Source organism: Lolium perenne, chromosome 4 (genome assembly GCF_019359855.2).
Source record: "Lolium perenne isolate Kyuss_39 chromosome 4, Kyuss_2.0, whole genome shotgun sequence".
NCBI classification, from domain to species: domain Eukaryota; kingdom Viridiplantae; phylum Streptophyta; class Magnoliopsida; order Poales; family Poaceae; genus Lolium; species Lolium perenne.
In genome coordinates, this window is record NC_067247.2 from 238,052,276 (window position 1) to 238,122,400 (window position 70,125).

At 47.7% G+C, this 70,125-nt stretch overlaps 6 protein-coding genes across 11 annotated transcripts; 1 reads left to right on the forward strand and 5 right to left on the reverse strand.

Moving 5' to 3' along the window:
• Positions 1–14,900: 14,900 nt before the first annotated feature.
• Positions 14,901–22,283, reverse strand: LOC127332531 (probable ubiquitin conjugation factor E4). Its single transcript, XM_051358841.2, has 16 exons — positions 21,312–22,283; positions 20,798–21,002; positions 19,146–19,297; positions 18,759–19,050; positions 18,373–18,528; positions 17,690–17,893; positions 17,439–17,551; positions 17,245–17,359; positions 17,061–17,150; positions 16,767–16,970; positions 16,558–16,653; positions 16,310–16,432; positions 16,115–16,207; positions 15,876–16,040; positions 15,462–15,551; positions 14,901–15,357 (listed from the first exon to the last, which is right to left on the reverse strand). Exons 1-16 carry the CDS (start codon positions 22,163–22,165, stop codon positions 15,193–15,195), a joined length of 3,117 nt encoding a protein of 1,038 aa, XP_051214801.1. The 5' UTR covers positions 22,166–22,283; the 3' UTR covers positions 14,901–15,192.
• Positions 22,284–25,481: 3,198 nt separating this feature from the next.
• Positions 25,482–30,825, reverse strand: LOC127332529 (uncharacterized). Of its 2 annotated transcripts, none has more exons than XR_007870513.2 (2): positions 29,451–30,825; positions 25,482–25,721 (listed from the first exon to the last, which is right to left on the reverse strand). XR_007870513.2 is itself a non-coding variant. In XM_051358839.2 (2 exons), exon 1 carries the CDS (start codon positions 30,698–30,700, stop codon positions 29,522–29,524), a length of 1,179 nt encoding a protein of 392 aa, XP_051214799.1. In that variant the 5' UTR covers positions 30,701–30,825; the 3' UTR covers positions 25,482–25,721; positions 29,487–29,521. The 2 variants fall into 2 exon arrangements, 1 of the variants encoding a protein (XP_051214799.1); XM_051358839.2 differs by having other exon boundaries at positions 29,487–30,825.
• A 2,534-nt stretch (positions 30,826–33,359) lies between these two features.
• Positions 33,360–35,934, reverse strand: LOC127332528 (uncharacterized). Its single transcript, XM_051358836.1, has 2 exons — positions 34,989–35,934; positions 33,360–34,893 (listed from the first exon to the last, which is right to left on the reverse strand). Exons 1-2 carry the CDS (start codon positions 35,930–35,932, stop codon positions 33,360–33,362), a joined length of 2,478 nt encoding a protein of 825 aa, XP_051214796.1. The 5' UTR covers positions 35,933–35,934.
• Positions 35,935–43,237: 7,303 nt separating this feature from the next.
• On the reverse strand, positions 43,238–44,165 carry LOC139830107 (uncharacterized). The gene is made up of 2 exons (XM_071829354.1): positions 43,363–44,165; positions 43,238–43,247 (listed from the first exon to the last, which is right to left on the reverse strand). The coding sequence occupies exons 1-2, from the start codon at positions 44,028–44,030 to the stop codon at positions 43,238–43,240; spliced, it is 678 nt and encodes a 225-aa protein (XP_071685455.1). The 5' UTR covers positions 44,031–44,165.
• A 1,480-nt stretch (positions 44,166–45,645) lies between these two features.
• LOC127332526 (uncharacterized) lies at positions 45,646–48,662 on the forward strand. Its single transcript, XM_051358834.2, has 2 exons — positions 45,646–45,785; positions 47,647–48,662. Exon 2 carries the CDS (start codon positions 47,711–47,713, stop codon positions 48,488–48,490), a length of 780 nt encoding a protein of 259 aa, XP_051214794.1. The 5' UTR covers positions 45,646–45,785; positions 47,647–47,710; the 3' UTR covers positions 48,491–48,662.
• LOC127332525 (uncharacterized) lies at positions 45,785–55,729 on the reverse strand. Of its 5 annotated transcripts, none has more exons than XM_051358831.2 (4): positions 55,462–55,727; positions 53,518–55,100; positions 52,832–53,436; positions 45,785–45,913 (listed from the first exon to the last, which is right to left on the reverse strand). In XM_051358831.2, exons 2-3 carry the CDS (start codon positions 55,031–55,033, stop codon positions 52,868–52,870), a joined length of 2,085 nt encoding a protein of 694 aa, XP_051214791.1. In that variant the 5' UTR covers positions 55,034–55,100; positions 55,462–55,727; the 3' UTR covers positions 45,785–45,913; positions 52,832–52,867. The 5 variants fall into 5 exon arrangements, with proteins under 5 accessions (XP_051214791.1, XP_071675199.1, XP_051214790.1 ...); XM_071819098.1 differs by lacking the exon at positions 45,785–45,913 and adding an exon at positions 52,142–52,455; XM_051358830.2 differs by lacking the exon at positions 45,785–45,913 and adding an exon at positions 52,143–52,452 and having other exon boundaries at positions 55,462–55,726.
• Between the last annotated feature and the right edge of the window lie 14,396 nt (positions 55,730–70,125).

Consider the following 70,125-nt stretch of genomic DNA (forward strand, 5'->3'; position numbering starts at 1 on the left):
GGTTAGGGTTTAGGGTTTAGTGTTTAGGGTTTAGGGTTTAAGGTCTAGGGTTTAGGGTTTAGTGTTTAGGGTGTTTAGGGTGTACGGTTAGGGTATAATTAGGGATTAGGGTTTTAGGGTTTAAGGTTTAGGGATCATCGATCGAGTGCACACACACATTAATTATTAGAGGCACCCACGCCTTTGCGCATAAAGTGCATGCGTATATATATATATATAAGTAAGTTTCTTGGCCACCAAAGATATATATATCTAGAGAGAGATTGAAATATATTTAGGGTTTATGGTTTAGGGTTTAGGGTTCAGGGTCAAGGGTTGGGGTTTAGGGTTTAGGGTCTAGTGTTTAGGGTTTAGGGTATATGGAGTAGTGTTTAGGGTTTAGGGTCTAGTGTTTAGGGTGTTTAGGGTGTATGTTTAGGGTATAATTAGGGATTAGGGTTTTAGGGTTTAAGGTTTAGGGATCATCGATCGAGTGCACACACACATTATTAGAGGCACCCGCGCCTTTGCGCATAAAGTGCATGCGTATATATATAAGTGTGTTTCTTGTCCACCAACGATATATAGATCGAGAGATAGAGATTGGAATCCCCAAGAATATGTTCAAATATATGCACACACATGAATTATTAGAGGCACCCGCGCCTTTGCGCATAAAGTGCATGCATATGTGTGTTGTTCTGGCCACCAACGATAGATCGAGAGAGATAGATAGATTGAAATCCCCAAGAATTAGAGGACCCATTGCACAAGTGTTGGCCATCTATATATAATATGAATCCCAATAATGTTCATACATGATAGGGCATATGTGTGAAGCAATTTTTTATCGAGAACTTGTAAAGATTCAAATTTATCAGTGCTAATGGAAACTAGTGCACATTAGAGGACCCCCTCTTACACGTGTTGGCCATCTATCTATAGTTTGAATCCAAATAATGTTCATACATGATAGGCTATATGTGAATCAATTTTTTCTTCCAAGAACTTGTCAAGATTCAAATTTATCGGTGCTAATGGAAACTAGTGCGCACTAGACGAGCCCCTTGCGCAAGTGCTGGCCATTACATATAGTTTAAAACTCAAGAATGTTCATACATGATAGGCCATATGTGCAAAGGAATTTTTTTTTCCCGTGAACTTGTCAAAATTCAAGTTTATCGGTGCAAATGGAAACTAGTCCAAAAAATTACATAGAGGTCCAAGAGAACTAGACAATAACTAATAGGACCTGCAACTTTACGAAAGGACCCCAAAACATATAGAAGAAAATCAATCGAGTCCTTCTGGACCGCACATCAGATCTCTGCTCCGCATCCTTTCCAGCAACTCCGTCGCCGGGGACGCACCACTTGGGACGGTGTCGCCGATAGTCGCCAGGACGAAGGAGAAGAAGGGCCTCAGCAACGGCACATTGGCTCTGAGAAGGGCCGCTGAAAGGCCAAGATGTTCACGGGCAAGACGGATGACACCGTCGTATGCCTCGAGCTTGTGAACGTTAGCAGCTTAACTTCCCCATTGACCAGATCTGAAGCACTGACCAAAGCAAGCCTCACCGTTAGCGCCATCACCTTGATGGCACCAGATCGGGGTTTGGCCGGCAAGATCCGCCAGATTCACCGTAGGCCAGATCTGAAGCCGATGACGAGATCCCCGACTCCATTGCGCCATTTTGCTCATGGGAAACACTGGATCTAAGCTTACAACAACATGAACTCCCTCGGATCCAAATTAACTGACTCAACTTTGCTTATCTAAATATGGATGTATCCACACATGTTTTTACTCGAGATACATACACGTCTAAGGAAAGTTGAATAAATTAATTTAGTTCGGAGGGTGTACGATATACAGAGAGAAGTCGGCCTCGTCTCCGGCCGGCGAGGCTGCCTGAGAGAAGGGGGAGAGGAGCCAGGGGAGTGGGAGAGACTCGAGAGAGAAAGAGAAGAGGAAGAAATGAGAGCACCCTGGGGAAGAACATTATTTTTGTCGTTCTGCTCGTAGCTTGAAACTGAAAATTTCGGCCGCGCGCCAAATCATCCCGCCGCATCCATTCGAAAATCCCGTGACTAGTTTTACCCTTTTAACCCTGGTCCGGAAGCTACAAACCACCGACCATGGAGGGCTCATTCGGTAACAATGAAATATCTTGCCTAGATCCCGAACCCTCCCCACAGGCCCACACCCACCCACCAACCATTCGCCCCATTAGCTCAAAAATACTCTCACACGCCAAAGCTCTGACTCTCTACAGTACTAGATCTGCTTCGCCGCTGGCATACTCCTCCACAGCGTAGCCTTGATCGTGTTGGCTGTCCACCCACCTGATCCGCTCCCCCGCCGCCCTCGCCACCGACGGATCTGCTTCATCGCCGACCTCGCCACCGACGGATCTGCTTCACCGCCGACCTCGCCACCGACGGATCTGCTTCACCGCCGACCTCATCCACAGCGTAGCAATCAACGCCTTTCCTGTCGACGCACCGGATCCTCTCCAACGGAACCGTGTCTACTTCACCGCCCCCCCCCCCCCTCCACAGAAGCCAATCTATTCCACCGACTACCTCGGCGCAGCGGCTGTATCAACTTCACCGAATCCCTTGCCAGCCAACCAGATCTGCTTCACTAACGCCCGCTTCTACTGAAACAGGGTCGACTCATCGTCTCCCGCGTTCGCCGCCGCTGGAATGCAAGTTGCCGCCCCTGTCCACCCCGCTGCAGCTTGGTTAGTACGCTGGCCCGTTAGATCGCGGTGTTTCTTTAGCCATGTTTTGTGTAGTTATTTGCAGATCTCATATGCCATTAAATTTCTTGATGTGTTACTTCGCATGAAGTTCGTTTAAATATTGTACAGTACCAAAGCATTATCCGGTCGCTACCATCCTGTTCATTCTACTGACACCTGTGTGCATCCACATATTTATAGGGGACCCTTTAATTTGCTGCCAACTGTTTTTGTACTGCATGCTATTCCTTTTATAGTCATGCTATGGGCATTTCCAATCTGGTTGTTCTTATACCACGTCATTAGCTCACCGCTAGCCGCTAGCTGTTTTCTCGTGTCTGCTATTCTTTTACTGCTTTTATAATCATGCTATGTGCATTTCCAATCTGCTTGCTCTTATACCTCGTCTTTAGCTTATAGCTATTTTTTCCATGAATGCTCCTGTCGCACAGCTTGTATAGTTATTGCTGCGTGCATGTCTGGTCTTTGTATTATCGTAGACTAACTTGTCAATGTTATTTTTCCTAGGGATTGATCATGCGAACCACTTATTAGAATATCCAACATTAACAGCGGGGACGCTAGGGAAGGTTGGAATCTGAGTTCTTGGTTGGTAACTTTGGTAGTTTACTTACGTTATTATCTATAACCTATATGCATTGTTCCTTATGCAAGAGATAAACACTTGGAACCCTGCCATAGCAATGCCATCCATGCTTTACTATGTTTCTGCCTATTTGATATGCTTGTCTTGGAGCAACTGCGAAGGTGATTTGAACCTGACATTTGGTCATTCTTAATGCCGGTTACTTTATGTGGAAAACCTTGGCATTACCCTACTCTAAATCTGAATGTCTGAAATTCGTATCTCATGCAAAGCAACATCTAGTTGGTTTTAATCTGATATCTGGTAAATATTGGCTTATTCATTTGGCAGCTCAAGTTTTTTGTTATTTGAAACCAGCTGACTTGGTCTTAAATGTGATATCTAAACACAGATTAAGGACAATGGAGCAGGAGGATTAGCATTTCACTTGATGGCTGAACCTCAAATGACAGGCATGTCGACCACGACTAGTGCACGCAAGAGAAGGACCTGCAGCGAGCCAGTATGTTACGCTACATGTCGTTATCTCGATATCTACATTGCGTAATACATGTTTGAATAGTTAATTGTTGTAACTATTTTTGCAATATTACCGAATGCGCTTTAGTGAAGCAGTCATCATTAGAAGATAGTCGCCAAAGCGACCCTGTGCAACATTATGATGTAAGTCTGCTTAGTACAAGTTCCATACATTGTCTTATTTATGCAACTTGTTATTATCTTATATCTACATTGCATAATAAATGTTTGAATAGTTCACTGTTGTAACTATGTTTGCAATATTACTAGAATGCAGTTGTAATGAAGAAGTCCTTAGTAGAAGATAGAGCGCAAAAAAGGTTCCGGCGTGAGCCTATGCAACGATATAATGTAAGTCTGCGCTTACTACTTGTGACTATCTCATATCGACAATGCTTAATACATGTTTGCATAGTTCATCGTTTAACTCTTTTTGCATTATTATCAGAATGCAGTTCTGATGAAGCAATCTTCATTAGAAGAGAGGCCCACAAAAAGTTCTGATCTTTGTTCTGATGCATCCTCTCATAGCCGTCAACCTAGACCATTCTTTTCATCAAACAGTGAACATCTCAAGGCTGTACTTTATAAAAGACATGGTATTGCTACTTTAAGGTCTGTAGCTGATATGTTGACCAAGAGGAAAGTGGGACCCACCTGCGTTTTTGGCCCGGCCCACTAGCGTGTTGGGCCGGCCCACTTGCTATATGGTGGACCCCACATACTAAATGGGCCGGCCCTTTAACTGGAAAGTGGGACCCACCTATGTATTTGGCCCGGCCCACTATCTTGTTGGGCCGGCCCACTTGCTATATGGTGGACCCCACATACTAAATGTGCTGGCCCATTAACAGGAAAGTGGGATCCACCTGTGCTTTTGGCCCGGCCCACTGGCTTGGTGGGCCGGCCCATTTGATCTAATGTGGACCCCACGCACTAAATGGGCCGGCCCGATTAGCAGGAAAGTGGGACCCACGTGCTAATTGGGCCGGCCCAATAACTTCTTGGGCCGGCCCACTTGCTTTAAGGTGGACCCCACTTGGTAAATGGGCCGACCCGATAACATGAAAGTGGGTCCCACATGTTTTGTGGGCCGGCCCTTTTGCCTGTTGACCGGTCAAACGAGTGCATTCGGCCCGGCCCACATGCTTAGTGGGCCGGCCCAATAATGTTTTGACCAGTCAACCTTAGAGGTTAGGCCCGGCCCACGTAACTAATGGACCAGCCCAGCTATATAGTTGACCGGTCAAACTAAGTCAGCTGGCCCGGCCCGCAAACTTAATGGGCCGGCCCGCTTAAGACGTGGCAGGCCTCGTGTGGGCCTACCATCTACCACGGGGTTTCAGCGGTTAACGCCGTTAACTGCCAGTTAACGGCGTCTGCCACGTGGCAGTTTGCATGACATCAGCAGTCAACGGGCTCCCGGAAACACTTCTGCAACGGTCCGATTTTCCGTGGCGGAAGGGCACCCAAGAGCGACGGACCGAAAAATATGTGGTAGGACTTTGCCTGACGCAGTTTCGACAACAGAACCCATATCGTCGGGTTAGGCCCATAGGCGACGAAAAATACCCCTTAGCGGACGATTTTGAGACGTTGTCTATCAGAACTTTTCTTGTAGTGGTTGCATCAGCCGCTTCAACCCAGACAAAATTGTCTGTTTTCTTCAGTAGCTTGTACAAAATTGTCCCAAGACGGCTAACAAACCTACTGATTGCTGCAACACAACCAGTTAGTCGTTGCACATCTTTCAGACAAGTTGGTCTTTTTATGCACAGGATTGCCTTGATTTTTTCCGGGTTAACTTCAATGCCTCTGTGAGAGACAATGAAGCCAAGGAGTTTTCCGGCTGGAACGCCAAAGACGCATTTCAGCGGATTCAACATCATTTTGTACCATCGGAGGTTCTCAAAGGTTTCTGTGAGATCGCTGATCAAGTCGGATCCTTTCCGGGTCATGACCGCGATGTCGTCGACGTAAGCGTGTACATTCCGGCCAATTTGGTCCTTCAAGCACCACTGCATCGTACGCTGGTAGGTGGCGCCTACATTTTTTAAACCAAAAGGCATGGTGACATAGCAGTAAGTGCCAAACGGGGTGATGAACGAGTTCGCCTTTTGGTCGGACTTCTTCATCCGGATCTGATGATACCCGGAATATGCGTCAAGAAAACACAGAAGTTCCGCCCGTGCCATCGAATCAATGACTTGGTCAATGCGCGGCAAGGGGAACGGATCCTTCGGACAATGCTTATTCAAGCCGGAGTAATCGATGCACATTCTTAGTATTTCAGAATTCTTTTTGGGTACAAGGACGGGGTTTGCGACCCAATCAGTATGGATAACTTCTACTACAAAACCTGCCTCTAGTAACTTTGCTAATTCCATTCCTATGGAGCGGCGCTTCTTATCTCCAAAGCATCGAATAGCTTGCTTCACCGGTTTAGCCCCCGGATTTATGTTAAGGTAGTGCTCGGCGAGTTCCCTTGGTACTCCAGACATGTCAGAAGGCTGCTATGCGAAGATGTCCATGTTAGCGCGGAGGAACTCGACGAGCGCGTCTTCCTATTTGGGGTCCATGTTAGCTCCGACCGAGACCTGTTTAGTGGAATCTCCTTTCTTGAAGTCGATTTTCTTGGTCTCTATCGCATCCTTGAACGAGGTTTTCTGTTCGGAGACTTGCTTCTTGGTGGTGTGCATCTCTGTTGGATCCACCGTGACTCTGTAACCTCGCAGCTCCTCTCCAGATATCACAGACTCTACGAAGGCGGCTTCGCCTATCTCGCACTCCCGAGCCTTCTGGTAGTCTCCGGATACGGTGATCATACCGTTAGGACCCGGAATCTTGAGCTTGTTGTAGATGTAGCACGCTCTTGCTTGAAACTTGTGGTAGGCGGGCCTGCCGAAGATGACGTGGCAGGAGCTCTTGAAGGGCACGACTTCAAACATGATCATCTCTTCGCGGAAATTATGGATATCGCCGAAGGCCACGGGAAGTCTGATGTTGCCTATGGAATTCACCTTTTTACCTAGAACTACACCATGAAATTCACTGGTGCTGTGCTTGAGCTGTTCCTTGGTGAGGTTCATCCGCTCCAGAGTCTCCAGGTACATGATGTTCAAGCTAGCTCCACCGTCCATGAGGCACTTGGAGAAGTCATATCCGTTGATGCGGGGACTCACAACCAAGGTGTAGCACTCTTTCGGAATGATAGCAGGGTGATCCTGCCTATCAAACGTACACGGAGTTTCCGACCACCTGACATACTGCGGCACAGCCGGAACTGTGGCGTTCAAGATCCGGGTAGGTGATTTGATGGCGCGGACTGTTGGGGTTCCGAGGAAGGTGTGGTATGCGCCCACGCTCTTTTTGCCAAAGGGGTTGGGTTTAGCTGCGGATCCTTCCTTGGTATCCGGCGAAGCGTCGTCCTCGTCCATCGCCTCGGAACTGTCTTCCTCCTTGTCCTTGTTCTTGCCCTTGCCTCCTTTGCCGCGTGGGCGGTGCTTGCGGGCTCGTTTGTATCGTGCTTCCGGGTCGGATTTTAGATCGTTGACCCATTTGCAGTTGCGATTGGTATGAGTGGTCTTTCCCGTAGCCGGATCCAGATGGGCCAGGCAGGGCATGTCTCTGTACTCCTCGTAGGTTTGGGGAGCGCGGGTTCCGGCAGCGGTGACCTTGTCACCATGTTGCTGGCCCCTGCCGGCTCCGCCTCTGCGGCCGCGGCCTCTTCCGCCTCCTTGACCTCCGCGTTGGAAAGCCATGGCGACCATGTCGGATTCACCGCTTTTTTGGTCATCGGGGGGATTCTTCCGCTTGCTGCCGCTTATGTTACCGTTATCACGGTTCTTCTTTTGCTGATGCAGGGGTATTGTTGTCGCTGCGAGATCTCCGCATGCGTCGTCATCGGCGGCAATATGATCGCTGGCAATGGAGATCATGTCATCCAAAGTCAGTTTGTTTGCGTTGGCCAAGAAAGTGAGCTTGTGCCGCAGCAGTCCTCGCCTCTGCAATCCACCTATAAAGGTGTGCATAGCTGTGGTGTTATCAACATTCTCACACTCGTTCCTGGTTGCTAGCCATCGGGTGAGGAAGTTCCTTGATGTTTCACCCTTCTTCTGGATACAGGCCTGCAGGTCGCTTGTTGTAGCAGGTCTTTTGTAGGTGCCTCTGAAGTGCTTTTCGAAGGCGTTCTTCAGGTCGAACCAGCAAAAGATGGAGTTCTTCTCGAGGTCGCTGAGCCAGATCCGGGCTGGACCTACAAGGTACAACTGAAGCATGCGGCAGGCGATATTAGGGGTTCCTCCGGCGAAGGTTACTACATTGTAGTAATCCTCAATCCAGGTATCCGGCCTTTCCGTGCCATCATAGTTCTTCAGGTTTCCAGGTAGCTTGAGGTTCATCCTTGGCTTTGGTTCCTCTCGAATCATCCTGCCAAAGCACTTTGGGCCGATGTAGTCAGATCTGTATTCATTGAGACGTTCCCGCGCGTCACGCGAGCCATTGCGGGGGGGGGGGGGGGGGGGGGGGTTGAGCGCGAGCGAGATCTCCGGCCATCGCCTCCGCCTCCACTTCCGCCTCCACCGCTGGGTGGTGGGGAGGGAGATCTGCGAGGGGGTCGATACGACCTCTTGCTTCCGCCTTCAGATTCTCTCCTTCCTTCGCGGTGCTAACTCCGGCTTCGATGGCTACCTGCACGGCGGTGGTGGTCGCCTTCGTCGTTCCGGCTTCTGCGAGGCTCCGGGTCGCGCTCATCGTTCCTGCTCCGACATGGCTCCGGCGTACGCTCCCTGGTCCTGCTCCTCTGAGGGGCCACGTTGTCGCGGATATTGATTCCGCCAGGCCCGTGGGGCCTAGGGTTTCCGGCTGGACTACGACGGCGAGGAGGCGGAGGATGCGGGTACCCGTTGGGCGGAGGTGACGGATTTCGGTACTTGTCTCTACCAGTGTACATCGCATCCTTTCCCTTCCTCAGATCTGACGGAGGTGTCTTTGACGGAATAGGGATTGGATTTGGGTGTTCTCTGGTTCTCCTTCTGTGCACCGAGGATCCGGTGCGCGATTCGTCGTCGCGGTTTTTGCTTTTTGAGGCTTCCTTTTGCGCAGTGGATATGCAAAGGTCTGGATTAGACTCCAGCTTGCGCGAAGTGTCTGCCTTGCTTTGCTGCTGTACCGCTGAAGCAATGAGCGTGCGGAGGTATCTGATGTCGATTTCCTCGTTCTTCTTGTTCAGGATCTCCGCAGCCTTCTGCATGTTCTCCTTTGGAGTTGTGAGCGGCTGCATATTGGAGGGGGTTGCGAAAGTGATCTTGCGGGGGCCAATGGCTTCCCGCCGGATCTTATCAACTTCCCTTATCTTGGCCTCCCAATGCTCTCGGAGTTGTTTGGCCTTCTGCAAGGATTCGACAGCTTCCTGCTCGCGCTGGCGAAAGTTTTCCATTACCTCTCGGGCTTCTTGCCTTTCTTCCAACATCGCAGCTGCGGTGGTGGAGATTTTCTTGGCGGTAGCCAGCATCTCCCTTCTTGCTGCTTCTAGAGCTACTGGATCTGCGGCTTCCTCCGGGGTGATAGGCTTATTCAGGACTTCTGTGTGAATTAGGGATCTAATGCCTGCTTGCTCCACGAGCTCTTCTGGGGACAGGTAATATTTTTCCCCGGAAAAGTTGTCTTCTCCGGATTCCGACGCAGCGCGGCGACGAGGTCGCGATGGCGGAGTATCCGAATTGGACACTATCGGGAGGGCTGCAGCAGCAGGAGTTTCTTCGTCAGCGTCTTCGCCTAACCCAGTTATGGTCGCTAGGACCTACTTCGGCAGGGCAGATTCCGCATCCTCTTCCTTTTCACCTTCCAGGTCCTTCAATGCTTGGTCAAATTCTTCCGTGTTCATGGATGAAGTATAATTGGCAGCTGGACCGAGGTTGCCCAGGATTGACTCTTCAACGTCTCCGGCCTCCTCTTGCTGATCTGGTGCGCTGCTACCTCCGGCAGCTTCATGCTGTTCCGGGGCATCGTCGGTTCCGGCATCATCAACCTGCATGGGTCCTGCGTCTTCCGGAGGAGGAGCGGTTCCAGCGGTATGTGTGAGGTAGTGCACGAAGTAACACCTTTGCTTTTCCAACACCTGGGAGACCCAGGCGGAACTGCATTGGTCTTCCACCGTTGTTTCCTGCTCAGGGGCGGATTGGGTGGGTTTTGAATTTTCCAGATCCAAGGCAGAAACTTCCCTAGGGAGTTCCGGCATCTCAGATCGGATCTTCGCGACTGCGTCCTGCTCAGTGGCGGTCGCGTCAGCGTTACTTACCAGGGCGTTTCTGTCGGAGTCGACGGTTTCATCGATGAAGATGTGTATGCCGCCAACTGGGACGATGGAGAGCTTGGTGGGGTTGGTCCTAGCCGGAACCCAGCACTCGTCCTGAGGGACGATCGGAAAGTTTCCGGCGTAAAGGACGCGCCCCACAGCGATGGAGTCGTCGTAGCTTCCCATGGCGGAACCCTCCCGGTTCCGGCCTCCAGACGCCGCAGGCCCCACGGTGGGCGCCAACTGTCGTTGCCTATTCGACAATACCTCGGAGGAGGGATCCTCACGACGGGGAGAAGAAGTAGGGGCCATAGGGCAGAGAGCACTCGGGACGGTGGTACGCGATTTACCCAGCTTCGGAACACCTGCTCGATGACAGGGCCTACTGCTGCTTGTCTGGAATTATCTGGGCGCTTTTGCGTTGTTACAATGAGTTGTGGTTGTGCCTCTAGGGCTCCCGGGATCCGGCTTATAAAGGCGCACGGATCTAGGGTTTACATGGAGAGTCCTAGCCGGATTACAGGTTGCCTAACTACGGTACAATGTCTTGCCGTGTACGTCAAGGATCCGCCTTCCATCTACGTCGTACTGGATCCGGGTCCCTTCATGGGCCTTCACGGATCCGGCTTCATCCGAAGGTCGATTAGGATCCGGCTCCCTGATCCTGGGCCGGACTTCATCATTCACGATCAACAGCAACTGGGCCGCCCGATGGGCCACATGCCACATCACCGTCTATGGGCCACCCGGGCTTGCCAGATCTAGGCACTGTCGATGGTACACCCATGAAGTATACCCACAACAGAGAGCCTTTTTTGCACCGAAAGTGCCAGAGATACCTTTTGAGAAGACACTAGATCCGGTGAAAGTTGTGCGTACCGTTGAGAATCTATATGACCCTGTACCATCGCCGCCATATGACTATAGGCGTTCTATTGAAAGGTCATATGGCAAGACGATCGAGGCGACAAAACCCATTCAATCGGGTATCAAGGAGATAAAAGGGATACACCAAGTCTACCAGCTCGAACAACAACCAGTTCAATCGGTCCCCCCTCTGAAGTCGTTTGACAGGAAGGCCGTTCAAAGTTCTCTACAAAACACAACCGATTACGCCTTCGCTGAACGAGCATATCAATTTGTTCAAGGGAAAGATTTGGTCGAGAATCTCAGGAAGCTATCAACATGTATGCGTAACTTGCATTCGTTGTACCCTAATGCCTCAAAGGGAGGGACCGAGACTATCATGGTGCGAGTTAGGGAAGAGCACTACTTCCAGGAATACTGTGTGAACGTTGACTTCAACGAGCTTTTCCAGTTATACAATCTCCGGGCCCTCGACAAATCTATCATCAGTTGTTATTGTCTGTAAGTGATTTATTTAATTTGACAAGTCTTTAGCTCAGCTCGTTCATTATCTGCAAATTATAATCTTTTGTGCGCTATATTATGCAGATCGAAGATGCTCGAATGCAAAAGGGACGAAATCACGAACATTTGGTTCATTGACCCGGACACAATGCATGTTAGAACCATAGAAAAACCCCTCTATAACAAGGATACACCGGAGACTTTGCTAAGGTTTTTGAAGCATCAACGTGACAAAAGGCTAATAATTTGGCCTTGTAACTTCCGGTGAGTCTTACTTTCTTATAACACATTATATTTTGCTCACTGTATGTCAAAATTTTAACTGATGACTTCTACATATTTAAGCGTGCGTAGGTTTCACTTTATTCTTCTCGTCGTCAAAATGTATGATGGAGAAGTTGAAGTCTTTGACTCACTAAGCAAAAAATTCAGAACTATACAAGTCTTTTTTTCTTATGCTCGGAAGGCAATTTCAATTCTTATCGGTTTGTTTCGTTAATTTCCTGCTATCAACTAATTGATAACTCTTTTATGCATTTTCTTTTGTCGGGCAACGTATGGGAAACTTTCATCAAGGAAGATAAGTCCCATGAATAGCAACCGAAGCTGCGATTGCGTGCGAAAGTAAGTAGTACTACCTAGGTCCACACACATTTATCATACTTGACTATTGTTTGATTGAATTATATTCTTGTAAAGAAATGCCCGCAACAACCACAAGGGACTGATTTCTGTGGATTCTACGTTTGCGAGTACATCCACAGAATTGTCAGCGAGAGAATGAATAATGAAACAAATAAAGAGGTACGAAAACAATATTCACAAATTTATTTTCTTATCATAAGTTGTGCTGAGTTTCAGTAATAGTTGTTTGATTGTGATTTGATATATATATACACACACACATAGCTCATGTATTCATTTGTATCTTATTATTTTATAGTTGGCAAGAAAGCGGAACAAGCTCTCAATCGAGGACCGCTTCATAGCAATAGGCGAGGAATTGGAGGGATTTTTTCCTTCGAGACGTCTTACCACCATTCGCAGAGTACCACTATGAATGAAGATGTATATGTTACATATAGTTTGAGTCGGAGAGTACCACTATGCTACATGTAATAGACATATATAGAGTACGTCTCGGAGAGTACCACTATGCATGAAGATCGATCTTCATGCATGTACTACTTAATTTGCGATCTTATGCAATTACATGTGTGTTATATTATATGCACCAACTTGATATGCATCACCTTGATCTTCATGTAGTGCGTAAACCCAAACGCGTTTCTGGTGCATCGACGCGATATGAAACGCTCTGATACCCTAAACCCTCCAAAAACCCTAAACCCTGCCGCGGCAGAGATTCATGCATTTTCTCTGCCGCGGGTGGAAACCTTTGGTACCGGTTCGTATTACAAACCGGTACCACTGCTCCCTGGCCCTGAGCTCTCCTGGTGGTCCGGTTCTTAAGGAACCGGTACAAAAGAGGGGGGCTTTTGTACCGGATTTTTTATACCGGTTACGAAACCGGTACACTGGAACCGGTACGAATGTGCGTTTTTCTACTAGTGCTCCCCTTCTTCCGTAAATGGTGGGTAGAAAATGTTTGCTCGTACTATCATAAAGGATAGGACAAACATCTTCAAAAAAACGAAGAGCAAAAAGTCTCGTCTACAATTTGTACACTCCAGAAGTCCTTAAAAGGACATGCGTGTTGTGAAACTTGTCAAGTGTAAAACTGTTCAAACACGAGGAAAAATGCATGCGGAGTGAGCCGATCAGTTGGCTTGTAGCTTACTAGTCCACCGTGAGTTCCGATAGCTTGATGGGCTGTGTTGATGATGGCTATGTCTGATGGCGCTAGTCAATCCAGAGCGCTAACACATCCTCCATTCCAGAATATACGAAAAGTATTATGACTTGCCAAGACAATGACCAGCGATTATTGCATTTCCAACAGGCGCGGCAAGCAATAAAAACCGCCAGTTTGGCACGTGCAGGCGTCCGCACGAACCTTCGGCGAACGCGCGAAAAAGAGGCGCGCTAAAAAGTTTACCGCACCCGCTGCGCTATCCCGCGCGGGAAACTTGCCGCTTCGGCTGGCGTGGCGCTAAAACGCCACGTGGGCCTGCACCCAACCGTCCGGAAACTTTAGTTGCCCGTGTGTCGCTCCGCCTCTCTCCTCTCGCCGCTCTGCCTCCCGCGTCGCGCCTGGCCGCCGCTCCGTCTCCGACGACACCATGCCTCCGCGCCGCCGCTCCGCTTCCGGCTACCGCGGCGTTTGCGCGCAGCCGAGCGGCCGCTTCGACACCGAGATCCGCTCCGGCGAGGAGCGCATCCGGCTCAGCACCTTCGACACGGCGCGCGCCTACGACACCGTCGCCTGTCGCCTCGGCCGCTCCCGACGCCAGATGAACTTCCACGATGTGTGGACACAGGAGCATGCGGAGATGCTCGCGCCGCCATCGCCGGCCGTCACGCGCGAGCAGCAACGGCGCAACCGCGAGCTCGAGCAGCGGCTCCGCATCGCGGAGCAGGACGAGCGCCTCCGCCTCGAGTGGGCGCGGCAGTTCCCGGAGGACATCGCCGCGATGGAGGCGTTCTACGCGCAGAAGGAGGAGCAGAAGGCAGCGGAGGCGAAAAAGAAGAAGGCGGACCGCGAGAAGTGCCGGGCGGAGTCAGCGGCGAGGAAGGCGGAGAGGGCGGAGAAGGCGGCGAGGAGGGCGGAGGAGAAGAAAAACGGCGTCGGGCCGACGATCATCCCCTCCTCCTCCTTCGAGTGGACAACTACTCCGGTGTCCGACACTACTCCGAGCAGCCACTCATCGGACTTCGGCTGGGACTCGGAGTAGACTTTAGTGTAGTTTAAATAAAATGTCGTTGTAACATCAAACTTTTAATATATTTCGTAATTTTTCGTGTTTTGTTTATTTTATTTGATTTGTTTCGAACCAAAAAAGATCAAACTAGCCGTTCTCGCCGCGCCGCGCGCCCGGAGGAAGACCACTTTTACCGCCCGAGCACGCGCCGCAAAATACCGCATCCGGCGGAGCAACTTCAAAACGCTTTTTAGCTCCCGATTTTTAGTGCGGCTGTTGGAGATGCTCTTACTTTATCAATATGTAATGTGCAGATTATAATCACTTTATCGAAGGACAATTATAGCTTTTCTGTCATGAAAAGAGCATATTGATGGAGTAACAGTTTTCCCGTCTAAAAAGAGACAGTGATTGTTGGTAAACCTTGTTATAAAACTGAATGCTGCCAAATGCAAAGGTATTCCCTCTGGTCCAAATTAATTGGCGCAGCTGCTGCCCCAACTAATTTGGCCCAGAGGGAGCAGTAGTATTGGTAGTTTATCCTTTTCAGCATCTACCACATTGACGAGGAACAATCACCATTGTCACAGTGGAAAGATGATGAAACGTAACGTTTATACAAGTGGACTTCCCATAACCGAATGACCAATGCACCGACACAGTACATGTTCTTTTTCTTGCCATGTCATTACATCTGTATTCTAAACTTAGATTGGCAGAGATCAGTTTTACAACATTTACAAAGAACTGAGGCAGGGGCAGAAGTAGGGAGAACCAACATAATAGACTTGATGCCTGATGAATAGCATAGTACATGTTTCGCAAAAAAATGTCTATCCCAGCTCCGCGCAGTTCATTCGACCATATCAACAGCACCATCAGGCTCCCCCATCTTGGAGTCGGCAGCTGGCCGTTTCCTGGACTGCTGAGACCTGACAAACTCTTGGATGCGCAACTTGAGATCTGTGTCTGGTAACAGCATGTCTTGTGTGAGATGGGACCGGTTGAACGGATCGGTCTGTCAAAACAACATAGTACATCAGATGAGTGCCGCTGCATAGCCCCGGCAGTTTGTATCGAGATTGTACGGAGAGCAGTGCGATTCATGAATGCAGCACTTACACTGTCACTGAGCAAATGCCGGACAATAACTGGACGATCGATTGTGACCCGCGACGATGGTAGTATCACAGGGTCTTCCATGAGAGTATACTGCAAAAGAAAAGAATCATATAGCAGAAGTAGCAAATATGGTAACTTCCGGATTAAACACATAAAAGATATAGTATTAGCTTATAGATCATAAAGAATTACAAACACCATAGTCAACCCTAGTAATATTACTGGCCACACAAGCTTGTTTACACTGTATGGCTTAGATTGGGAAGAACACATGTTGTAAATATGTTATGCACTTGTTTCAGGAGCATGCCAGCCTTCAGGCGAAAATTAAGAAACAGTTGTATGATTTTTTGCTGTTTCATAATCATTATTGTATGTTCTTTTCACCTTAAAATCTTGTAACTAAAATAGTACCTGAATTGGATCCAGAAATTCATCTGGTATATCCCCAAGGATAGCTTCAGCATCCAAGGCCTCAGAGGCAGCAGCTTTTGCCTTACTGGCGAGTTGCGTAAATTCCTGTATGATTTGGGGATCTACCCCGATCTTCCACAAAATATTACCTGCACTAGCAAACAACTGCAATAGATACACAATTGTCAGGTAACAGAACAGTGGCCAGGCTCTAGTGCAAGAAATAAGGCAGAAATTACCTGCTCATTGTATGATCGTCCATCTTTCGAGATTGCAGCAGGGAAGATAGCTTCCTTATCACCCCTTGCGATGTGGACATAGATGGTAACAATCTACAATTTAAAAGCACAGTAACAAAGATGAAAACGAAATGTTAGAAAACGAAATGTTAGAAAAGGCACTGAACTCAAATAGGGTAAACCTCTCCATGAGACCTGTTTCAATAGCTGCTTCGGTTTGAACTCATACTTCTCGGGATCCTTTACGGTCAACGATTTCCTCTGTGGACCAGCAAGTTGCAAGAGGAAGTAATTTAACATGCTTGCCACCCTTTCCACCTGAACAAAAATAAAGATCATTTCATTGCTCATCAGCTGGTAATTCTGCAGAGTATAATTTATTATAATAACATACAGTATTATAACATATTGACAGATTCAGGGATATGGTTCCATAATAATACCATTTCTGGAAGAAGCAACGGCGCTGGAATTTGCTCTGACGTGAAGGCAAGCATCCCAACATCCTCATTTGCCAGCTTCATATCAAAACGAACAATCTGAAAAAACATATATCACAAACTCCAAAGTCAGTTAAACCGTCGGTTTAAAATAAGGTAGCTAAACAAATACCATATGACACATGAAAGGTAATTGCAGATCAACAACTAACATTCTCTGACTGATGAAATACACGCAAACGCTCCTCTCTTTCTTGAACGGGTCTGCTATTCCACGCAACAGTGTTAGCCATTTCAGCCTCTATTTCCTTGAGTTCAAGAATTTTGTTCAAACTCTCATCGAGAAGATAAATGCTATCGTTGATAAGGAAGTTCAGAAAATTCAAATACACGCCCTTCTCCTCTTCTTTAGCTATCTGTCGCAGGAAAATTTGGAAATGCTTTCAGCAACAAGCTGGGGTAGCAAAAAAAATTGTATCGGATAGAACCATGGAAGAATTACTCACTTGTCTCCAAGCATTTCGATGACTGGGAACATCCCATAAATACTCAAGAAGCTCAGCAATATTGTGTCGAATATTAAATTTGTCAAAGAACTGCATAGTTAAGCTCAGAATGTCATTACATCATAAGCCCTGAGGTGATTTGAAGTAATAAACAAAAAAACACAAAACTAATCATGTTACTCACTTGTGTATGGGAGCCAGTAAATTCAATGTCCACATAAAGCTTTAGAAGGTTTTTTACTAGGTAATCAAGACATAGTTGGTGCCCCTCAAATAACGAGGCTGTGGATTTCAAGCCGCTGCATGACATTGAGAATTTAAGTCACAGACTTACAATCAATAATAATATATAGCATGTAATTTAGTATAACAACGAACCTTCTTTGTGGCATCCAGCAGTTCAAAACTTCAACCATCTTTGCTTTTAGATAAGGATTTTTAATGTAAGAAGAACTCGACATGAACATGATGTTGAAATTGAGAAAGTCATCCTGTCACTCAAAAAAAAGGGAATTGGAACAATAAACCATAAGAAGCAGCTTTATTGACAAGACTGGTAATCAATCAGGCATGATGGCCTAAATTAGGTATCAGAAGAATAAGTTGTGGGAACTGGTAAAGATGCTCACCAACGGGAAGCCTTCCAAAGCTTTAGGAACTCTAGAGGTTAGAGCAAGTAAATCCATTGCATCATCAAGAAAATGCTCCGGAATGCAAGAAAACTCCTTAGGGCATTGTGATGGCAAAGGCATCTTAAATCCGCCAACAAGATCTACTGACCACAATACCATTAATCTGTAGAAAGATAGTGCACGCTGAAGAAATGCACCGTCCTGTTGAAAGACAAATTATCAGCGTTGCATAATAATTTTAAATGAAAGCAGCAGCTAACATGAAAAAAATACAAGACGCCATGAATGTAAAACTAGAACGTCCATAAGAATGGATTTATAGCAGTTTTCTGACAGAAAAGAACCTTAAGAGGATTTATAATCTATATTCACAGTAGACAGAATCAGCAACAGAACATTAACAGCCTCAACCCAGATAATACACACCAAGAATTACAGACAATTTACATAAAGAAATTTATACTTGCTACTTGTTGTAGAATCAAATGTGTCATAGTTATGCTGATCTTAATGCAGCAGAGAGGCTGGTATGTCAAATTTTCATTATATAAAGTAATGGGCATATCACACTACAGACAAGTTCTTGAGTTCCAAAATTTGTTTGAAAATGATTTGCATGAATATGTAATTGGATGAATAATACACATCAAGCATAAAATCCAAAGGGTATGTGAACATACTCTTATTATCTGAGCTTCATAGCAGTACTTCTCTTGTGATAAAACCGCGACTATCTTCTCCAAGCGTTTTATATCTTGCTCAAGCTGTGGTGAACTGTCTGATTGTTCTCTCAATACTTTATTTGATTCCAAATCATCTTCATATCTTGCGAGATCCTAAATTTGGATCAAAGAATGACAGGTATTCAGTGGGGAGAAGAAAAGGCATGCCAGTGTCTAAGTAATTTGCTAGAAACTGCATGCATCTTGCAAGCTACATACTGATTAGCTATTCTGATGGGTCAACAATAAATCTAAATGCGGTACTTAAATCATGAAGTATACAAAGAAAAATCACATCACATAAAAAGGAACATATATCAGGAGTAGAAACAGCATCTCCAAACCTGAGAGAGGTGTTTGAAGTCTGCTACAGCTTTCATCAACCCCATATTAAGTACCCTTGCCGTCATGAAGAAACATTCACAAATAAAAGAGAAATTCTCTTTTTTTGAGCCCCTCGCTGGTGGCCCTCCTTTAGAAGGAAGAGAAACTGAGCTACTTTTGCCCGAGCTTGTGGATTCCTGTGATTCCACAGAGCGAGCCACTCCACTGGAATCATCTTGAGCATGTGCATAGCTCCAGCTCTCTATCCATGATGACACTTCTTCTGAAGAGGCATTTATTGCGGTCAAATCTCTACAGTGGAAAAGCAAATGTATTAGCTACTAAAATCAAGAAAAAATATGTATTCTGCTAAAGTTTGCACAATAAATCTGAAAGAAGAAACTAACTTGAAATTGATTCTGTCGTTGCAGAACAGGTACTTGACATCAATCTTGTCCTTCTTAGACTCCATTTGATCCAAAAAAGGCTCACATAGACGGAGCATCACAGCACTAAGATTGACAAACATACCCGAACTAGCACATTTTAAAGGGTCCACCTGTCACAGGACACAGGATGAGACTACTATAGAATGGAATAGCAGTAACAGGATCGGAAAACAGTTTTGCTGATTACTTCAACTCAAGCAAATAAGCCATAGAACATGTTAAGTAATACAATCATTTAAGGACTTGTTGGGTTGTAACACCACAACTATCAGGCAGTCGACAAAGCATGTTTGTAATACATCTAGGACATGACCCAACCAATAGATACGGGGCAACCGCGCAACAGGCAGTAGGCACATCTTCCTCCTAGTGCTGGCTGATTAGTACATCTATGTTTGAGGATTAAGATAGATTTGACTCCGACAAAGATGGATTGTGTTGGTTATTTGATTAGACTCTCTGGTTAAAGGTTACAAACCTCATCCATGCAAAGAGATGAGCTGTACTATTCAGAAGACAACCAATAAGAAATAAGAGCATCTCTAGTGGTTCCTCTAAATGAGATCCTCTATATCTCCATATAGATGACTATCTATAAAGATTCCTTTTTAGATGATCTCAGTTTTTCAGTGGTTCCTCTATATCTAGGACATCTAAATTCTCTCTCATATAGTTTAGTAATATTTCAAACAACAGCAATCCAATCACATTTCAGTATAGGCAATGCAATTCATATTTCAGTAACAGCAATTCAATCATATTTCAGTATACTACAGAAACTAGGAGCACAGTACAAAAACTAGCAGAGAAGATTGCCCCGTCCGCGTCGGGGTCCAGCACCGCGCCCAGCGCCACCGCCTAGCGTCGGGGTCCGATTTCGGCCGCCACCTAGCGCCACCACCGGCACCGCCCAGCGCCACCGCCCTCCCTCGATTTCGGCCACCGCCTTCGATTTCGACCGCCGCCCAGCGTCGCGGCCAACGCCGCCGCCCAGCGTCGGGGTCCGATTTCGACCGCCGCCCAGCGCCACCACCGGCCCCGCCCAGAGCCCCCGCGAGTGGAGCGACGGCGACGGCGACCTCGCGGGAGACGCTCCCGCCTTCTTTGGTCTCCAGATGCGCGCGGGAAGGAAAGCGCGGGGCAGCAATTTGGCTTCGATGGTCGTGGCTTCATCCTCTATATTTGGAGGATGGAGCGAGGATATGGGAGCTCCTCTAAATTTAGAGGACGAGATAGAGAAACCACTGGGAGCCTCTTTTTGCCTCACGACCATCTAAATGTCTTTGGATGGCCCTTTAGAGGAACCACTAGGGATGCTCTAAGAGTTTCCATCTCATCTAAGTTGTGATCACTTATGGCCCATCGGCCGTATCATAGTATCATCACAACGTTTTCAAGCCAAGCCAGGCCATGCCAGCCTTATTTTGTATATTTATCTCGCCATATGAGCTAGGAACATAACTTAGCACTACAGAATCTGATATACATTGCCTTTAAGTAAAAATTAGATATCCTAGTTGATTTGTACCCTAGCCAGAGATACAAGTGAAAAACATGAGGCAAGGAATGGAGTATGGTCAAATGAATCATGTGGTCAATTTGGCAGTTACCTGCATGCGAGATCTTCCCACATTTTTATTTATCACCTCTGCTAGATACTCAAGGACCTTGTCTCGAGTATCCAGATTTTTAAGCAGCACTAGAAGAATATCCCTTAGTCCATCCTGCAAGTTGTTCATAACACTCTTGATAGTTGCGAAAGATGACATCAAGTCAGCTGGACGGCGTGATGATGCCTCGGAGAAGCACTGTTGCCTGATAAAAAAAAAAGCATGTTTATTGCACAGTACAGTTAATTTGAAGCTTAATGCTTGAACATAGATGTAAGTAGGGGTAAAAGGCCTCCCAACATTCAAGTCTGAATTAAGCAGCAGATGTTCAACAATAAAAAACCTAACTTTTACATATGGCAACTATCTTCCCATACGAAAGGACAAGTCTTTAGAAAAATCTCCAAGCATAGGGCAGTTCTGAATTCTGATGGAAGTTAGCACAACCCACAAGAAAAGTTTGCGCTATCTAAGCGAACCCTTGAATGAATGAATCGACGGTAGGAGCACTTACCCGACATCAGGCTGGCTTGCAAACTCGCGGTCAGGGATAGCGCTGACGTGGAAGAAGGCTCCGAGCAAGCTGTAGAGCTCCATGACTCTCCCTTCCCCAATGAGCATAATCTGATTCTTGGGAATCCACTTGGGGTGTTCCACTAGAGCCTTGGCGCAATTGGGGATCCCCACGAGCCGCCTGAGCACACGGAGTGGGCGCTGGAAGTCGCCGAGCGCTGATACCTTGTCTACTCTCTGCCTGAGACGCTCGTAGAGCTCGGCCATGACCGGCTCGATGGCCTCGTAGTCGGCGTTCCCGAGGAGCTCGTCGAGAAAGCCCGGCGGCGGCGGGGCGCCGGGGGCCGGGGTAGGGTCGAGCGAGTCGGCGGCCTCGGCGAGCAGAAAGATGAGCAGCTCGGCGGCCGGGTGGGGCGCATTGGGGGGCGAGGGGAAGGTGTCCGGGTTGCCGGCGACGATGCGCGCGTAGGAGAGGATGAGGCCGCGGATGTGGGCGATGGACGCCTTGAGGCGCGCCTGGAGGGCGGAGTCGCGGATTGTGGAGATCTTGCGCGCCTCGTCGGCGGCGCGGCGGAAGGCGGCGGCGAGGAAGGCGAAGGGGGGAGGCGAGGTGGCGGGCGGGTCCGGGAGGGAGAGGCGGTCGATGAGGACGCGCTCGGCGGTGTCGCGCAGCGCGAGGAGCGGGCGGGACTCGGAGAGGAGCTCGGCGGCGGTGAGCTCGAGGTAGGCGACGGCGGGGTTGGGGGAGGACGGGGGCGTGAGGGAGACGAGGAGGATCTTGCGGAGGATGATGTCCTCGACCTCGTCGGGGGAGCGCTGCGGCCGCGATGGCGCCGGAGTGGACGGGGACGCCATCGGATGCGGGAATCGGGATGCGGCGGCGGTGCTGGCTGCGGACTGCTTCGACTTCTACTAGTTCCCCCCTGCCCCAAGGGAATCGCGTGTCGCGGTGGCTCGGTTTAGTCGATGGGGTTTGGAGCTGGAGGTTGGTGTTTAAGAACAACGGAGTACGCCTCCGAGTATACTTCTTTCTCCTACACTAGCTATAATACGGTATCCGACTATACTTCTTTCTGCACATACCTATAATACACGGTGCAGAGTTACTGGTCGCCACCGATTTGGATTACAAATCAGAACGAGAAAATACCGATTTCAACAAATCGTAGACGGAGCCTGATACAATCCTTGAATTCATAATCCTAGAATCTCAAACCCTCAACTTGCTGATCCTGGCACATACTGATCCTTTTTCACCACAAGACTAGTAGGACATGTAAACCAGGTTTGACTGCAATAGGCAAAGATTAGACTTGGATATTTCTCTCGAAATAGGGTTTTGTCTCGTTTTACATATACATAAAACACAAATGCCTGAACTGATAGAAAGTGATGAAAAAATCTTTTTATAAAGCAGGTCAAAGAAAGTCAAACATCCAAAGAGTGTACCTAGAACAGAAATCTCTTCATGCCCTAAAAAAAAATAGTACCGAGTTAAAAGTAGACCATAAAAATAGGAGAAGCCACGCCTAACACTAGGCATCTGAGACTACCAAGCAAGTTGGCGGGCGGGTCCAGGAGGCGAGTGGGCAGTACCGAGGTAGGCGCCCGAGTTGCCAACGTTGTTCATCATGCACAAAAATTGGAAGAAAGAAATGTCATAAAATCATCCTGCAACTGCACAGCCTCCTTTTGTCATCTTGTTCCTCTTTCGATCCTTGAGTACGTGCAGTGCTATTAGTCTTCAGCAAGCATTCCCAACTGTCTCATTCTACTGCTTATCTTTAATGAGAAGTGGGGCATAAACGAGTATTTCGTTAGGAATCACTGACTGAATGGTACACAAGTTGCAAATTCATGTCCATATATGTTTTTGGGCCGAGTTTATGCCCTTGTCTTGATTGTGTACGTTGCTGTTTTATGCTCTATCTATCTCTTCATAATTCAGTCAGCATACAAATAATCAGCCATAACTGAATGACTTGAGAATGGTCGAAGTAATTGGAGGACAGTAGCATCGACAGAAATGATTCAGGGAAAGATTCAGTGGGACAACATTCATGTACCAACTAGACAACTATCACATACCAATAAATACTCCCCCGCTCCATATTAGTTATTGTAGATTCGGATATATCTATATACAAAACTAGATGACTGATGTGGACAATAGCAATATAGGTGTCTGCGGAAAAGTTGTTAACAAGTTTTTTGCGAAAAAATGGTAATTGCAACGTGACTAATAATACTCCACCGTTTACTAATATCACACCTTTTAGCAAGCTAGAACAGAGGAAGTAGTTTGTAATAATATTGATGGGCAAAGGTACATAGATACTTGGTCTGAACTAACAACACAATGGTCAAAGGGAAGAACATAAAGAATTTTATCATATTAGAAATTTAGAATATGTAGCTCTCCAGGGTGTTCGATCATGAGAACATGGGTTTAAGATCAGGGACATATTGCACAGAACTAAGATCAATGAAGTGAAGATTTTGCAGCTAGCAACAACTCTCAAGTTCCAAACATATGAATTTAATTAAAGAAACATCAAAAGGAAGCTAATCTCCTCTTTTTTTTAAAGGAGGCTGGCAGTCTAAGGTTACAGAGAAAAATTGTCATTATTTAAAAGAAACAAAAGATCTTGTAAACAGTTACGTGAAGGAGAAAATGAAGTTTCAAATATCAGAGGGCGAGAAATTCTCATATGCAACAAATAGGGAAACATTGATGCAATCCGTCAAGCAAATTGGTCAAAGTTAATAAATAAGAGAGGCGCATAGCCTGATGCTTACCTGCCATGTAGTAGGCATCTGTATCATATATCAGGAAATGCCTACTATAGATTGACACATTGGCTTCATAGAGATAAGTGGTTTAGAACAGAATTTCCATTCAAGATTTTGCATACTCTTGAATACACCGCCTAAGAATGTGTAAAGCATATGTGCTCAACCCTTTTATAAGAGAAATCTAATTGTATCATTTCCACACATCCAAATAGGCTGATGTGTAAATGGAAAAATAGCATTTGTCACAGAGATGAATACAATTCTTGTAGACAACAGTGAACAGTCGAACGGGAAACAACAATGGGATTGAGCATTCAGTCATATAGTAATCAAGAAAGCCTGAAGCAAAAGAAAAAAGGAAGGGTGACACATTGGCAGAGGCCTATAGATTTTGGAAAAGGCAGCATATTACAGCAGAATAGGCAAGCCTGCACCTTTTCCTGGGCGTCACCCAATCCAAGCGATCAGTCATACACCGAACCCAATAGAAAAGTGATTCTGAACCTTCTCATGCGCATCATCCAGCATGCAAATAATTAGCTAATGGCCCGATCCAAATCTTTTGATACCATCACAGATTCCAAGATTAAACATGCTTTATGACAGACTAGATGATGTCGCCCATGCAAATATAAGCGAGCTGGTTGCCAAAGCTAGCAGCTACCGACCTGCCGCACTGCCATGGGACTGAATGTCAGCAACCACGCCACACCCTCCCTGGCCCTAACCACGCCACATCGATCTGGTACAAGAATTCGTGGCATGCTTGTGGACATCGAATGGTGCCTGGAGGAGAGACCGATATAGGCAATGGTTCCGGGAGAAACATGTTTGATTGGCTTCTAATGTTGCTTGGAGGCTCGCGGTGTTGCGTTTATAAGCGATGTGAGCATCAGCGCACAATTGCGCCAGCTATTTAAAACCAAACATGGCCACTCGGCCTCCTTTACCGTTTCTTTTGTATTTACATGGAAATAAAGATGGACAACTGTTGTGTTTTATCTTCAGTTTCAGATCCTAGGCTGTGCGGTGGTGGAACAGTGGAAGTAATTAAATCTAGACGCGAAGAGATGGAACAGCCGAAGGGATGACAAAAATTAAATAAAATGATTGAAATTAAAATGATGAGGTGTTATGTTTGGTGAGGTGGATAGCTTGCATGTTGAGAAAATTACCCTTTAGATATTATAGCTGTGTCTACATACATCCAAATCAGCGGCAACTAATATGGCACGGATGGAGTAGCAAATATACACACAAAGCCACAAACAGTAAAGCAATCAACTTGTTCTCTAAAGCAATGGAGTTAAATTTGATCATCGATGGTGCAATGTAAGAGAGTTGAATGTTCAGATGGGAAGGAAATATTTTACCTACATAATTGGTCATATAGACGATCATATTTGCTTATAATGGAAGAAATTGATGTGGTGCTAAGCTGAGATGAACCCACATTTGATAAGAATGATACAATGCATTAGAAGAAATACACGGAGATTATATGTTAGTATCTAGTATCCACAATTCAAACCGATCTTATAAGCCGGATCTTGAAGGAAAATGTGCTCCAGCCAATTTTGAAGTAAAATGAGCTTCAGTGTCCTGAGTCAACGAGCTGCGGAAATCAGATAAATCTTTAGACTTGCTAATGCCTTGAAGACTTTGATAGAATAAATGGAATTTTTAGAATTGGACAGTTCTAGCTTTAAGGGATGATATAATGTGGACCATGACCTAATGTGTGCAGAACTGCAGATTAACCACTAAACCAAGAGAAATCACGAACTGACTACCAACCAATACATAGTAATTATTGACTGTAGCACGACTTAAATCAGTATCAACTCTTTTTCCAACTTCTGACTATCATTCAAGGGCAGTGACAAAAAACATTGACATACTACAGCTGGAAGTTTTGAACTAAGAAAATAGCACCACTCGGATCCTAGAAGAGATTGCAATTCAATGGCCTAAGGTCTAAGAGCAGCAAATACAGTAATTCTACAATAATTTGCATTGCATGTCCAAGATTAGCTTCCTAAAAAAAACAGCTGTACTGCCTACTCAACTGAAGTTACAAATGTTTGCGCACTTGCCAAGCAACTAGTAAATCGTGAGCTTAAACCTGACCCTTTCATAGTGCAAGTTCTTTGTATGTTACCGCAACTCTTTTGGATGAAACGTTCATTTACTACTAAAGTGGTGGATATGACAAGCAGCGCAGTAAACAGACTTCTACTTGCTGTGGAAAGACCAAAAGAGAAACAGTTTCGCTCATAGGATTATGCGGGTCCAAAAATCTACCATAACCCAAGGGATCAAAATGCATTGAACTTTCCACCCACACTTATTCCGGGGTGACACTCCACCCCAGGCAGGACATCTTCAAGGACCGCAAAGGATATAGTGTACCGATCCCAAGAAACCCCACCCCTTCAGTCCATCTTATTTTTCAGTTTAGGGCCTCTTTGGTTCGTAGAAGTTAAAGAACCAAGAATAGGAAAAATTAATGGTTACCATGCCGTAACAGTACAAGAATTGAAAACACAGGACCATGTAATAGATGTCATTTGGGAAAGTGCAGGTTTCTTTTTTTCTTTTTTCAGGATTAAGTGTATGCCATAGTCGTGAAACAAAGGAAAACTTCCTTAAGGTTGCATCTGAGGGAAAAATTCTTTGGAGTTGCATGCGAAGCCAGACCATAGGAATATTCCTATGGTTTCCAATCCTACAAACCTAACAAGCTTCGTAGGAAAAAATCCTAAGGAATTGAATCCTCAAAGCCTCTTTTATTCCAAAGGATATTCATAGGAATTCTAGAGGAATATTTTCCTATGTGGGTTGTTTGAGTCGTATGATTAAATCCTATAGAAAATTTTCCCTACGATTCCTTTGCACTGTATTTCAAAGAAAATTTTACATCCACTCCAACCACTTGGAAGGAATCCTTTTTTCCTGTGGTGCAATCAAACGAACTTTAATGCAAATTCAATCCTATATGATTTGAGTGGACATTACCCATTCAATCTTGTGTTTATCCTATTCCTGCTTTTGGGATCATGCAAATGAAAAGAGGCAAGACATATCCTATGAAATTTCTATGAAACAATGACACTAGGGGAAACTTCTACAGTTAATTTGCCAATTTACAATCTGCTAATTACAGTTGTTGCATATGAAGAGTATTTGCAGACTGCATTAAGTAGAGTGCCGATGTAATTCCAGGCTTAAAAAATAATCATAAGCCGTAAAGACGCATATTGAATTGCATATAAAGAGAAGCCACATAGCGTAAATCGCACCTGCCTACAAAAAAGAGTAAACTACATCGCCCATAGTTTAGAGTTTTATCATGCGGTTGCTTAAACTCCAGAAAACTATTTTCTGAGAGTCCTGAAAGTTATTATGTTTTCAATTAAACCATCTGCTAGTTCAATAATCAAAAAGCATAAACACACATTTCTCATCTAATAGACCAATAATTTGCAACAACGAAGAATATCCACATACGTTTACTATTTTTTCTATTGTAATAGCCTAATAGTAATGGGAAATGTTGTGTCACATTTCAATCTACAAATAAGTGAATGGGTTCATATGGATTACAACTTCAGTGACATGTCAGGAAGATTTTGACGTTTGAGTACAATATACACAAAGCTGCAAGCTTAGACACCATGGTGCAGTTTGCTTCTATCTATACTTTGCAAACATAAGCTGATGAGATTGTATGAACAAAAAAAAAACTCGGTGTCATGCCAAATTCTTACATTTGAGTTCCACAACAACAAACTGAAGACCTTGGCAACTTTGTTACAGTATTTTTTCACAGAACTTCCTCTAAGTGAAAAGTTGTACTACACAATCACAACTTATTCCTATGTCAATTATCCTGCATATGACCAAAATTGTCCATTTGCATATAGCAACTCTGACTCACCAAGGATAAGCACCCATCGTAGACTGAAATAGTGAAATATACTAATTTGAAAATACTCTGAATAAGCTTGTGCTCAGACCTTTTAATAAAGAGATTAATTCAGCATACATGGAGCCTGGTATGCCCTAAAAAACAACGTCACGTGTATTGTCCATGTTTATTGTAATTCAGCCAATTAAAATATTAGTGCTTACTCCAAGGAGAGCTTGTACAAATAAAGCAAGATGGATTGTGTTCAGAATACATTTGGTGCTTTGGTAATAAGGAGTCATAATGTCACGAATCATAACTAATGATGGGATAGATACCATACATAAGAGGGCTGGGACTGCAGTACTGCGCATCTCAAGGGAGCTGGGATAAGAGGATAGGGAGCGTCAGAGACGATGAGACATAAACCACATATGGAATAGATGACTTTTGAAGTAGAAAGGACTAAATCTCCTGGTTGATTTCATAAGTTGCAACACATAGCTGCTTATGAGGCTAATCTGACTCGTCTCCAGACACTCAACCTATTTCGCCAACAATCCAATGTAAGAAGTATGTCAGGTCTCGAACATAGTTGCCGTGATCAGTTCAAGGTGAGGCTTTGGGTGTGGTATCTTGGGTTTCTAACCTGTTGTGATGGCAACGCCTGGATGAGGACATCAGCTTTAGATTGGAGCCTGATATTCTTTAAATTTATTGCTTGCCTGATTGCTTAGTACAGCTTAAATCCCTATATGCAAGTAGGGATTCCTTGATGAATACAAACTGGATGTGACACTGGATTATAACCTAAACTGATACGAACTGACAGTGACAGCCACCAATTTACCAATTATGTGCCACTCCCAATTTGGTACACACTCTATGGACTAGTAATCAGCTGCTTCTCCTGATATCCGATATGGTTCGACTAGTCTCGAACAGATCTCCGAGATGGAGATAATGATGATGGACCATTAGGTCCCTTGCAGATAAGTGGACCCACAGCCACGTGGTGGTTATTTGTTTTTGGACCAGAAATGTATCTTTATCATGTGCTTGTCAGAACAAAGCCGTTCAGCTATAACATGATGGCATAGCAACTTCTCAATAGCCTGAACTTCCAACGGCAATGGGAAACTTCAATCACATTTTACACATCTTATTTGCAAGAATATATTTTGGTACTTTAGGCCGGATTTTTATAATACCCCACGAAGCGTGTATACTATATTAAGATCTAGTGAAATATTATGCCCTGCTTGCATCAGTTTCTAGGCATGTCATCCATCAGTCATCTCTACCACTCAAATGTGAAATTGTCAGAAATAGAGATAGACATAGCAAGCATGATATAAGTTTGTATTCTTTGATCCAGGTGCATTGTCATTGCATGGCTTGATTTCAGAAACAAAGGAAATGTATTCAACTTACAAAAAATAACAATTGAGGCGAAGGGTGAGACAGTGCCTTTGTGCAGGGTAGAACGCAGCAGAATCCTCCAGCTACTTGGCAGTCACAGCACTGTCTGTCCCAGCTCTGTAAGCTTCCAGTAGTTGAGGAATCGTTTCCAGGTAATTGGTGACATACTTGTCCACAAACTTCTTCTCCCCCAGAATGAGATGGGCTATTCGGATGCTTCTGATGTGACCCTTGGACACCAATATGTGTAGCACCCTGTACCTTGGTAGGATGCGCTTCTCGTAGCTGAGCGAGATGAGCATCGGGCTAGCCGAAACATACTCCGGGGTCCAGCCAAGCTTATCGGCAAAGAATTGCCAGATAAGCCTGACTTTGTCAGCCGACACAGATATGCAGTATGGGTGCCTCACGAAGGCCTGCTTCACCTGCTCCTCAGTCCACCCCAAGCTGAGATAATTGTCCATCTTGCGCTTCCATCCGGAGGGATACATGCGAGCTAACACCCCAAAGGCGTGCGGGAAGATGCCGTGGGACGGGCTGACCCCGAGCTCCTTGATGGCGGCAAAGGTGTCGTTAAAGAGGGAGCCTCCGTACTTGTGGTTAAGCGACCTGGAGTGCTTGGTGAGCAGCTTGATGATAACATCGTCCGTGGCACCATATTCGCGGAGGATCTTGACCTTTGGGAGCAGCTCGGATTGGACGTTGCCGTGGAGGAACTCCGAGCACTGCTTGACTGCGGCGACCACGTTCTGGTCGGTGCCGAGGAGCTCCTTGAGGAGGAGGTAGTTGGGGCGGAGGCGGTTAGCGAGGCTGTAGCAGAGAACGCGGTACGGGTCGAGGAGGAGGATGCGGCGGATGTCGGCGTCGGAGAGGCCGACGTCTCGGCGGAAGAAGTCGATCTTGGGCGCGAGCGTGACGTCGGCCCGGTAGTTGAGCAAATCGGGGGCGGCGGCGACGACACGGGCGATGTCGGAGCCCGCGAGGCCGAGGCCGCGGAGGAGGGCGAGGACGGCGTGCGCCTTCTTGGTGGAACGCAGGTGGACGCGCGCGGCCGCCTTGGTGGCGGCGGGCTCGGAGAGGCCGCAGGAATTGCGGAGGAAGTGGAGCGTGAGGGAGCAGGGGTCTGCCGCGGCGTGGGAGACGGCGGCACGGATGCTTAGGAGGTGTTTGAGAGAATGCCACCGAGGAGAGGGGGAGCTGCACGACGGCAGAGATTTGGGAGGTCTGCTGCCACCGAGGAGGAGGTGACAACGGCGAAGCATTTGGAGGCCAGACACTCCGTGGGAGATGCCGGAGAGCGGCAGCCGAGGCTCCGGCGGCGGTGGTGGTGGTTGGGCTGCACGCTCCGGCGGCGCAGGTTATCTTTTCTTTCGGGTGGCAGGGCAGGCACGAGAGAGCACGGTTCAAAATAGAAGAAGAAAAGAGATTGAAAGGATACGGGTGGCCCCTTATGCCCATGCAGCCCACCAAAGGCCCAACCCATTTGTGATTTCTTATTGGGATTGGTGAATTCTTGGAATGATTGGTTGGATGAGGAGAGACCTCCTCCTTCACTCCTCAAAGTATGGAATGATTGGTTGGATGAGGAGAGAGATCCTCTAGATTTGAGCTCAGCAACAATGAAGAAGAGAGTGGAAAAGATCTCGTTCAAGCTGGAGAAGAAGACTCCTTTTTATAGTGGTCCTTAGATCCAACCGTTACGCACAGATCCCGCTCAACCGGTGCTACCGCTTGGTGAAGCGGTACTACCGCTCAGGGGCTTACATATGCCTTCTGAGAAGGACACGTGGGGCTCCAATCGGTACTACCGGTATTAGTACTGTCAAGGTACCGGCATGGGTTCGGGAAGCACTGGATGCCTGGCCGGTACCAGAGCGGCACCGCACCCGGTATCACCGCATGTTTCCCTTAACCGGTACCTCATCGGTACGTGATGGGTACTAACGCGTTTCACCATCAAGGGTGACTCAAGCGGTAGTGTCGGTTGGGGTACCGTCAGGGGTACTGTAAACTCGACCCTAAAAGACGGTATCGTCGTCGGTACCTTGACCGGTACTACCGCTTCCAGAAGGGAGCGGTAGTACGGTCAACAAGGTTGCAGTTGACGTGTACTACCGCAACCAACACCGGTACTACCGGTTAAGCAGAGAAACCATGTTTCTCATTGTCTTTTCAAGGCCTCTCCAACCATGTCGACTCACGACACACACAAAACCAGAAGACCTATCAATTACGTCTATCGACAACTATAGCTTCGATCTTGATCTTCCGATCTTGAGGTGTTCAACGAGAACACCGTGTACCTACAAATCTTCAAAGAAACTACGCACCCTGGCACTGCCGGCCAATACACCCCGGCACTGCCGACCCAGACCGACACTGCCGCCCTCCTCACACTGGCTTTGCCTCCAGAAGACGCAGCAGCAGCACTTGGCCGGCACTGCCGCTAGGCTCACCCCGGCACTGTCGGCCCCACCCGAGTTGAATTCATCTAGACCGTCCATTTGAATCATGTGGCTATGTTTATTTCGTAAATGACTAAGTTACCCCTGTTTCAGATCTGGACTATATATAGGGCTCCCCTAGCCACGAATTAGGGTTAGATATAGATTGGATTATCTTTAGAGCTTTGCTCACAAAACCTCTGGGATGATCTCCTATGTTTTCTTAAGGCTATCTCTTACGTGATTGATGATGTTTGTGTGAGATTCTAGTGCATCCCACTCTCTCTCCCACAACTTTGTTCATCTCCCTTACCGATCTCTCACACCGGGATTCTACCTCACGGTCTCTCCCCGTGTGATTCTATCGGCGTGGTTTATCGAGCCACGGGAGTGGAAATCGACTATATCGGGTTTGTGTGCGTGTGTTGTTCTTCGTGTTCTTCTTGTTCTTCATCTCCCCCTCTTTTCCTCTTTTGATTTCGGGTCAATTCGTGAGATCTGGGCACATCCTAGCCCTTAGACCTCATTAGAGGATATTGCTCTTCTCAATGCGTGGGAGAGTATTTATGTAGATAGGGTGACCGGCAATGGTCAATCTGGGAAGAAGTATTGGCAATGAATTGAGTATAAGTTTTACCGGTTGAGGCCGAGGACAAGTGAAGGAGAGCAAGCCGCACGATGTGATCTCTTCAAGGTCGGTACGAGATAAACAAGAAATGTTTCTCTTCATGGACTTCCTGCTTGGAACAAGTGAAGAATAATCCTCCTAGTGGTGCAACAATTGAGTTATTTTTTCGTCGGGCATGGTTTTGTTTCTATCCAAGTCATAATTGAATGACAATGTTAATTCTTTGTTTATTTGCATTGTTTCTACATGACTGTATTTTCCAACAAAGGTATAAAGATATGAAAGCAAGCAAGAATAGGTTTTTTACACTATACCGTTGTTGGAAAATTCTGGAGACTGGTGAAAAGTGGAAGGTGAGAGACCAAGAGGCTCTTCCCCTCCACGCAATGAGGCTGCTATGATGAACAATAGTGATGTCGGTGGTGATGGCGGCAATGGTCCTCCTTCTTCGGTTTGATCCACGATGACTCACTAAACTCTCTTGCATCGTATGTTACCCCGTCGGGACTATGCTATTGTATCAAACATTGTTGCTATCTCGAACTGTGTGGGTTTTCATTTTGGATATTGTGATGCCTAGGCTTAAACCTGACTGTAATCAACCATGTGGCGCGATGGAATAGTCCGCCGCAACACTTTTCTAGCAGAAAAATCTCGATACAGTCAACCCCATCCAAAATGGGATATCTGCCAGAGATGCTCTAATTGCACATGAAGTAAGCAAGCCATAGGAAAAAAAACATCGCAGTAGGGAGTAATTAGTAAGGTTGTATTGAGAAATAATTGAACAGCTCAGCAATCGTTCAGATAATTATCCTGTGTTTACAAATTTTGCAAATAAATCCGGGATCAAATAAAAGATTCCAGCCGATGTGGCTGATGTGTCTCAAACTGGGCCTCGCGCCGCCTACAAAGGAGTGAAAGGACTCCGCGGCTCACCTTGATAGCCACGTAGGTGAGTCTGGGTATGCCCAGTCCAGCGACGAACAGAGAGGTCTTCCAGTCCCTGCTGGAGCCGGTAGCGTATGCCACCAGCAGAGCCAGCAAATCAATCTCGATGACCGCGGACATCGCCCAGCCGGGCAACCTCGTTCTCGCTACCTGGAACCGCTGCACCAGAAGCAACAGAGTGATGATGGACACCACGAAGGAAGTGGAGTTGCTGTAGAAGAAGGCAATGTACCGCCGTCTCCTGTTGTCCTGCATAACGGGGTCACCCTCATCGTGCCCATCGCCGTTCTGCCAAACACCACCGGGTTGATCAAGGCCGGCCTGATACGTGACACCCGCCACAAGGATTGTGAGCAAAATCAGATGTTTGCGTCTGGAATATAGTTCTTTTATTGCTTGGTCTTGAATCTCTTGTTGCTGGTCCTGATCCCGATCCCTATCCTCTTCAGGAGTTGTGCTCGAACTTATTACAAGTTCTTTCTGACGCTTTGGCCTCAAATCGCAGAGACACTTTAGGAACAGTATAACAACAGTGCAGAAAACCAGTGCCACCAACAGGAAGAAGGGGATGATGGATCGTGTGAGATGCTGCGTGCTCCCGGCGGCATAGGCACCCATGAAGCAAGACAATCCCACAACCGTGCCAAGGGTTAGCGCGTAGCTTCGTATGAATCCCCTGTAAAATACCGGGCTCAAGAGGAGGATCATGGTGGTGATGGACATCATGAAGCTTATCGAGTTGCAATAGAAGAAGGCATTGTAGCTGCGCGGATGGTTGTACAGGAGGACTGGGTCGCCTGCATGATGCCTAAACTCATCGTCGTTCTGGAGCCAGAAGCCGCCCGGAGGGTTCAACCCGGCTTGGTAACTCATTGCCGTGCACAAGGTTGCCAAGAGGTACAACAGCTTGCGCTTCTTCTCCAAATGGACAAGCACCTCAAAGGTTTCCACGGGGTCCAGCGTGAAGAAGATGGCATGGATCACCATGTAGAACAGGATGGCACCCGCCAAGGCCAAGACGGCCATGGAGGTGGCTATGTCCCTGCAGGACCCGGCGGCGTATGAACCGATGAGGGCAAGCAATTCAAGCATGATGACTAAGCTCACCACGTTTCGCCTGAGTAAAACCCTCCGTAGGAATAGGACGATGGTGAACAAGGAGGACACAAATGCAAATGAATTGCAGTACAAGAAAGTCCTGTACCGTCTAGCATTCGTCGTAAAGAGGATGGGGTCGCCGGCGAGGTGCTCGTCCGTGTTGCCCTGCCAAACGCCACCTGGCGGATCTAGCCCTGCTTGGTAAGTGATGGCGGTTGCGAAAGTGGCGAGCAATAGAAGGAGAGACCGAGACTGGCCAGTCTGCATCTCCATTATTACCATCTCGGCTTTATTAAATCCTGGTTTCCCATCCTTGGCCGAAGGTGAAAGTTCGCTATGGACATAAGTAAAACTGAATTAGTTGCAAAATTTGGAATCTAATAACAATTAATAATTTGTTGATCCTGGATCTGGATCTGGACTCGGTACCTGTCTTCATCTTTCTGCAAGCAAGTTTGGAGTAGAATGCATAGCAGACAGGCCGCAGCAACCATAAGGACCAGGTAGACGGTGGCGGCAGTCTCCCTGCAGCTGCCGGCGGCGTACGCCCCGACGAGACCGACCAGCGCGGCTACGACAGACCCAAACATCTGGCGAGAACGTACCGTTCGCTCACGAAGCTTCCGGCTGAGGAGCAGCATGATGATGAGCAGCGACGCGGTGAACGCCGTGGAGTTGCACACCACGAACGTCACCAGGCGTGCCTTGTAGTGATCCTTAAGAATGGCGTCCCCGGGGCGGTGGCCGGCCTCAGCGTTATCCCAGAATCCTCCCGGTGGCGAGCTCAGCCCGGATACGTACGTGACGCTCACTACAAACGTGGCGAGAAGCAGGAGCACCTTCCGGAGCCGCTCTTCCAGCTGCCGGTCGTGGCTGGACCATCTGCACTCTGGACGCGACGCCAGCACCATCTGGACAGCCAGGTAGGTAGAGACTGTGGCGACCATGAGCACGGAGGTGTAGACGGTGGTGAACCTGTCGTGGCAGTTGCCCGCCGCATAGGCACCCATGAAGCTGAGAAGGTCCAACACCATGACCACACGCAACGGCTTCAGTCTGGTACGCACATTCATCTTCACCACCGTCTCCATTGAGAGGATGAGGAAGTGGCAGATGACCACGACCGACAATGCCAACGCGACGGCGTTGCAGTAGAAGAACACCAGGTACCGGATCTTGTTGGTGATCCGGACGATTGGTTCGCCGGCGAGGTGACCGTCGATGCTGTCTTGCCACACACCTCCGGGCGGGTTGAATCCCAGGCCGTACGTCACGGTCGCCACCAGCGTAGCCAGCATCAGGACGTACTTCCGCAGGATGTACTCCCACGGATCCTGCTTGGCTTCTGCGGGCACCTGTGAGCATGGTTCCATGCCTCTTGAGTCTTGAGTAGATCCCTGGGAATGCTCAAGGCACAAAGCTATATGAAGAGAAAAAGCTTTGGCTTCACTTGAAGTTAACGATGGTTTGTCTACATAACCAAAAGTCAACACGCGCCCCCACGCCCCCATGCGAACATATTAAAGTAAGGATTCCCTGACAGCGCGCTTCAGTGATCGCCAAATATAAAGTAGGCGACCGAGGGGATCGAAGTCTTGTCTAAACTTGTTTTTGTACAAGACGCGTTCCACAGCGATTGTGTCGCCGACGCCTTCAAAGGTGGAACTCGCCCGATTCCGGTTTTTAGACGTCGCTGTTCTCACGGTAGACGTCAACTATCATTAACTACTTGACAATATACCCTGGAGGAGGTATCCTCACAGAAGGGGGAAAATGTGGCCAAAGGGCGAAGAGCCATTAGGGCGGAGGTACACGATTTACTCAGATTCGGATCACGCTGCACGGAGACAGGGTCTCTGCTGCTTGTCTGGAATTATGTGGATGCTTTCGAGTTGTTACAATGAGTTGTGGTTGTCCCTCTATAGCTCTCAGAATCCATCTTATAAAGGGTGCACAGATCTAGAATTTCTACAGAGAGTCCTACCCAGAATCCAAATCCAAGTTACCTAACTACGAAACATTACATTGCGATGCGCATCAAGAATCTACCTACTCCTAACTTGTAGTCATGGATCCGGTAACCTTCATGGGCCTTATAGATCCAACTCCTGCCGTGGGTCGGTTTGGATCCGGTTCCATGCTCCTGGACTGGACTTTCTTCATCTTCGATCAACAACAACTGAGCCACCCGGTGAGCCATATGCCACCACCACCATCTATGGATCACCCGGACTTGCCGGATCTGGACTATATCATTGACATACCCTTGAAGTATACCCACAACAAGAGTCGCTCCTAGAAGTGTTGAATGTAGATGGGCTGCAGCCCAATAAGGCAGCCCATGTGGTCTACAATTCCTGAAATCTCAAGGCCCATCACGTTGGCAGCTTGGGACAGCCTTGGGGAACAAAGTTTAGTCCCACATTGCTAGTTGAGAGAGAGTTGGAGTGGTATATAAGGGCTGCTGTTCTACTCCTTCCAAGTGAGTGAGAATAGAAGGAGCCCTCGCGCACTCCTCCTCCTCCGCCCGCCCGTCTCGGCTCGGCACGGCACGGCACGGCACGCACGCACGTCGCGTTTCGTGACTCGAGTTCGAGTTCGAGTTCGAGACACACTCAAGGAAGCCTAAATTTTTGCTTGGTGCACCAACTGTGTTGGGTACGTGTCGACCTGCATGTGCATGCTCGCCGCGTGTCCCTGGCTTCCTACGCGTGTCAACGCGGGCGGGTCGACTTCCTCCCAGGCTATACAAGGAGACGATCAGATCTGGAAACAGTGCTTTTTAGATCTCTCTCGCGAAGTTCCTTTTGCTGTGCTACTCTCTAGTCTTCCCCATCCCGGCGACTGCGTGCACAGCCGTCCGGGAGAGCAGGCCTCCGAAACTCCGTCCGTTGAGATCCTGCACCGGGAGACGGGTGATAAGGTTTTTGGGGAGCGCCTCGGCGCGACTGCTCGCTGCTGTTCGTGTTCATCTTCGCCAGTTCATCTGCTTCATCGACGACTTCGACTACACCATGGGCGACATCAACAACTCCCATGGTGGTGGTGGTGCTACTGCTGGTGCGACCTTCTCGGTCGCGATGTACGTGCTTTTCCTCTCCTACCGTGCACTGCTACTTGTTCCATGTTCAGATCTGATGCATGTGGTTAGTCTGATGTGTATGGTTAAGTATGCTTGTGCATCTGTAATGTTGCTTTCGGTAATTAAACTCTCATGGAAATTGCCTAATATTCCAACAATCCAAAAACCTTATATGCTTAGGCAATTTTCACCGTCTGGCTTTGCTGCTGCACTCAAATCGAGCCCGTTTACGGGTTCTCATTTCAAGAGATGGTAGAGTAAGACCCTCTTGTGGCTCACTTCTATGGGCGTGCACCGGGTTGCGGAAGGTACTCCTAGAGGTCCGCTTACTCCTGAAGAGGATAAAGCGTTCGGGGATGCCACCGTAATCTTTGTGGGTGCCGTTCTAAGTGTGCTTGGAGACAAGTTGGTTGATGCTTATCTGCACATACGAAATGGGAAGGAACTGTGGGATGCACTGGACGCTAAGTTTGGTGCTGCCGATGCCGGAGGTGAACTGTATGCTATGGAGCAGTTCAATGACTACAGAATGGTTGAGAACCGATCTGTGGTAGAACAGGCTCATGAGATACAGATCATGGCAAAGGAACTCGAGCTCCTCAAGTGTGTGCTACCGGACAAGTTTGTCGCGGGATGCATTGTCGCTAAGCTTTCCCCTTCATGGAGGAACTTTGCCACTTCCCTGAAACATCAGAGGCATGAGTTCTCTGTTGAGAATACCATGGGCTCTCTGGATGTTGAGGAGAAGGCGAGGGCAAAAGACAAACACACTGGAGGAACCGATGGACGTTCTGTTGCCAATATGGTACAGAAAAATGTCCACAAGTCCAAGGGAAAGAACAAGGGAGTCTCCCAGACTACCAACTTCAAGAAGAAGGGGAAAATGGAGAAGAAAGATCCTTGCTGGGTGTGCGGCGAGACTGGCCATTGGGCTAATCGCTGTCCACAACGCAAAGGAAAGAAATATCAGGCTGGACAGAACTCAAATTCTGTCAGCATGGTCATTGGCAACACAGAGGAAGGAACTACAGGGTATGGTAATATGTTACCTACTGTTCTTTCGGTGTTTCAGCCCACGGAATGGTGGGTTGATACAGGTGCTAATGTTCATGTGTGTGCTGACATCTCCATGTTTACCTCTTACCAGGCCCGAGGTTCCCCAGTAATGATGGGGAATGGGTTACATGCTACTGTTCGTGGTGTTGGCACGGTAGATCTGAAGTTTACTTCGGGAAAGATCGTGCAACTGAGGAACGTGATGCATGTCCCTTCTATCAAGAAGAATCTCGTTAGTGGCTCCCGTCTTATGAAAGATGGGTTTAAGTTGGTATTTGAGTCCAATAAAGTTGTACTGTCTAAGTATGGAACTTTTGTTGGAAAGGGATATGAATGTGAGGGAATGTTTCGCTTCTCTCTAGAAGACTTCTGTGATAATGTTGTGAACCATGTAAGCACTAGTGTTAATGAAACTAATGTTTGGCATTCACGACTTTGTCACGTTAATTTCGGTTGTATGACGCGGCTTGCTGATATGAGTTTAATTCCGAAATTCACCTTTGTCAAAGGCTCTAAGTGCCATGCTTGTGTGCAAGCAAAGCAGCCTCGCAAGCCTCACAGGCCTGCGAAGGAAAGAAACTTGGCACCACTAGAGCTCGTGCATTCAGATCTATGTGAGATGAATGGTGAGTTGACAAGAGGTGGAAAGAAATATTTCATGACTTTGATTGACGATTCAACTAGGTACTGTTATGTGTATCTCCTGAAAACCAAAGATGAGGCTCTTGATTTCTTTAAAATCTATAAGGCTGAAGTTGAGAACCAACTTGAAAGAAAGATAAAAAGGGTTCGATCTGATCGTGGTGGAGAGTACTTTTCTAATGAGTTCAATTTATTCTGTGCGGAACATGGTATAATCCATGAGAGGACGCCTCCCAATTCCCCACAATCCAATGGGATTGCGGAAAGGAAAAAACCGTACTCTAACAGATTTGGTTAACGCCATGTTAGATGTTTCGGGTTTATCCAAGGAATGGTGGGGGGAGGCTATATTGACTTCGTGTCATGTCCTAAACCGTGTTCCAACCAAGAATAAAGAGATTACCCCTTATGAGGAATGGGAAAAGAAAAGACCAACACTCTCCTACCTACGAACTTGGGGTTGTTTGGCTAAAGTGAATTTGCCAATCACCAAAAAGCGAAAGCTTGGACCAAAAACCGTGGATTGTGTCTTTCTTGGCTATGCTGCCCATAGCATTGCTTATAGATTTCTTGTGGTGAAATCTGGAGTGGACGACATGAATGTTGGCACCATCTTTGAATCAAGAGATGCTACATTCTTTGAGGATATATTCCCTATGAGAGATATGCATGGCATGTCTAGTTGGGAATCTAATCCAATACATGAAACTCCTATGGAGTCTGATGAGGAATCTGATGATGAGAGTTCAGATTCTGATGAAGATGACAATGAAGCTCCCACAAGGAGTAAGAGACAAAGGACTAGTCCTTTGGTAATGATTTCATTGTGTATCTTGTGGATGATACTCCCACTACCATTGCAGAAGCTCTCGCATCTCCTGATGCAGACTACTGGAAGGAAGCGGTTCAAAGCGAGATGGATTCCATCTTGGCTAATGGAACGTGGGAGTTATCTGAGCGTCCTTATGGGTGCAAACCCGTAGGATGTAAATGGGTATTTAAGAAGAAGCTTCAAGCTGATGGTACTATTGAGAAGTACAAAGCTCGGCTTGTAGCCAAAGGCTATACCCAAAAGGAAGGCGAAGATTTCTTCGATACCTACTCACCTGTGGCGAGATTGACCACCATTCGAGTACTACTATCATTGGCTGCCTCACACGGTCTTCTCGTTCATCAAATGGACGTTAAGACGGCTTTCCTAAATGGAGAGTTGGACGAGAAAATTTACATGGAACAGCCTGATGGTTTTGTACTACAAGGTCAAGAAAGAAAGGTGTGTAAATTAAAGAAATCTTTGTATGGTCTCAAACAAGCACCCAAACAATGGCATGAGAAGTTTGAAAGAACTTTGACATCTGTGGGCTTTGTTGTTAATGAAGCCGACAAATGTGTGTACTACCGCCATGGTGGGGGTGAGGGAGTTGTCCTATGTTTGTATGTGGATGACATACTAATTTTTGGGACAAGTCTCAAAGTGGTTGAGGAGGTAAAAACCTTCTTATCTCAATGTTTCGAGATGAAAGATCTTGGAGAAGCTGATGTTATACTGAACATCAAGCTTTTGAGAGATGAGAATAATGGGATTACACTTGTGCAATCTCATTATGTAGAGAAGGTGTTGAGCAGATTTGGCTATGCTGATTGCAAATCTTCTCTCACACCTTATGATCCTAGTGTCTTGCTTCGAAAGAATGAAAAGGTAACTAGAGATCAATTGAGATACTCTCAAATCATTGGTTCACTCATGTATTTAGCTTGTGCTACGAGGCCTGATATCTCGTTTGCTGTGTGCAAACTTAGCCGGTTTGTGGCCAACCCGGGAGATGATCATTGGCATGCTCTTGAGAGAGTAATGCGCTATCTAAAGGGAACCATGAGTTACGGAATTCATTATACCGGGTATCCAAGAGGACTTGAAGGGTATAGTGATTCCAATTGGATTTCTGATGCTAAAATCAAAGCCACAAGTGGATATGTTTTCACTCTTGGTGGTGGCGCTGTTTCCTGGAAGTCTTGCAAGCAGACCATCTTAACGAGGTCAACTATGGAAGCAGAACTCACAGCATTAGATACAGCTACTGTCGAAGCGGAATGGCTTCGTGAGCTCTTGATGGACTTGCCTATGGTTGAAAAACCAATACCGGCTATCCTCATGAATTGTGATAATCAAACTGTGATTGTCAAAGTGAAAAGTTCTAACGATAATATGAAAAGTTCCAAACATATCAAGAGGAGACTGAAGTCTGTCAGAAAACTGAGAAACTCCGGAGTGATAGCATTGGATTATGTCCAAAGTGCTAAAAATCTGGCAGATTCTTTCACAAAAGGACTATCAAGAAACATGATAGACCTTGCATCGAGGGAGATGGGTTTGAGACCCACTTGAGTTGCCGAGGGGGTAACCCAACCTATGTAATCGGAAATTCCGTGAAGTAGGACCTAGGAAAACAAACTGGAGCAACTGAGTTGAGAGAAAATTTATACTCCCACTCCGTTGCAGATGCAATTCTCTCATAGCTACTGTAAGGCAGGTTGACAATGTCTTAATGTGTTCTGAGCGGCTCTTGATGAGCGAAGACGCCGTCCTACAGGGCGATCTTTTGAAGAACACACCTATATGAGTGACACTACTGGTCATAGTGTGGGAGATTTGGGTGAATCTCTAGTAAGCTCATGAAAGGCCGAGGAGTATGACTTATAAGCTCCACCCGAGGGGAAGGCTAAGGTAGCCTAGTACCGTGCCGACATTGAGCGAAACTTGCTGCACAAAGACTGACAATTCAAGGCATAGTCCATTGTTCAGTTGTAGTCAAGCGTAGCACCTTGCCCAAGTGGAAGTTCAACTTAACAGTCTTCACCTTAGTGCAGGTATATTAAACAGTGAATGGAACTAATGTGTCATCTGATGTGCATGTGAGAACTGGTGGGGGATTGTTGAATGTAGATGGGCTGCAGCCCAATAAGGCAGCCCATGTGGTCTACAATTCCTGAAATCTCAAGGCCCATCATGTTGGCAGCTTGGGACAGCCTTGGGGAACAAAGTTTAGTCTCACATTGCTAGTTGAGAGAGAGTTGGAGTGGTATATAAGGGCTGCTGTTCTACTCCTTCCAAGTGAGTGAGAATAGAAGGAGCCCTCGCGCACTCCTCCTCCTCCGCCCGCCCGTCTCGGCACGGCACGGCACGGCACGGTACGGCACGGCACGCACGTCGCGTTTCGTGACTCGAGTTCGAGTTCGAGACACACTCAAGGAAGCCTAAATTTTTGTTTGGTGCACCAACTGTGTTGGGTACGTGTCGACCTGCATGTGCATGCTCGCCGCGTGTCCCTGGCTTCCTACGCGTGTCAACGCGGGCGGGTCGACTTCCTCCCAGGCTATACAAGGAGACGATCAGATCTGGAAACAGTGCTTTTTAGATCTCTCTCGCGAAGTTCCTTTTGCTGTGCTACTCTCTAGTCTTTCCCATCCCGGCGACTGCGTGCACAGCCGTCCGGGAGAGCAGGCATCCGAAACTCCGTCCGTTGAGATCCTGCACCGGGAGACGGGCGATAAGGTTTTTGGGGAGCGCCTCGGCGCGACTGCTCGCTGCTGTTCGTGTTCATCTTCGCCAGTTCGTCTGCTTCATCGACGACTTCGACTACACCATGGGCAACATCAACAACTCCCATGGTGGTGGTGGTGCTACTGCTGGTGCGACCTTCCTGGTCGCGATGTACGTGCTTTTCCTCTCCTACCGTGCACTGCTACTTGTTCCATGTTCAGATCTGATGCATGTGCTTAGTCTGATGTGTATGGTTAAGTATGCTTGTGCATCTGTAATGTTGCTTTCGGTAATTAAACTCTCACGGAAATTGCCTAATATTCCAACAAGAAGCACTAAAACTTGGTATGAAATACATTATTTCACTCTGCAAAAAAAGCGGAACAATAAACTTGGAAGGAAACCTCCAAGGGTTAACATTTCTTCATTGAATCGATAAAAGTCGAAAAACAATATGTGAGCAAAAGCTACACACTACACACTTGTGCTTAAGCGGCCTGGGGTGCTTGGTGAGCAGCTTGATGATAACATCGTCGGTGGCACCATATTCGCGGAGGATCTTGACCTTTGGGAGCAGCTCGGATTGGACGTTGCCGTGGAGGAACTCGGAGGACTGCTTGACTGCGGCGACCACGTTCTGGTCGGTGCCGAGGAGGTCCTTGAGGAGGAGGTAGTTGGGGCGGAGGCGGTTAGCGAGGCTGTAGCAGAGAACGCGGTACGGGTCGAGGAGGAGGATGCGGCGGATGTCGGCGTCGGAGAGGCCGACGTCTCGGCGGAAGAAGTCGATCTTGGGCGCGAGCGTGACGTCGGCCCGGTAGTTGAGCAAATCAGGGGCGGCGGCGACGACACGGGCGATGTCGGAGCCCGCGAGGCCGAGGCCGCGGAGGAGGGCGAGGACGGCGTGCGCCTTCTTGGTGGAACGCAGGTGGACGCGCGCGGCCGCCTTGGTGGCGGCGGCCTCCGAGAGGCCGCAGGAATTGCGGAGGAAGTGGAGCGTGAGGGAGCAGGGGTCTGCCGCGGCGTGGGAGACGGCGGCACGGATGCTTAGGAGGTGTTTGAGAGAATGCCACCGAGGAGAGGGGGAGCTGCACGACGGCAGAGATTTCGGAGGTCTGCTGCCACCGAGGAGGAGGTGACAACGGCGAAGCATTTGGAGGCCAGACACGCCGTGGGAGATGCCGGAGAGCGGCAGCGGAGGCTCCGGCGGCGGTGGTGGTGGTGGTGGGGCTGCACGCTCCGGCGGCGCAGGTTATCTTTTCTTTCGGGTGGCAGGGCAGGCACGTTTTTTTTTCCTTGAGACAGAGCACGGTTCATAATAGAAGAAGAAAAGATATTTGAAAGGATACGAGTGGGCCTTATGCCCAGGCAGCCCACGAAAGGCCCAACCCACGTGCGTCGCATCCTATTTGTGATTTCTTACCGGCAAATCTTATTTCACGGCCATTGCCTCGGTTATCGCGGAAACGCGTTCATCGGCGGCCGGGGCAACGGGCCGGCCCACCTAGCTAGCGATGTGGTTGACCGAACTCGCCCGATAGGAGGAAGACGATGCAGCCACGACGTCTAGGAGGACCTCGCTGCTGGCGGAGACGACGTAGCAGGCCACGGCGTCGCCAGCTAGGCGAGGAATTGGCGAGGAATGGACCTCACCGGAGACGGGGACGGCATGGAACCATCATAGTCTAACGAGTGAGGATAGAATCAAATGGGGAAATGTTTAACCTATCTATAAGAGACAAACCGCGGTAACACCTCTAATATAAAAAAATGCAACAACTTAAGTTAGGAAACTCGGATATAGGTGAAACCAATTTTGTTGTAAAAGAATGAAAAGAGCTACCCAAAAAGAGTGAAAATATTAAGAACCAGTCGGGTAGATTTTTTCAAGAGTTTAGAGGTGAAACCTCTCAATAAAAAGAACCGGGAAAAACTTCAAGATGGAACACCTTTCTTGATTGTGTTTCCTTGATGAAGTCTTGCGAATTGCCCCCCATACTCCACTATGTGAGAGCTTCTTGTTCGGTGCATCTTCATATATCCATGAACACTATATGAATGATAAGATTCAAGGATATGATCTCTTCGAGTTGGTTCATCTTGAACTTGCACACTATTTCTTGTTTCTTCATTATGTTGATGTCTTGAAGATACACATGAGAACTTACTTAATCTTCTTATTCAATACATACTTGTTACTTGATCTTCGTTAATTTCTTCTTATTGCAACCTTGAAGTCAACATATGGTTCAAACCTTGCCTATGAATAACACCTATAAATATAACTCAATGCAAACATAAGTCCATAAAGATTATCATTAATTACCAAAACCACACATGGGGGCTCCATGCACTTTCACCCGTTCCTGGACCGTCCCAAAAGGGATGCGGACGTGAGGCGCTGCGTGCGGGAGCTATTCCCTCCCGCGTCGTAGCGATGAATAGGCGCCCCGTAAAAAAATTATGACTAGTTTATTTTGGCAAAAAGTTACGAGATGCATTTTAGCCCGTAATATTTTTTAGAGGCTGGTAAGTGGGTTTCCCCACTATGTATATTTATATTTATTAATTTCAAAAGAGTTTAGAAAATACAAAAAAAATGCAGTTGCTAGAGATTAGCAACAAAAAAAATATCTATAGGCCATAAGCCCAATAATAAAAGAGAGAAAAAAAGAGTAAAAGCCCATGAGCCGATGAGCGTGACCGCACCAAAGGCGCGGTGGTGCAACCAGACCAAAGCTCCAAAGCCTCCACCCAGGTCACACACGGTGACGGTGAGGGGATCGAGAGGGGATCGAACGGGGAGCCTCTCACGCCCTGTCGTCCCTCGCCCTCCTCCGCCTGCCCCCCATCTTGCCATCTTCCCCTTTGCGATCCAGCGTCCTCCTCCCGCCGCCCGTCCTTTCAGGTCAGTTGCCGCTCGCGATCTGTAGACCAGCAATTTGGTATTCGGGATCCCAATTCGGGGGTTCCCTTCGGTCCGTCGACGCGGAATGAACAAGAAATCCTGAATTAGGGCTATCGATTTTTTTTTATCTGAAAAAAGAAAGTTTCAAGTGACGTTAGTATTTCTACTTCGGTGTTGTCGATGTACAGTTGAAAAACAAATCCAATTTAAACAGGCACGTAGGAATTAGAGGTTTGGATTCTTATTCACACAGCAATTGGAGTAGCGTTAGTATTTTGCTGTTTTGGTGTTGCCAATTTACAGATGAAAATGAACTCCAATTTGAACAAGCACGTATATACAATTAGTGTCATATTGAATGTTATAGCTTCAGTTTAGTGCGAGAAGTATCAGGGGAGGTAATTTGTGTTAGACAAACATCAACTTGTCTCTATTGATTGCCCAATAGGCAAGTTGAGCCAGATGTATCCATGTCGACATGGGCTGGAGCAGAGACGCGGCGGCCGGACTCGGTTAGGAAGATAGCAGCGGGTCTATTCAATCGTGTCATAACCACAGTATATTTAAGTTGTGTATTTTTGTGTTGCTGATTTTCTATGCAACTGAACGAATATAATGTGGTTATGACAGTAGCTTCATATATATTATGTTGAATCAAATTTTGGCAGTGCCACCTGATAAATGTGTGTGCTCTTTGCATTTCCATGGACCAGTTTGACATAAATTTTCATTAATGTCAATATACTTAAGAAAATACAAATATTTTTGCTGCGATTTACTACACAGTCACACATGTTTAAACCCTCCCACTTTTCGGTTGATCTTTCAAATGAGTTATCTAGGTGGTCAATTTGATTTCCAAGAAAAATGATGAGTCCACTGTTGATCTGACCCTTCATGTGTTAAAAGGGACAGCATTTAGTCTCTCAACCATCTTATTTACTTAACTGAGGAGAACTGTCCCTTTTTCCATACGCTGTGTTTGCCACCATAAGGCCATCACTTCTCCTTTCCATGAAGCAAGAAGGAAGGCATCTTCCCAGGTTGTTTGGGATTGGTTCAAAATCGATTAGATTAAACTGATTTGATCATGCTTTTGGTATCCAAAAGGTGATTATATACTGGCTTTTTTAGTATTTTAGGTTTGAAGAGAATTTCTAGTTCAGCTAAACTTTTAGTTAACTTGACGCTATTTTGGGCATTTCCTGCCTTCTGTTGGTTCAGTTTAATGGCAGTTAGTGCCAATAACTTTAATCCCTCTGCCTCGTCAGACTAGCATAGTTGGGTTAGTACACTCATACCCAATAGACAAAATAATTTAACTCTAAGTACGTCTTAACTCAGTGCTCTCACAAAGAGCATGGTAGTGGGATGAGACGTCTTCAGGGGGTTGCTTGACAAGATAACGAGAAGAAAATGGGATCTCATCCTTGCCCGCAGTTCGGAGCAAAAGGACATTCCACCCATCCTAACCAAGCATATGAGATGGCTAAGCAACTGAATGCCAATTCTGCATGAAACCTCATTCTTGACTGTATGTCTCTGTTACTCTATGTTGATCCATCCATCAGTGTGTTTTGTGCCTTTCGCATTTACAACCTTTTTAAATCAGCTTACAACCTACCTTTTGGGTACTTCCTTTGGTAAGTGTGCAAATATTTTAGATGATCCAACTGCTACATTAGGTGATCATATACTTGGTGTTCTGCTACGCATTACATTTATTACATAGTTCTTCCTGTCTTCCACATTCTTTTACGGACATGCTAAGATCAGACAGATTCCATGTTGTTTTTCTTAGTTTTTTTGGCTTTTATTTATAGTATCATTGTGCTTACACATTGTTATCTTCGTTATATAGGTCTATCCTGAAGTACTGAGAGAAATCAGGCTCTTAAAAATTGTATGCAGTTTGCGCTACACAGATGTGGAGTTTTGCGTCTCTGGGAAAGAAGAACCCTCCAAATTGCACCTCTCCACACGCTGATTGCTCAGATGACGAGGCATCTTCATGCACAAGCAAGGAAGAAGGCCTAGAATGCCCAATATGTTGGGAGTCCTTCAACATAGTGGAAAATGTGCCTTATGTACTATGGTGCGGACACACCATGTGCAAAAATTGCATTCTGGGCCTTCAGTGGGCTGTTACCAAAGTTCCCACAGTACCAATACAGCTACCGTTCTTTGTATCCTGCCCCTGGTGTAACCTCCTATCGCTCCGCATAATTTACAGAGGGAATCTCACATTTCCACGCAAGAACTACTTCCTCCTTTGGATGGTTGAGGGAATGAATGGTGAGCGGGCCAGATCAAGATCTTCTAGCGAGCAACCTACTACTTGGCTCTCAAGTGGCAGCAGGGCAAGTGGAAATGCAGGTACTTCCAACCCCGTTAGACGTGCGCTCCCTCCACAGGTTGAACCGTCCTCCTCCAGTGTGAACCGCACCAATCGTAGGCCCCCGCTCCTGAATACAGAGAGGGTGCAAGCTTCACTGCGCAAGTCTTTGTCATTCTTGGTTCACCTGACCGCCAAGTTCCCGCTGGTGTTCATTTTCGTCCTCATAGTGCTCTATGCTATCCCTGCCAGCGCAGCTGTGTTGCTGTTGTACATTGTTATCACGGTGTTGTTTGCGCTGCCTTCCTTCTTGATATTGTATTTTGCTTATCCTAGTCTAGACTGGCTCGTTAGAGAAATCTTTGCTTGAGATTTCATCCCAAAAACACTAGGCGGGTTATGTCAGTGCTGACCTGGGATCTAATACATGTAACTGAACTGAACCTTTCTAGCTTTTCTATTTTCTTGACACTGTAAGTGCGAATATTCGTGGAAATGTTTCTCAATCTAGTGCAAACTATCACGATATCTGCTTCTTTGTATGTTTTGAGGCTGGGATTCAGAGTACACTTGACTGACAGCAATATAATACCAGGACTGGCATCTCCTAAGAGCTCTAAGCTCCCAGGGATTGGGAGAGCTTATGAGCGATCTGCATGTCGCTGTCGTTGGTCCCACCTGCTGGCAGTTTTGTGCCGCCGTGTATGCCACCTTTGCCTCACGCGCTTGACTGTTGACCGCGTTTCGGGGTCGGTTCGTGACCGAGAGGTCGGCCTTCCGTTCCGGTTTTGGTGTGGTGGTGGCTTCTTCTCGCCCAACGAGCTGACACCCACTTTTCTTCTTTGCGCAGGCCTATGCCGCCAGGAGTCATCGTTGCACCTCCCAGCATCCTCGCCTCGACCTCCTCTTTGATCTAGAACATCAGCGACTAGGTGAGTCCAGCCCGCCATTCCCATCTCCTTTTCCCTAAACCAAATCAGTTCATGGCGAACCCTAGGGCGGTAGGCGACTATGCGGCGAGACTGAGGCGGACAACGGTAGCCGCAGCCAGTGCATGATTACTGACACTATCATGGTTAGAAAGATTATCCAAAACCCCAGGTAATTTCCCCCCTTCTTTGATTTAGTTGAATTTTGTTTCTGTTTCTTGAAGGCTTAGGCCCTGGCCCTTTCTTTGTACCCAATGGATTTCAGAGGACGTAGAGTTTGGATTGGATATCCGTTTCTCTGAACCCAATGCCTTTCAAAGACGGAAGAGTTTGGGGTGGATGAACATAGAGAGGGAATCAAGATTGATAGAAGATGAGCACAAGGTGGCCGCATGGGTCGTGCTCCTATTTTGCCCGTGGTGCGTCGCGGTCAATACTCCTCAAGGATCTTTTGGTGGTATGGTGCCATCGACGGCATGGTTCTGTTAACTTATTTAGGTAACCAGTTAGGCTTTTCTTCTCAATTTCCTTTTCAGAAGGACATGGGGTTCGGACGCAAGGGTAAGCATTGCTTTTGCATCCCCAGAAAGATGGATCTATTTGCCTTGACGAGAGGATGTCACGGGGCAGATCCTTCATGGAGTGTGTCTGCCATCTATCTTTGCGCAGTTCCTGATGTGACACAAGCACCGCAGAACACTGAATCTACATTTCTTCAATTATGATGGTATCATGACAAATGAGACTGAGTGATCGCCACCAAAGACAACATTCGCTGTTTTTTTCGAGGTTGCAGTCAATTGCTCTACCACTGAGCTATGGACCCAACATTGGTCGATCCATGCGTCTATAGGTTACTGAATATAATGCTGATGGACTCCACTTGGACTATTGCTTGATTTGCAGTGTCATTTCTCCCAAGGCACAAATCTTCACTGAGCTAATTTCTACAAACTTTACAGGACGAGGTCATGTTTATATATGATAAAAAAGCCTACAGAGGTGCTGAGAGAGGCTGTCGTGGATCGCCGACCGGCTGTTGAGCATGACTCTGAAAATTCTTGAGAGGTATATCCTTTCTTTCATTCCTACATTCTACACTTTAAAGAGCTTAGATTCAGACATTGTTTGTCCCATTCACATCAGGACACCTCTATAAGGGAGTCTTTGGTGATTACCGTTGATTGTCTATAAGACATTCCAATTAGTAAAAGGCAAGTTAGTACCTACATATAAATGAATTCAGCTGGGTAACCCATTGTCCATAAGTTGTTTATTATCCTGAAGAATAAGTTAACATGTGCTGTTAGATATCAAGGTTGTTACGGCTATAAAATTTGAAGTGGTCACTGAGATTTAAAATAGATAATTTCATATAGCACATTGTTTCTCTTTATATCGATGACCTTGCAAATCAGTGTATCTTATAATCCTATTTCCATTCCCGCACCATGAATGTTGTAAAGTGACCATGCTTATCCTCCCATAATGATAATGGGAATGTTATTTTTCATTGAGTAAAATGACAGAATACTTTAAGGCCATGGTACCCATGGAGTTTTCTTCACCTACGACTAGATCTATTACAAGCAATCTAGGTACTTTGGTGTGGAAATTAGTCATCACCCTTCATACCTTTGTTTACCAACTCATAGCATTTTGTATATATTTTGTTATGTACATCCTGCTGCATAGATATCGAGCACAGCTGAGATCCTTAGAACCATTACAACAGCAATTTTCATTCCACACTTTCATTGCTTATGAAAACTTATGGTGCAAACCATCTTATTGTTGCTTCTTCCTACGATAATTGGTCACAAGGATACTTATATATATACCTAGAATCTGTATAGATTATTGATGTAAGTTGCCACTGGAGTAGCAATGTAATTTTATGTTCTTCTTAATACTACTGATACTCATGATTTATTGTTTGTGTCTTGAGACGATAAACCACTTTTGTTGAAAAAAACTCCATTCACTGCTAAGGACGAAATCATACATATCAGATACATTTACTTGCTGGGAAGAAATTGACAAGGGGATCAGCTTACACATAATAGGAAGTACGTGTGATAGGAAGTAGTGGTCTAACTCTCGGATAACCAGGATAGATATTAGTAAAAAAAGGTTATTGCTGAAAAAGAAAATTGCATGTGCCTATATGTTTTTAGCTCACAGTCATACTTGAGATATATTGATGTTGCCGTCTGATTTAGCATGTCCTGTATCAGACCATTCCTTTTTTGCTTCGACTACATCTGTCCGTTGATTGCGCTTTTTTGGAAGTGGTTACACATTCAAAGCCATTGTTCACTATAGTGATTATTTGTTTAAATGCTTTGGAACTTACATATTCAAAGCTGTTGTTCAGCATAGACACTGTTCACAAATATCGGAGGCGCAAAGTTATTTATGTACCACTTATTTAAATGTAGTTTTATAAGTTTATATACCAATAACTGGATTTTCCTTACCGAGCCAAGGCACTGACTTCTCATATGCATATGTGTGTGCCATAGATGTCAGGTAACTGTGACACACGTGAGTGAAGTCATCTCATCCTCGATATCTTCTATTCTTTACGAAGAGGTAATTAATGCTTTGTTTCCACGATCTGATGAAGGTGCTCTATATTGTGTGTTTTAGTCACATGGGGTTCTTGCATCTATCACCATAGGCACTGTACTGAGGTTGGTTGGACAAACAAGATCTGTTGTTGCCACTAACTTCTTTTGCAATTCTTTGTATACCTGACTTTATGAGACTACTGTCACAGTCAGCTCTCAGCCAGAACACATTTTTCCAGCGGTACGAGCTCCCAGGAGATAGTTAAGTTGATGATTTTTTTTCAGATTCGTGGTCATTGTTGATTTATTATGGTTAGTGGTCATCTGAGAACAGGGAGGGGCATGCCTACCACAACAGTATGTAGTCCAGATTATAAGTATAGACCATCAGAGATCCTAATTGCCTCATGTATATACCACAATTCTCACTATATCTCTTAAATAATTGTGCTCTATACCACAATTTTCAATGTATCACATCAGCCGCTGTTCTGAATTATCTTTGCAACTCCATTAGCATATTACTTACGTTTTTCTTAATTATAAGAAATAAAATATTTTGGTCTTCCATCCATTGAGGGTTCCTATCTACGCAGCGACAATTGCAAAGAATGGCGCGGCAAAGCGCGCTAGGCCCATCTAGTTTTTCATTAAGACCTGCCCAACTGAAAACTAACTACACAAATTCCACATAGATCAGCAGACGGCAAAGTAACTAGTGACCGTCCAAAACTAACTGACAAGGATGGCCACCAAGCTGAATCACAGTTCACAACACCATTCTTCATCCTTCTTTCATTGTTTTTTTTTGTAATTAACTTTCTGTCGCGCTGCTTTTGATGCATGGAAAATGAAAAAAGTTAGCTGGGAAGGTTACAAGATACAGCAACAAGTTCCATGTCCAGAAAGTATTCAACTGTTCGTGAAAAAGAAGGTACACTAAATATTCATGGAAATTTCATGATTGGAGAACAGAAGAGCAAATAATCCTTCCATGTTGATATAATGACCGTCAATAGTGAAATCAATCACAATATGTTGGCCTTAATGTTTGTAAAATAATAGATGGTAGAATTATGAAACTCGGCACTTCATTTGAAACAATGCAGGTATATATGCCAATATCATGGACGACAGTTGATAGATTACAGTCAGAAACATTGATTTCAAGGGAAGTATGTGAATGCGACTGTGACCATGAACTCTTACTCGGTATGATGTGCATGTGAGGTTCTCCTCCAGAAGTCAGGACTGTCGGATCTCCAAAATCCTCTGCACAACATCGGACATTGTAGGTCTGGAGTTGGCATCTTCACTGCAGCATTTCAGAGCAAGGCGCAGGAGTAGCACCATGCATTCCATTTTCCCGTCATCATGCCACAGCCTTCGGAGCTCCACGTCGAACACCTCCACCGCCCACTCCTCCTGTGCCTCGCGAAAAATAACAGAACGCACCCACTGTGGCAAACCCACTCCCTCGTCATGCTGTGTGCTTTTTACCGGAGTCTTGCAGGTGAGAAGCTCCAGCAGTAGGACACCAAAGCTGTACACGTCGGCTTTCTGAGAGACCAGCCTATCGTCTGTGACCTCAGGCGCGTGGTAGCCAGAGGCATTGCAGAACTTACCAAGTGTTATCAGACCGTGCTCTGACACGCATGCGTCGTGGGTACCTGTGACCATGATGTTAGAGGACTTGATGTTGCCGTGGCAGCTCGATGGTCCAGCTGAGTGGATGTACGCCATACCGCGTGCCGCAGCGTGTGCTATGGCTGCCCGCTGTTCCCAGTCCAGCGGAGCTGGGGAAACTGGATCTCCTGGATCCACACGCCATCAAAAGTATTAGAAGTTTAGAACATGTATACAAGGTAAATATGGGCTAATTAAGCATATATTACCATGGAGAGCGTGTGCTAGACTGCCCATCGGGAATATATTGTACACCAGCAACTTCTCATCCTCGCTATAGTAATACCACTGCAGTGGCGCAATGTGTTTGTTCTGGATGGCACCAATCATCCTGACACGCAGTTCAAACTCCTCCTTTTGTAAGTCCACTTCCCTCAGTCTCTTGACGACCAGCTGATCTCCATTCTCGAGCGTCGCCTTGTAGGATGTCCCGATTGTACCTTTTCCCAGAACTTCAGCTGACGCCCTAAGCAGGTCTTCCATATCAAACAATGAACAAGTCATTGTTGACCCAACGATAAAAGCTGCCACGTTTTTGGTATCGCTACTGCTTTCTTGTGATGATGTCGTTTCAGCTGGAGCTGCAATTCCCATGTAATGACTACTGCTTTCTTGTGATGATGTCGTTTCAACTGGAGCTGTGTAATGGCTACTGCTACTACTTTCTTGCAATGGTGGGTCAGCTGGAGCTGTGTAATGGCTACTGCTACTACTTTCTTGCAATGGTGGGCCAGCTGGAGCTGGTTTGTTTTTCTTTCCCCAAGAAAACAGAGCTCGTCTTTCTTGTCTCCCATGTAGAGCTTTTCTAAGTCTGCGAAGATGTTCTGCAACTTCCAACATATCGGGACGTTTGCCAAGTTCCATACTCAAGCATCTACCAGCCAATTGTGCAATTTGTTCAATAGTCTTCATGTTGCTCGGGATTGCAATTTCAGAATCAAACATCTCTCTCACGCGCCTGATACCTTTTGCAAGAGCTTTAGTAAATTTTTCAGCATCAAACATCTCTATTGGCTTTTTTCTTGTTATCAGTTCCAAGAGCACTACCCCAAAACTGTACACGTCATTCTTTGCTATCAGGCGACCAGTACGAGCAAACAGAGGGTCCATGTAACCTATACTTCCTATAATACGCACAGTATACAGAGTATTTGCATTTTCAGTGTTGACTAATCTTGATATTCCAAAGTCTGATACTTTCGCTCCGAGTCGGTCATCCAGAAGTATATTAGCAGGCTTGATATCACCATGAATAACCTGAGTATACATTTGCGAGTGCATATAGCCCAACGCCTCAGCACATTCTATGGCAATTCTCAGTCGTGTATCCAAGGGAATTGGAGTATTGTCCCCGTGAAGGACGTCACTTAAATTTCCTTTAGGAATATACTCCGTGACCATCATTAGGGCATTTTCTTCTAAACAGTACCCAACTAATCTGACTACGTTCTTGTGATTGATTTCACGGTGGACAGTCAACTCTTTGGCAAAGTTTTCTTTTTCATTGTTGATAAACCTCTTGACTGCAACAACACTTTTGTCCTCAAGGACTCCTTCATAAACTTCTCCAAAGGCACCTCTCCCAACCAAAGTTCCATAGTTGTTGGTGAATCTTATTATCTCATTTTGTGTGAAGCACTTTACATTGTGATTGCTATGCGCTATCCATTTTGATCTATCATCCCCTTGGATTAGTTCTCTTACCATGCTATCCGAATAATCCATCTTGTGAAAATCGTAGAATAGTGTATATATCCGCTAGATTTGACTACAATTCTGGAGATATGTTGGCCTAAAAGTAGTACATAGAATTAAATTATAATTTGATGATCAATACATATATTTAAGAGTTTAAGGCTATGCATGACTTTCCAGCTAACTTTCATGAAAAAGTTGGGAAGCATATCGTTGAGCTGTTCTAAGGTACCGTTTGCAAATGTTGAATTGTGATGATGATGATGTGTATATGAACTACTGCGCTATTTCGTTTATGATGTAGCTTGAGTGGCAGAATATCGTAGGTTAATTTCATAACAGTCAAAAAATTGCTTTTCGGGTGTAAATCAAGGTGGATCAAAATGGGGTTGCATCACTGCTATAAAGATCAACTCCGTACCAAATTAGAATTACTAACAACTAAATACATAACGTACCTGTTATGAATCGGCGTACGAAGTACAGAGCATGAGTCGATGCCGCTCGTAGAATTTGCTCTTCACATGGCAACGGCATGCACAGGGATCAAGAATAAGAAGCGGTGAGGCTTCTTCATCCCTTGATGCATGGTCAACACTTAATTGCATCCACACGTTGTGCCTTTGTCTTATCTTCTTCTACTTATTCTTGGGAAAAGTAATGTTTTTTTTTCCTTTTCGTGTGTGCAGAAATGGGACAGGCAACCTTTATAGACTCAAATGATTTTTGTGTACAGCCGTGTGGAAGAACCACTAGGAGGAAACTCTTTGTTCAGTTTTCCGTGTGTTTTACTTATTTTTTGGAGATGCTTTATATTTGTTATGGAAAACCTTTCGGAGAAACTTTAGCTGTTTGGTCTTGGAAATAGACTGGTCGCTGGAAGACTAGAAAGTGTGGAGTGCTTTATTTGGCTCCTGAACTTTCATTATACTATACTAGGAAATTTGCCCGTGCGTTGCTACGACGCACTATAGCATGAGTGATCAGAAAAAACCTAAATATAAAATATATGAATGCTGAAGTAAAAATAATTTTCCCATGTGTACGTGCTAGATTTGAGAAATAGGTCGCCAAATATAAACTCGAAAACAATAGCTCACATATCCGCAAAATAAAATTGATTGCATACACGCTGCCCTTACTTTTCTTATTTTTAGCAGTATAAACATGAAAAGTGGAAGAACCAAGTAATAACGCCAAAATATGGTTTGCCAATTCAAAACTTCTAGATGCTGATGGAAGATATGAATTCTATCATATTTAAATTTTTCGACATTGTAGATGAGATCTCGAATGGTGAAGGAACTTCTGACTGAATCTTACTACTATGTGGTTATGGACCTGGCACCATGTCTGAACTTTAATGCTAGTCTGGATAGAAACTGAACATGTAAGCTTGTTTGGCATCGTGTAAGAAACAGCTGGGTGAACCATGATGTGTTCATTAATCTTTGATATCTATTTTTGTTTAAATGTAAGAGCTGATTCAGGAAGAACGGCCGGTGCGAGCACAGGAGTTTTTCAGTCGGCGCGCGCTGCAGCCTTGCAGGAGCTCCTTCAGCACCCAATTCGAAAGTTGTGACTGGTCGAACCCTGAACCAGCCGATGCTGCTCACAGCATCGCATCCGCTCGCCATGTCTCCTCTTTCATTGTCTTGTGGAACTGGGCCAATAAATTATGCGAGCAGTTCTGCTGAAGATCATACCAACATGTTGATTTAAATGGGGCAACTGAAATCTTCAGAGCACATACCAGTAGATAGATCTCCATCCATTAGCTGGTCATTGTCTAATTTTACACCGGACGTGTTGTAGCCGCACTGAACGACACACGCACGTGCCTAGTAGCTAGGAGCGGCCTGCAGGCCTCCTGCCGGAGCTGCTCGGCCTTGGTGGCAGCCGTGGACTCTCCGGGTGCGAGGTCCGACGAGCACTTCCGCGCATGTGGGCGAGTTTCTAACAGCGCAGTTGGATGGGAGACGCCGCCCTGGTTGTCGGCTGCAGCAACGAGCGATTCTGCGTCAGCCACTCTTCCATGATCGATCTATGGAAAATCCGCAAGGCAAAGTCTGTGTTGTGGGTATACTTCATGGGTGTACCATCGACAGTGCCTAGATCCGGCAAGCCCGGGTGGTCCACAGATGGTGATGAGGCATGTGGCCCATCGGGCGGTCCAGTTGCTGTTGATCCTGACGGAAGATGACCGGCCTAGGAGCAGGGAGCCGGATCCGACCGACCTCGAGGAGGAACCCGGATCCACGGAGGCCTATTAAGGGACCCGGATCCGGTACGACATAGATGGAAGGGCGGATCGTTGACGTACACGGCAAGACATTGTACCGTAGTTAGGCTATCTGTAATCCGGCTAGGACTCTCCATGTAAACCCTAGATCCGTGCGCCTTTATAAGCCGGATCCCGGGAGCCCTAGAGGCAGAACGACAACTCATTGTAACAACGCGAAAGCGCCCAGATAATACTGGACAAGCGGCGTAGGCCCTGTCATCGTGCGGTGTTCGAAGCTGGGTAAATCGCGTACCACCGTCCCGAGAGCACTCCGCCCTATGGCCCCTACTTCTTCTCCCCTCGTGAGGATCCCTCCTCCGGGGTACCGTCGATTAGGCAACGACAGTTGGCGCCCACCGTGGGGCCTGTGGCGTCTGGAGGCCGGAACCGGGAGGGTTCCGCCATGGGAAGCTACGACGACACCATCGCTGTGGGGCGCGTCTTCTACGCCGGAAATCTGCCGATCGTCCCTCCGGATGAGTGCTGGATTCCGGCTAGGACAAACCCCGTCAAGCTCTCCATCGTTCCAATTGGCGGCATACACATCTTCATCGGGGAAACCGTCGATTCCGACGGAAACCCACTGGTAAGTAACGCAGACGCGACCGCCGCAGAGCTGGACGCTGTCGCGAAGATCCGATCTGAGATGCAGGAGCTTCCCAAGGAAGATTCCGCCTTGGATCTGGAAATTTCAAAGCCCACCCAATCCGCCCCTGAACAGGAAACAACGGTGGAAGACCAATGCAGATCCGCCTGGGTCTCCCAGGTGTTAGAAAAGCAGAGGTGTCACTTCGTACACTTCTTGGCCCACACCGCCGGAACCGCCCCTCAAGAAGACGGAGCTGGTCCCGAGCAGTAGAGGCACCGGAAAACGACGCGGATCCGGATCGCCGAGCTTGTCGGAGAAAGCGGAACTCCGGTTGAAGAGTCGATTTTGGGCAATCTGAGCCCAATTTCCTGAGACACCCTCCATGGACACCGACGAGTTTAACCGCAAGCTAGGGAGTACGGTTTCGGTGATCAGCCCGAAGTCGACTCCGCCCACCCTAAGCGAGGTTCTCGCAACGGTAGCAGCGCGGGGACAAACTGGATCAGAAGAGGCAACCAACCAATCTGACCCTCAGCCATCCCACCAAGGATCTCCAAGGTCTCAGGAGCGACCCCGCAGAGATTCTTCCTCGGAGGAGCTCCTGACAGCTGAAGAGATGGTTGCGCGAGCAGTTCTTAACAAACCTATAACCCCGGGCGACGCCGCAGATCTGGAGGCCCTAGAGACCACTAGAAAGGAAATGCTGGCCACAGCCAAGAAGCTCGCCGATACCGAAGCCGCGTTAAGGGAAGAAAGGGCAGAAGCTGCAGGTTTGGCGGACCACTTCAACAGACAGGACCGCGAAATTACTGCCACACTCGAGCAGGTCAAGAGCATGGCAAAAGAGTGGGAAGTAAAGATGACCTATGCGCAGGCGGAGGCTGATCGAATTGTTAGAGAAGCAATTCCGCCTCGCAGAATCAACTTCACCACGCCCGCAGATCAGCGGCCGCTCGAAACCCCAAAGGACAACATGCTAAAAGCTGCGGAGCTGTTGAAGAAGAAGGACGAAGAGGTTGATATCAACTACCTTCGCACACTTGTCGCTTCAGCAATGCAGCAGCAAAGCAAGGCGGATACTTCGCGCAGGTTGGAATCCAATCCGGATAATCGTATCTACCGCGCAGAAGGACGCCCGCGCTGATCGACGTCCCGATGATGAATCACACACCGGATCCTCGGAGCGCAGAAGAAAAGCCAGGGAACACCCAAATCCGATCCCCGTACCATCAAAGACGCCACCGTCTGATCCAAGAAAGGGAAAGGATGCAATGTACTCTGGACGGGACAAGTACCGCAACCCCTCTCCTCCGCCTAATGGTTACCCGCGACCCCCTCGCCGCCGTAGTCCAGCCGGAAACACCAGGCCCCCAGGGCATGGTGGGATTGTTATCCGCGACAACGTGCTGCCAAGAAACAGAAACAGGGAGCGCTCGCCGGAACCACGCCGGAACCAGAACAATGTTCATGAGCCCGAGCCCAGGAGGAGTCGGAATGAGGAGCGCGACCCAGAGCCTCGCCGGAGCCGCGACCCGGAGCCTCGCCGGAACGACCAGGGCAGCCAGCGCCATGGCGAAGGCAGTCACAGGAGCCGGAGCCAGCACCGGGAAGGCCGAGGAGAATCAGACGGCGGAAGCAAGAAATCGAACCGACCACCTCGCAGGTCTCCCTCACCACCACCTAGCGGTGGCGGCGGAGGTGGAGGCGGAGGCGGCGGCCGGAGATCTCGCTCTCGCTCACAATCTCCTCGCCACGCCCCGCGCGACGCGCGGGATCGCCTTAACGAATACAGAACCGACTACATTGGTCCGAAGTGCTTTGGCAGGATGATTCGAGAGGAACCAAAGCCAAGGATGAACCTCAAGCTACCCGGAAACTTGAAGCATTATGATGGCACCGAAAGGCCGGATACCTGGATCGAGGATTACTATAATGCAGTAACCTTTGCCGGAGGAACCCCTAACATCGCCTGCCGCATGCTCCAGTTGTACCTTGTAGGTCCAGCCCGGATCTGGCTCAGTGACCTCGAGAAGAACTCCATCTTTTGCTGGTTCGACCTGAAGAACGCTTTCGAGAAACACTTCAGAGGCACCTACAAAAGACCTGCCACGGCAAGCGACCTGCAAGCCTGCATCCAGAAGAAGGGAGAAACCTCAAGAAACTACCTCACACGATGGTTGGCATGCAGGAACGAGTGCGAAAACGTCGACCACACCACCGCCATGTACGCTTTCATCGGTGGACTGCAGAGGGGAGGATTGCTGAGGCATACGCTCACTCGTTTGGCTAACTCAAGCAAGCTGACTTTGGATGAGATGATCTCCATTGCCAGTGATCATACTGCCGCCGATGATGACGCAGGCGGTGATCTCGCAGCTACAGCAATCCCCCTATATCAACAGAAGAAGAACCGTGATAACGGTAACAGCAGCAGCCATAAGCGCAAAAACCCTGATGACCAGAAGAGTGGCGGATCCGAGATGGTCGCCATGGCGTTTCAACGCGGAGGTTCAGGAGGCGGAAGAGGACGTGGTCGTGGAGGCGGAGCCGGCAGGGGTCAGCAGCATGCCACTGAGGTCACAGCTGGCGGATCCCGCGCCCCGCAAACCTACGAGGAATACAGAGACATGCCCTGCCTGGCCCACCTGGATCCGGTTACAGGGAAGTCAACTCACACCAACCGCAACTGCAAGTGGGTCAATGATCTAAAGAACGACCCGGAGGTAGGATACAAGCGAGCCCGGAAGCACCGCCCACGCGGCAAGGGAGGCAAGGGCACGAACAAGGACAAAGAGGAAGATAGTTCCGAGGTGATGGATGAGGATGATAACTCGCCGGATCCCAAGGCAGGATCCGCAGGTAAATCCAACCCATTCGATAAAAAGAGCGTGGGGGCTTACCACACTTTCCTCGGGACCCCAACAGTCCGCGCTACCAAGTCAGCTACCCGGATCTTGAACGCCACAGTTCCGGCTGTGCCGCAGTATGTCAGGTGGTCGGAAATGCCGTGCACATTTGATAGGAAGGATCACCCTGCCATTGTGCCAAAAGAATGCTACGCCTTGGTTGTAAGTCCCCGCATAGACGGGTATGATTTCTCCAAGTGTCTCATGGATGGTGGAGCCAGCTTGAACATCATGTACCTGGAGACTCTAGAGCGGATGAACCTCACCAAGGAACAGCTCAAACACAGCAACACTGACTTTCATGGCGTGGTTCCGGGTAAGAAGGCGAATTCCCTCGGCAGCATCACACTTCCCGTGGCTTTTGGCGATGTTCACAATTTCCGCGAAGAGAAGATCACGTTCGAAGTTGTACCCTTCAAGAGCTCCTACCATGTCATCTTCGGCAGGCCCACCTACCACAAGTTCCACGCAAGAGCGTGCTACATCTACAACAAGCTCAAGATTCCGGGTCCTAAAGGTATGATTACCGTGACCGGAGACTACAAAAAGGCTCATGAGTGCGAGTTAGGCGAAGCCGCCTTCGCAGAGTCTGTGATATCTGGAGAGGAGCTGAAAGGCTACAGAGCCGCGGTGGATCCGACTGAGATGCAGACCACCAAGAAGCAGATCTCCGAACAGAAAACCTCCTTCAAGGCCGCGATAGAAACCAAGAAGCACGACCTCATCCCAGGCGACTCTTCCAAGCAGGTTTCAGTCGGAGCCAACATGGACCCCAAATAGGAAAGCGCCCTCGTCGAGTTCCTCCGCGCTAACATGGATATCTTCGCATGGCAACCTTCTGACATGTCCGGAGTACCTAGGGAACTCGCCGAGCACTACCTCAACATAAATCCGGGGGCTAAACCGGTGAAGCAAGCTATGCGACGCTTTGGAGATAAGAAGCGCCGCGCCATAGGAATGGAACTAGCTAAGTTACTAGAGGCAGGTTTTGTAATAGAAGTTATCCACACCGATTGGGTCGCGAATCCCGTCCTTGTACCCAAAAAGAACACTGAAATACTAAGAATGTGCATCGATTACTCCGGCTTGAACAAGCACTGCCCGAAGGATCCGTTCCCCTTGCCGCGCATTGACCAAGTCATTGATTCGACGGCGGGGGCGGAACTTCTGTGTTTTCTTGATGCGTATTCCGGGTATCATCAGATCCGGATGAAGGAATCCGACCAAAAGGCGACTTCATTCATTACCCCGTTTAGTACTTACTGCTATGTTACTATGCCTTTTGGTTTGAAAAACGCAGGTACCACCTACCAACGTACGATGCAGCGGTGCCTGAAGGACCAAATCGGCCGGAACGTACACGCTTACGTCGACGACATCGCGGTCATGACCCGGAAAGGATCCGACTTGATCAGCGACCTCACAGAAACCTTCGACAACCTCCGCAGGTACAAGATGATGTTGAATCCGCTGAAGTGCGTCTTTGGCGTGCCAGCCGGAAAACTCCTTGGCTTCATAGTCTCTCACAGAGGCATTGAGGTTAACCCGGAAAAGATCAAGGCAATCCTGTGTATCAAACGGCCAACTTGTCTCAAAGATGTGCAACGACTAACTGGTTGCGTCGCAGCAATCAGTAGGTTTGTTAGCCGTCTTGGCGAGAAGGCGCTACCTTTGTACAAGCTGCTGAAGAAAACAGACAAATTCGTCTGGGACGACGCAGCCGACGCAGCTCTTCGGGGGTTGAAGGAAATACTCACCTACCCACCTATCTTGGCAGCCCCAGCAGAGTCAGAGCCAATGCTCCTTTATCTGGCAGCTACCAACAAAGTCATCAGCCTCGTCATCGTGGTGGAGCGAAAGGAAGAAGGTCATGAATATGACGTCCAAAGACCTGTCTACTACATTAGCGAGGTACTGACGGAGTCAAAGCAAAGATACCCTCACTTTCAGAAGCTAGCTTATGGAGTGTTCCTAGGCAGCCGGAAGCTGAGACATTACTTCCAAGAGCACCCAGTAACAGTTGTGAGCAAGGCTCCGCTGTCAACAATTCTCAACAACGCTGACGCAACAGGACGTACGGCTAAATGGGGCAACGAATTATCCGCCTTTGACATCGCTTACAAGCCCAGGACCGCGGTTAAATCCCAAGTCTTGGCAGATTTCGTCGCAGATTGGACAGAAGCTCCGGATGCAAGTCTGGAGCCGGAACCAGAAACATGGGTCATGCACTTCGATGGATCCAAGCAGCATCAAGGCTGAGGAGCCGGAGTCACCCTGAAGTCCCCTACCGGAGAAGAACTGCAGTACGTTCTGCAGATCCACTTCGAAGCTACAAATAACATGGCGGAATACGAGGCTCTACTACACGGTCTGTGCATCGCTAAGGAAATTGGGATCAAGCACATCATATGCTGTGGAGATTCCGACCTGGTGGCACAACAAGTAGCCGGAACCTGGAACGCCAGAAACTCCGTCATGGCGGCCTACAGAGACGAAGTTGATGAGATCGCCAAGTGCTTCCTCGGATACGAAGTCAAGTACGTCAGGAGAGACGATAACACAGCGGCAGACATGCTATCCAAGCTCGGATCCGGCAGGAAGCAAATTCCGCCTGGCATTTTCCTGGAGCATCTCCGGATACCCTCGGTGAAGGGCGCTAACCCGGAAAACCCAGATGTGGCAGTATCTCCGGCTAGGGAAGTGATGGCTATCATTCCGGCTTGGACACAGCCTTTCCTGGACTACCTCATCGATCAGAAGTTGCCAGAGGACGAGGTCCTTGCGCGACAGATCGTCAGACGAGCGAGATCCTACACAATTGTTGATGGACAGCTCTACAAACGAAGTGCAGCAGGGGTATTTCTCAAATGCGTCTCCAATCAAGATGGCATTGAAATCCTCAGAGAGATCCACGCAGGGGATTGCGGGCATCACGCCGCTCCCAGGTCCCTCGTTGCCAAAGCTTTCCGGCTAGGATTTTACTGGCTCACAGCCAAAGAAGATGCTGACAAGTTGGTAAAAACCTGCCGAGGTTGTCAGTACTATGCTACTCAACCAAATGCTCCAGCCCAAGAGCTGAAGACCATACCTATCACCTGGCCGTTTGCGGTCTGGGGGCTCGATATGGTTGGTAAGTTAAAAAGATCTTCTCCTGGCGGTTTTGAATACCTCCTGGTCGCTGTTGACAAGTTCAGCAAATGGATCGAGGCTAAGCCAGTGAGAAAAGCCGATGGTGCTACGGCACTGAAATTCGTCTGCAGCCTCGTGATGAGATTCGGCATCCCGCACAGCATAATCACAGATAATGGCACAAACTTCGCTCAAGGAGAGTTGAGGGATTATTGTGAGACAGTAGGGATTCGATTGGACCTTGCATCTGTGGCTCACCCACAATCCAACGGTCAGGTTGAAAGGGCTAACGGCCTAATGCTATCAGGAATTAAACCGCGCCTTGAAGAACCGCTGCGAAGAGCAGCTGGAGCTTGGGCTGATGAGTTGGAAGCTGTCTTGTGGAGTTTACGAACTACCCCTAACAGATCAACAGGGTTTACCCCATTTTTCCTGGTATATGGATCCGAAGCCGTGCTTCCCTCCGACATCATCCACGATTCACCGCGAGTTTCCGCCTACAATGAAGAAACAGCTGACGAGGCCAGACAGCTATCTGTGGACCTGATCGAGGAAGCTCGGAACCTAGCTGACCAACGCTCCGCCATCTACCGGCAGAAGCTCCGACGCTACCACAGTCGTCGAGTTCGGAATCGCTCCTTCATGGCAGGAGACCTGGTCCTCCGCCTTCGGCAGGTGAAAGACCATAAGCTGCAATCTCCGTGGGAAGGACCCTTCGTCGTTAGCAAAGTGCTTCATAACGGGTCGTATTACCTTGTTGATTTCCGTGAGCTAAAGGATAGACCTGCTAATTGGCACCGGAAACGCAAGCGTGAGGATCCGGATGACATCTACGACGAGACAGATCGCCCTTGGAACATTGCACAGCTACGTCCTTTCTACACTTAGCATATTTTTTCCGAGTTACAAAACTCTGTAATAGTTATACATGATCAATGAAATAAATCTTATGGTTCACTCTCTGAGTCTTTTACCTCCTTTACTTGTTCATTTTAGATCGTGTATGTTTTTTCCGACTAAAACCGCAGAGCTGGATGTTTCCGCCTAGGCGTGTATGAAAGTTCTGATTTTCAAAATCGTCCTTTAGGACGTAAGCTTAAGTTTTCTGATTAAGTTGTTGTCTGTTGCGAACTCGTGGATTCCTAGTAGCGATTTCCGGCACCTATGCCTGGGGGCTTGTTTCCGCGGTTATTGACGGATTGCCATTGGGCTTCGTCGCCGCTGGCGAGCGTTTCCGGCTAAGGTCTTCCGGCTCGCGGAAGGTCAAGCGGGCAAGCTGGAAAACAATAAAATCAGCACTTGCTTTTCAACATAAAATGAAACATGCGAATAATATTAACGGATAGCAGGATAAGTGTTTCCGCCCCACGCATAGTCGTTTCGTTTCCTAGCTACTTAAGAATTTAAAGTCTTATTACAAACCCACTCTGGGGCCAAAATGATGCAACTTGTTTCATTGTTCAAACAGGAACTCTACTCGGAGTCCTCTTCTTCAGATTCCTGGTAGGCGGAGCCGTCGTCGTCACTGTCACCGGATCCGGCTTCGGAGTCGCCACCAGAGCTTCCTCCGGAATGCTCGACGCTTGACCCGGAGCCTTCCCCATAGTACTCTGGCTCACCTTCCTCCTCCTCCTCTGCATCGGAAAATCCCTGGGGCAGATCGTGTTTGTTATACCAGAACGAGTGATTCACTCGCCTGACAAACAGCTGCTCATAGCCTTGGGTTTCCACAAGAAGGGCACCCATGTCGGAACCCTTGGGGGCTCCGCGTGCAACATCCGCAAAGTTGAGGGAGGGGAAGTGAGCCTTGCAGGTGGCTAAGACCAGGGAGGCGACTCCGCGTGCTGAAGATTTTTGCCAATCCTTGATGAAATCCGGCACTTGTTCCATAAGTTTGGTCATCGTATCGATGACTGTGGTTTTGGCCTTCTTCAGAGACAGAGTCTTAGCGATTCCGCGACAGGCTTCAAATAACGCGTCAATAGAAATCCGCGCTTCATCGTATGCCTCCGTCCTCTTCAGGTTCGACTCCTTTGACCACTCGAAGCCAAGGCTTGCTGTGGAAGAAGGAGGTCCAGTTCCGTTAGAAAGACAGCATATAAGGCAGTCGGAACAACGACACGGAAAAAAGGCTTACGGAAGATAAGTTGGTCGATGGCCTCCGCCTCCGCTTCTAAAACTTTGTTCTTGGATACCAAGGAGATCACGCGACCCTGGCTCTTCTCTAGTTTTTCGTTCAGATCCGCCAGGACGCGGGCATGCTTGTCGGAGAGCTCCTTCCTCGCCTGAGTCTCCTTGTTGGAGGATTCTTGGATGAAGGTTTTGAGGGATTCGTTCTCCGCCTCAAGCACCTTGACCTTGGCGGATAGCTCATCAAGCGAGGAGTGCTTGGCAGTTTCTTCTGAAGGCAGAAAGTTGCACATATTATGCATCTTGAACAACTATGTCAACAAGAAAAGTAACGACCCGGATCTCGTACCTTGAAGGCGGGTCTCAAGCAGCTGGATAGCTTTTTGGCTATTTTCCGCGTTCTGGCGCAGCCCCTCGATCTCCGTGATTTGCTCCAGCACGTGCACGCGCAGATCTTCGTGCAATTTCCGCGTGGTCTGAGAAGCAGCAAGGAGTTAGTCGGATATTAAAATCTTGGGGGCTAGCGAGGAATTCAAAGTCTTGGGATAAAAAAAATTTAATTTCCGCCTCAAGGTACATTTTGGGAAAGCATCGGCTAATACATGTTACACGGAAATATATCACCCAATGCTTGGGGGCTAGTATCACCTGCCGCACTTCCTTGTGCTTGGCGAAAAACTCCTTCAGGCCGTCCTCCAGGTCGGCGAGCTCTCGCATCTCCTCGTCCGGCTTTCCCCACACTTTGTTCAGCATGATGGAAACTTCCGCGTGACGCTGTGCAAGGGTAAGCTTTTGGAGGGACGGAGTCGGTCGATGGTCGACCCGAGTCGCGTTGGTGACCTGAAGGAGCTTTACCTTTTGCTCCTGTTGTTCTTCTGTGGGCTCCGCAAAAGCGGCGCTTGGTTGATCTGGCGGGGGAACAGATGAGGAGGTCCCCTGGGCGGAGTCGCCTTGGTGAGTGGGATCTTCAGGAAGGTCATCAAGGTTGATGACATCTTTCGGATCCGGCTTGGAGGCGGATGAAGCCTTGGGCGGAACTTCAACCTCAGGAGTAATAGGAATGGAAGCCGGAGATGGCCTGGCTCTTTTCTTCGGGACCCTTGGGGCCTTGGGGGGCTGGCTTCCGGAGCTTCAGAAATAACATAAAAGCATAAGTAAGAGTTTAAGCGTAAAACCAGAACTTGGATCTCGGAAATAGGCGCTTACCCGGAAGGCTTGAAGAAGTGCTGGATGGCAGGCTGCCCCTTGTTGCTGGTATTAATCAGCGAGAGGCGCTTCTTTTCCGCCTCCGCTTTCCGGGTAGCCGCAGTGCTAAGCACTTCGCGGGGGCGTTTCGCATAGGGGCTGGAAGGAGCTGGCTTCTTCCTCTTAGCAGGGCGTGGGGCCTCGGGAGCTTCCACCTCCGATGCGGCTTCCGGATCCGTGTTGCCGGTGGAAGGAACCCGGAGGAGAATTCCGAGTTCGCTTTCTTCAAGCGCCTCGAGCTAATGCAAAGTTAAACACTTAGACAACAAAGTTTGAATGCGAAGAGAAACAAAAGACTAAAGTTAAGACGACGTACCGCGGTTCCGGAACCATTCGTGTGAATGTCCTTGTTGCACACGTGAACGTGAAGTTCACGTGGGATTTTGATGAGGAGCCGGATCCTCTTGTCGATGGCGTCGGCGGAAAGATTATCTTTTGTAGCGCGCATGGGGTCGTCGCGCCCTGTGTATTGGAACATCAAAGTGTCCCTCCGTTGGAGCGGCCGGATCCGCTTGGTGAACCAGAAAGGGTTAAGTCCTTCCCCGTCAGCCCCTCCTCCGTCGGCCCATGATCCGCCTGACGGCGCGTGTGAGCTGGGGCGATTCGGAAAGGTGGGGGCAGTGCGACCATGCCGGAAGCTCGGTGGCGGGGCAGTTCTTGAAAGGCGGCAGCTTCTTTTCACTCGCAGGGTCGGAGACGTCCTTCAAGTAGAAGAAACCCCCGGACCAGTACCTCGCGGATTCGTGGCGGTCGGTGGGGGGGTAGACGCGGCCCGGGCGGATCATGAAGGTGATGGATCCGCATGTAGCGAGTTCGGCGGATTGCCGGATCCTCTCCTTCTTGACAGTAAAGAAATATTGGAACAGAGAGAGCTCGGGGGTTACCTGGAGATGGCCTTCGCAGAGGGTGACGTGGTTGCAGATGGCAAGCACGCTGTTCGGAGATATGTTGTGGGGTTGGAGCCCATATGCCTTCAGAATCTCCAGGAAGAAGTCCGAAGGCGGAAATGAAAAACCGCGCTCCACCAGTGCTTTCGTCAGCACCATCTCGTCGTCCCTCGGAGCTGGAGCTAGTTCATTCGGAACTGACCTCCAGCTTCCGGGTTGCAGGAAACCCTCCGCCTCGAGGTTCTTCAGCTCCATCTCGGTGGTGGTGCAGGGCCACCATTTTCCCTTAGCTTCGGAGTCTCGTTTGCGAGCTTTCGACTTTTTGGCGACCTCTTCCACCTGGTGCTCCGTTTGACCCGCCCCGGAGGCTTTCTCCGGGTGAGCAGAGGTCCCCTCAGCTTCCTTGCCGAAATCCTTTGAAGGATCCAGCCTGACTGGAACAAAGGGTGGAGGGGCGGAGGAGATTGGGGTCGCCATGATAGGTTCCGAGGTCGGAGGCGGAGTCGTTGAAGACATCTGAAGAAAAGGTTTTGGCGGAAAGCGCTCTTTAGTCGGATCCAACGTCGTCTTCCCCAAATTCATCCCTACCAACTACGGTGCGAAAGCGAAGCTCGAAGACTTACCGTAATGGCGTTTGCGGTGGTCGGAGTCGCCGGCGACGAGTTTTCCGCGCGGTGGCTCACTGATGTTAAGAACAGGATGAACACGACGCGGCGGCGAAGTACCTCCGGTGATGTTCCGATGAGATTCCGGCACGGCGGAGAGGAAGCTCGCGGCGGCGCTCGGCAGAGAGGTGAGAAGGGGGGTGAATGAGGGTTAAGGCGTCGACGGCGGATATTTATAGGCCGGAGGGACGAGATTCGTGCTCCGCATCCTGTGGTCGGAACGCAAGCGTCGCACCGTTGGATGTGTGACACGTGTCCAAAACCCTAAACGGTAAAAATGGCTAGAGATAAGTTACCGCACAAATCGCGCGAAAATGGCGCCAGAATTGGTGGAACCGTTTGAGTCTTTTAAGATTCCGGGTAATTGCGTGAGAATAAGTTGGCTCTCATTCGCGAGCAGGGAGTAACCCGGAAATGTTCTTTGGAACGTCGATGGATGAAGTCCCGCAGGATGGGAGCATTTTCCGGCTATAAGTTGGAAAAAGAAGAAAATGCGAAGTTGGAGTTCTTCAAGTTTCTCCGCGTTACCAACGTTTGCCGGAGATCATGATGGACCAGCAAGGCGGAAGCCGCAGGTGAAACTCGGAGAACTCTGGGGGCTACTGTTGTGGGTATACTTCATGGGTGTACCATCGACAGTGCCTAGATCCGGCAAGCCCGGGTGGCCCACAGATGGTGATGAGGCATGTGACCCATCGGGCGGTCCAGTTGCTGTTGATCCTGACGGAAGATGACCGGCCCAGGAGCAGGGAGCCGGATCCGACCGACCTCGAGGAGGAACCCGGATCCACGGAGGCCCATTAAGGGACCCGGATCCGGTACGACATAGATGGAAGGGCGGATCCTTGACGTACACGGCAAGACATTGTACCGTAGTTAGGCTATCTGTAATCCGGCTAGGACTCTCCATGTAAACCCTAGATCCGTGCGCCTTTATAAGCCGGATCCCGGGAGCCCTAGAGGCAGAACGACAACTCATTGTAACAACGCGAAAGCGCCCAGATAATACCAGACAAGCAGCAGTAGGCCCTGTCATCGTGCAGGTGTTCCGAAGCTGGGTAAATCGCGTACCACCGTCCCGAGAGCACTCCGCCCTATGACCCCTACTTCTTCTCCCCCTCGTGAGGATCCCTCCTCCGGGGTACCGTCGATTAGGCAACGACAGTCTGTTTCTCCCTCTCCCCTCTGCCAGCCCATGGTGGTTCTCTGCCCCGGACTTGGAGGGAAATCAATGAATTGATCTTGCTGCTGTTTGAAGGAGGATGACTGGCGGGCTGGCGGCGGACA

Excerpts from the sequence above, each read along its gene's own strand:
- LOC127332531 (XM_051358841.2), bottom strand. The coding sequence starts at position 22,165 with ATGGCGTCCCCGTCCACTCCGGCGCCATCGCGGCCGCAGCGCTCCCCC. Across the intron at positions 18,529-18,758 it reads ACTTCAAACACCTCTCTCAG|GATCTCGCAAGATATGAAGA; the intron begins GTTTGGAGATGC and ends ATCCAAATTTAG. Across the intron at positions 17,552-17,689 it reads CTTTGGAAGGCTTCCCGTTG|GATGACTTTCTCAATTTCAA; the intron begins GTGAGCATCTTT and ends TTTGAGTGACAG.
- LOC127332529 (XM_051358839.2), bottom strand. The coding sequence starts at position 30,700 with ATGCTTCGCCGTTGTCACCTCCTCCTCGGTGGCAGCAGACCTCCCAAA.
- LOC127332528 (XM_051358836.1), bottom strand. The coding sequence starts at position 35,932 with ATGGAACCATGCTCACAGGTGCCCGCAGAAGCCAAGCAGGATCCGTGG. Across the intron at positions 34,894-34,988 it reads TTGCAGAAAGATGAAGACAG|CGAACTTTCACCTTCGGCCA; the intron begins GTACCGAGTCCA and ends TTATGTCCATAG.
- LOC139830107 (XM_071829354.1), bottom strand. The coding sequence starts at position 44,030 with ATGCTTCGCCGTTGTCACCTCCTCCTCGGTGGCAGCAGACCTCCGAAA.
- LOC127332526 (XM_051358834.2), top strand. The coding sequence starts at position 47,711 with ATGTGGAGTTTTGCGTCTCTGGGAAAGAAGAACCCTCCAAATTGCACC.
- LOC127332525 (XM_051358831.2), bottom strand. The coding sequence starts at position 55,033 with ATGGATTATTCGGATAGCATGGTAAGAGAACTAATCCAAGGGGATGAT. Across the intron at positions 53,437-53,517 it reads TCTAGCACACGCTCTCCATG|GAGATCCAGTTTCCCCAGCT; the intron begins GTAATATATGCT and ends GTGTGGATCCAG.